At 39.3% G+C, this 60,948-nt stretch overlaps 1 protein-coding gene and 1 pseudogene across 1 annotated transcript; one reads left to right on the plus strand and one right to left on the minus strand.

Moving 5' to 3' along the window:
* Nucleotides 1-11,387: 11,387 nt before the first annotated feature.
* On the minus strand, nucleotides 11,388-23,333 carry LOC121395466 (annotated as a pseudogene).
* Nucleotides 23,334-25,276: 1,943 nt separating this feature from the next.
* LOC108703997 (placenta-specific protein 9) lies at nucleotides 25,277-47,634 on the plus strand. Its single transcript, XM_018240345.2, has 4 exons — nucleotides 25,277-25,564; nucleotides 36,702-36,799; nucleotides 44,049-44,172; nucleotides 47,472-47,634. The coding sequence occupies exons 1-4, from the start codon at nucleotides 25,504-25,506 to the stop codon at nucleotides 47,480-47,482; spliced, it is 294 nt and encodes a 97-aa protein (XP_018095834.1). The 5' UTR covers nucleotides 25,277-25,503; the 3' UTR covers nucleotides 47,483-47,634.
* Nucleotides 47,635-60,948: the final 13,314 nt, after the last annotated feature.

Genomic DNA, 60,948 nt, shown 5'->3' on the forward strand with positions numbered 1-60,948 from the left:
CAACCACGTCTTACATGGAGGCTCCTTCCCAGAGGAAATGCTAGCAGCCACAATAACCACAATCCCTAAACCAGGGAAAAACCCAACAGAATGTGGAAATTACAGACCTATCTCCTTATTTAACACATTCCTAAAATTATACGCTAAAGTAATAGGCAATAGACTAGTGACAATCCTGCCTTCTTTGCTACATCTAGACCAAACTGGATTCACAAAAGGCAGGTCCTGATAACACCAGAATGATGTTAGCACTCATAGAAGCCTCAGGAAGGAGGAAGGACGCAACAATACTAGACCAGGTCGGAGATTTGAAATATTTCCATTTATTGAAGATTATATGACATACATCAAAATCCACCAACAGTGCAACAACCACAGTCCATGCTTAACGCGTTTCGTGGCCTCAACGCCACTTCCTCAGAAGCATAGGAAAACAGTTTTCTCCCCACCCCTAAATAGTGCAAAAACCCATAGCTAATTAGAATAAATCACACTGATTAACCCTTCAGAAAAATCACACAGGTTAAAACCATTATAGAAAAAAATTTAAATGAAAATTTCAACATTCCATTAGGGTTAAGCATGACAGGTAATATTCAAACTATCAATACTTCCTAAGATTGAAAAGAGAGGGAAGTATAAGTATAAGTACTGTAATAATTCAACAAGGTAAATACAAAGATATATAAATATAATAAATAATAATCTATAAATAATCTCCATATCTCTTAAAAATATAAATATTTCATTAGTAATATCAAAACATATTGCTCATAATACTAATTACAGAAACACGAAAGCTCACACTCTCTATTTAGACCCCCGTAGTCCTCCGTAGTTTTCAATTGATATATCCAAAAAGTTTCTAACCTATTAGTTTAGTCTCAAAGTTCCCCCCTCTAATGTCTCGCAATGGCTTATCTATTATTTGGAAATTAACCCTAGCATATCCATCATGTTCCTCAACTATATGTTTGGCCACTGCAGATCTATAGTCTCTCCTGTCCACCGCCGACAGGTGTTCCAAAAACCAGGTACTTGCCATGCAGATAGTCTTGCCCACATATTGGGATTTACACTCGCATGTGATTAAGTATATGACCCCCTTAGACATGCAATTAAAATATCTATTTATCACATAAATAGCCCCCGTCACAGAGCTCAAGAATGTTTTTGATGGCGTCACACTTAAACAAGTTTTACACCTGGTTCTCCCACACTTATATACGCCTTTAAATTTAATCCAGGGATGTTCAGTTTCCTTGACTTTAGATGAGTATAAACTTTTAGATATATGGGTAGCTATACTTTTACCCAGTGATCCCCAACCAGTAGCTCCTGAGCAACATGTTGCTCTCCAACCTCTTGGATGTTGCTCCCAGTGGCCTAAAAGCAGGTGCTTATTTTTGAATTCCAGGCTTGGAGACAAGTTTTGGTTGCTTAAAAACCAGATGTACTGCCAAACAGAGTCTCCTGTAGGCTGCCAGTCCTCATAGGGGCTACCAATAGCCAATCACAGCCCTTATTTGGTACCACCCAGGAACATTTTCCATGCTTGTGTTACTCCCCAACTCTTTTTAAATCTGAATGTTGCTTATGGGTGAAAAAAAGTTGGGGACCCCTGCTTTTACCCCTTCTAAACACAAAACTTGGAGTTTTATCCAAAGTTCTTTTCAAAACTGGATCTTGCAAAAGAATCCCCCAATGTTTACGTACACTACTCTTAATTGAATTGGCATCCTTACTATAGGTAGTGCAAAACCGCACCTTTGTTTGAGAAATGTCACGTCCCATTTTAGATTTAATTCTGGGCTTATATTGTAGAAGGGCTGCCCTATCCAAACTCACTGCCCTTTCATAGGCATTCTTAATGTCCTTAGACGCATAGCCCCTCTCTAGGAATCTATCCCAAAGGATCATAGCCTGATCCTGAAATGTATCCCAAGAGGAGCAAATGCGTCGCAATCGCATAAATTGTCCTACTGGGATCCCTCTCAGGCAAGACACTGGATGCCCACTATCGGCATGTAGAAGAGTGTTACGTGTAATTGGTTTGCGATAAAGTTTGGTCTCTACTCTACCATCCTGGATATAGAACATAACATCAAGGAAGGGTAGTTCAACAGGATTGGTCTCATGGGTAAATTGAATACCCCTCAAAGTATGATTACAATAATCCACAAACAAAGCTAGGGAAGACTCATCCCCCTCCCATATCCCTATGCAATCATCGATATATCTATAGAATTGGATGATATTGTTTTTAAATGGGTTATGATCACCAAACACAAAAACCCGTTCCCACCAACCCATTACCAAATTGGCATAGGTGGGAGAGAAGGAAGCACCCATCGCCGCTCCCCTACGTTGAAGATAGAAGCGGCCATCAAACATAAAATAATTTGAATATAGTAAAAACTCGACTGCCTCTAGAATGAAATCTATTTGTCTCTGCGGGAACAAGTTTGTTGATCTCAGCCAAAATTGTATTGAGTGTATTCCCACGTCATGTTCTATTGACGAGTACAAGGATACTACAGCCATCGAAAACCATCTGTAACTTGAACCCCAAACCACATTCGACATTTTATTAAGGCACATCGTGGTATCTCTTAAATACGTGGTATCTCTTGGGATACATTCCAGGATCAGACTATGATCCTTTGGGATAGATTCCTAGAGAGGGGCTATGCGTCTAAGGACATTAAAAATGCCTATGAAAGGGCAGTGAGTTTGGATAGGGCAGCCCTTCTACAATATAAGCCCAGAATTAAATCTAAAATGGGACGTGACATTTCTCAAACAAAGGTGCGGTTTTGCACTACCTATAGTAAGGATGCCAATTCAATAAAGGGTAGTGTACGTAAACATTGGGGGATTCTTTTGCAAGATCCAGTTTTGAAAAGAACTTTGGACAAAACTCCAAGTTTTGTGTTTAGAAGGGGTAAAAGTATAGCTACCCATATATCTAAAAGTTTATACTCTTCTAAAGTCAAGGAAACTGAACATCCCTGGATTAAATTTAAAGGCGTATATAAGTGTGGGAGAACCAGGTGTATAACTTGTTTAAGTGTGACGCCATCAAAAACATTCTTGAGCTCTGTGACGGGGGCTATTTATGTGATAAATAGATATTTTAATTGCATGTCTAAGGGGGTCATATACTTAATCACATGCGAGTGTAAATCCCAATATGTGAGCAAGACTATCCGCATGGCAAGTACCGGGTTTTTGGAACACCTGTCGGCGATGGACAGGAGAGACTATAGATCTACAGTGGCCAAACATATACAGTAGTTGAGGAACATGATGGATATGCTAGGGTTAATTTCCAAATAATAGATAAGCCATTGCGAGACATTAGAGGGGGGAACTTTGAGACTAAACTAAGTAGGTTAGAAACTTTTTGGATATATCAATTGAAAACTACGGAGGACTACGGGGGTCTAAATAGAGAGTGTGAGCTCTCGTGTTTCTGTAATTAGTATTATGGGCAATATGTTTTGATATTACTAATGAAATATTTATATTTTTAAGAGATATGGAGATTATTTATAGATTATTATTTATTATATTTATATATCTTTGTATTTACCTTGTTGAATTATTACAGTACTTATACTTATACTTCCCTCTCTTTTCAATCTTAGGAGGTATTGATAGTTTGAATATTACCTGTCATGCTTAACCCTAATGGAATGTTGAAATTTTCATTTACATTTTTTTCTATAATGGTTTTAACCTGTGTGATTTTTCTGAAGGGTTAATCAGTGTGATTTATTCTAATTAGCTATGGGTTTTTGCACTATTTAGGGGTGGGGAGAAAACTGTTTTCCTATGCTTCTGAGGAAGTGGCGTTGAGGCCACGAAACGCGTTAAGCATGGACTGTGGTTGTTGCACTGTTGGTGGATTTTGATGTATGTCATATAATCTTCAATAAATGGAAATATTTCAAATCTCCGACCTGGTCTAGTGCTCCGCAGATCAAAGACGTTTTCTGATACATTTTGCTACGCTCTATCCGGAAGCGTGTTGGCGTTGTTAGCACAGCCTGTATTTTGGTCAGTGCCGGACCCTGGAGTTTTGGTTGAATGCTCTCCTATTGTGCTACTAGATGCAGAAAAGGCCTTCGACAGAGTAGAATGGGCTTATCTTGACTATGCAATACAATAGTATGGACTGCAAGGCCCAATCAGACATGCCATTCTATCCTTATACACCTCACCTTCGGCAAAAGTAAATAACATGGGATTTAGTTCTAAACCATTCTAGATAACCAATGGCACAAGACATGGCTGCCCACTCTCACCCCTCATCTTCAACCTCACATTGGAACCCTTAGCCAAGACAATAAGAGACTCAGCATCTGTTAAGGGGATACAAGTGGCAAATATGAAGCACAAACTAGCTATGTTTGCAGACAACATTATATTGACATTAACAAAACCAGAATCCTCACTAGAGGCAGAGACACAGATCCTCAAGACTTTTTGCAAAGTATCCTACTAAAAATTGAACGAATCACTGGGTGTGGCACAAGAAGCAATACTGAAACTTCAAGCAAAATATACATACAAATGGCAATCCCACTCCATAAATTACCTAGGGGTAGAATTAACCAATACCATCAGGAACACCTATGAGGCAAACTAACCCAAGCTACTAACGGAAGTACAGGAACTCTTGCAAAAATGGACTCCTCTCTACACATCCTAGTTGGGTAGAATTGCAACGCTCAAGATGATGATACTGCCCAAATTTCTCTATCTATACAGAACTCTGCCAATAGCCATACCACAATCCTATTTCTGCAAAGCCCAGAAGGTCATTCAAGACTTCGTCTGGGCTAAATGAAAACCTAGAATTAAGTAGAAATATATGCAGTGTGGTACACAGGAAGGGGTTTCGTAGTACCTTGCCTAGAAAAATACTATCAAGCTACAGTACTGGACCAAATGAGAGCATGGAATCTTGCAACCAACGAGCTACACTGGCTCCAACTAGAACAACACCTCTCAACTCCTCTCAAGCTCAAAGGCTTGATATTGGCTAACAGAATGGATACAGCTACGCATCACCACACAGTCAACCATACAAGTTGAGTAGCGGCTAATCTTTGGACAAAGATTAACAAAACGAAACCACTACTAAACTACCCAGCATACCAGGCTGGAGTAGATATGCTAGAAACATGCATTCCAAAACTCAACCTAAAAAACTGGAGAAATGCAAATCTAAAAACAGTAGGTCAGCTCTACGAAAGCAAAATCATGAAAACATATGAACAACTAACCAAGGAACATAAACTACCCACACAGGATTTTTACAAATACCTCCAGATAAAACACCCACTAGGCACCACCAGAATGGAAGGAAGCATGAAACCCACAGTATTCGAAAATTTACTGGCTCATAACCCGCGCAGTCCCAAAGGAATAGCCAAAATCTACAAGATGCTCACAGAGGAAGACACTGACACCAAACGAAAGCATTTCGAGAAATGGGAACAAGACTTCCACAACACAATACCCATGACACAGTGGCTAAAAATGGCAAATACGGTCTACAAACTTTCAAAATGCACCAACCATATTGAAAATGCCAGGAAACTGTTTTATAGATGGTATAAGACACCAATCACCCTAAACCAATATTATCCAAATGTCCCCAAAACATGCTGGAGAGATTGCAAGGGAGAAGGCAGCCTGCTACACATATGGTGGTATTGACCCAAAATCAGAGAACTATGGCTAGCCACAGAACACATTTGAGAACAAGCAACACATCTACAAATAAAGCTTACACCATTGCTTGCTTTGTTAAACAACAAACTCAACAACTACCCAAAACTAATAAAACATCTAATCTTCTACTCTGACCATAAGTTCAATGTCAATGCAACTGCTATAGCTAGGACTTCTCAAGGAGTCCGAACACTCCCACATTATCATGATCCCTCACAGTGTTACCTGATATTCTGATAAGGCCAGAATAATATGTGTTGGTCTTGGGGTGTTTGGTCTCTATGAAAAGAGAATTCAATTTCCTACCTGATATTCATAGTTTCGTAATTTTACTATGCAACTACAAATAGTTTATGCTGGTTGAAAGATCTATGTATCCATAATAGCCCATTGTAAATTGGTGACCCGCCCTCACCTTTCTCATTGGATGGGGGTGTGACCTCTCTCTTCCCAACCTGGTTATCAAGGGTCCAGACAACTGGGAAGATATATGCCTTGGGGACCAAGCTGCTTTGGGAGGTATATGTCGTTATTTCTTCCATTCCCCCGGAACAGGACTCATATAAGATCCTTCTATAGGTGATGTATGTAGGTTTCTGTATTTTTATCCCTTTTTATTTTATAACTGTTTGCTGCCTTGTATGTTATGTGTAATTGTATCTGATCTTTTTGTATTTTATGCACTGTCTACTTTGGACTATTAAATCTACAATTTAAAAGAGTTTGTCTTTGCTGCTCTAAACGCACCTTTTACCTGAAGAGACGTATGTATGTCAAATGTATGTTAACCCCTCTTGCTAGTTAGAAGGAAAGTTGTGCATGTTTGATCCTTTGTCTGCTGGTGTGGGAGTTTTGTGTTGTCTGTTGATTGCCTTAACCTGTCTGCTGGAGTGAATGTCATAGTACTTATCTAGATAGCATAGTGGGATAAGCCTCTAGTAAGCGTCAGTGTGGGTGCTTGCGGCCCTTAAGCGTGGTGGTGGCAGCGATTAAGTTTTGGCATGTTGGGGCTGTTTGGGTGTGACTACGTGTGAGTTCTTCTCAGGTTAGCAAGGAACTATGTAGGCATTTACAGTTGCATGCTGCGTCACATGAGTCTTATTATTTTTAGCGCAACAGTGCTTGGTTTATTTAATTAACCCTTACACTAAAGGACTGCATCCTTCAACAAAAGGAAGGATCCAGGGACAGATCCCTGGATCCTTCCTGGGTGAGGATACCCACAGCAAAGCAGTGCAGGAAGACAGGAATTATGCCCTGCAACAAGCTCTAGAATTATTGGGCTCAGACGACCCCAAGTGCGTCTCCAGCTGATCCTCCAATATCTGAAAATATTGAATTATTTAGCTTTTTATTTATCAGCTCTCCCATTTGCAGTTTCAGCCATCTGGTTACTAGGGTCCAAATTACCTTAGCAACCATGCATTGATTTGAACAAGAGTCTGGAATATGAATAGGAGACGACCCATTTGAAAGCTTGAAAGAGTGAGAAGAAAAAGGAAATAATTATAAAACAAGGAATCAATTTTCTCTTGTGATGAAACTTGCCATTTTTTGGCTTCACTTTTTGGTAGCTGATTGATCTCTTCCCAGGAGTGTGTAAGCTTTGTAAGAGTATATGGGAGCTGGTTTCCCTTTTGTGGTGTGGATTGACCTTCGCAGTTCAGTTAAAACAGGTTTACCTCTATACAATGGATGAGTTATGCAATCATATTCTGTTGAACAGTGTCCTGCTTTCAATGGTGTTGTGCAAGTGGTAATTTCTCACTCTCAACACCCTAAATGAAGCATCAGCATTGAATTACAATCAAAAACAATCACTGAAGCACTCTGTTTTAGAGTTTGTACCCACTATATGTGTGCACACACATTTAAAAGGGTTGTTCACCTGTGAGTTAATTGTTAGTATGATGTGGGGAGTGATATTCTGAGGCAATTTGCAATTGGTTTTCATTTTTTATTATTTGTGGTATTTGAGTTATTTAGCTTTTTATTTATCAGCTATCCCATTTGCAGTTTCAGCCATCTGGTTACTAGGGTCCAAATTACCTTAGCAACCATGCATTGATTTGAACAAGAGACTGGAATATGAATAGGAGACGACTTTACTAGGAAGATGAGAAATGAAAATCATCAATAACAATACTTTTGTAGCCTTACAGAGCATTGTTTTTTAAATGGGGTCAGCGACACCCATTGAAAGCTGGAAAGAGTGAGAAGAAAAAGGCAAATAATTATTAAACAAGGAATCAATTTCCTCTTGTGGTGAAATTTGCCGTTTTTTGGCTTCACTTTTTGGTAGCTGATTGATCTCTTCCCAGAAGTTTGGTTCAAATATTTCTTGTGTGTAAGCTTTGTAAGAGTATCTGGGAGCTGGTATCCCTTTTGTGGTGTGGGTTGACCTTCGCAGTTCAGTTTCCTGTGACATTTGGTTGTTGAGGTGTACTTTGTGAATTTTCCATCATGTGCTTCATAGAGTCACCTGTTTTGGCAAGTGGTTCTACCCCTCCTGTCACAGACACTGTAGTTGTCTCTTCAGAGGATTCAGTTATCATGGTTTTTGATAAGGAAGACTTGTCAAAATATACACTTTGCAGGTTTTAGGAATTAGAACTCTGTAAGCTTTACTTTGCTCACTGTATCCAACCAATACACCTTCTGTAGCTCTGTCTCCCAGTTTGTGGCATTTTTCAATTGGAATGTGCACCATTCCACAGCTGCTATAGATTTTGTTGGTAGATGGTTTTGTAGGTATGTTGCTGTGGTTATTGCTTCTCCCCAGAATTTGTTTGGGAGGTTGGCATCATTTAGCATACACTTTGTCATCTCTACAAGTGTGTGATTCTTTCTTTCTGCTACACCATTCTGTTCTGGAGTGTATGGAGCACTTGTTTGATGTTGAATGCCTTGATATGCTTTACCTTCAATGCTTGTGTACTCCCCTCCATTGTCAGATGTTAGTGTCACAGGATTGCACTGGAATTTGTTTGTGGATTCTGCTATATACTCCTTGAGTTTATCCAGTGTTTCACTTTTGCGCATGATTAGATATACTTTTGTGTATCTGGATTAATCATCTATGATAGTCACAAAATACTTGGTTCCAGCTGGGGTCTGTGTTCTCATTGGTCCACTCACATCACTGTGGATCAATTCTAAGGGTTGACTTGCCCTGCTCTGACTTTCTTTTGATAGTGGTAACTTTGTTGCCTTTGCTTTGATACAGCAGATGCATTTCATAATTGTATTTCATGGTGAGATATCCATATCAGAAGTCATATTTTTGTTTAACAGTTCATGTATTGCATCTGGATGTCTGTGTCCCAGACATCTGTGTCATGTATAAATGCATTTCTGATGAGGCGATTGAGTGGCAATTTTAGCCTTGTTTTCTCCACATTTGAGCTCATACAGGTGTCTGTCTGCTGTTCAATAAGCTATCATTTCTGAACCATTCTGAATTGTGTATACTTTGCCTTTAAAATGAACAGAGCACCCTGCATTTGTTAAACATTTCACTGATAGGAGGCTCCCCTCTAATTGTGGAACATACAGTACACCCTTCACAAGTACTGTATATTGTGTTTTTGTTCTGTGCTTGTGACACAGTTCACATAGCCTTGACCAATTCCTTTCACAGTGATGTTGCCCCCATTTGCAAGGAACACTTTCTCGTTTGTATCACAGTCTATTTGATCAAAGAAATGCTTATCACTTGTCATGTGACTTGTTGCTCCTGAGTAAATATACCAGTTTGATGAGCAGTTATCTTGAGTAAGCTTGAAACATCCACTCCACTGTGTATCTATACTATCTGGAGTTTTATGTGCAACACCATTTGCAATTTATTTTGCTTTTGTTCATTTTTACATAAAAAGCAGTCTTTCTTTAAATGGCCTGGCTTTTTACAGCGAAAACACACTCTGCTCTGTGCATCTCCTTTTGCAATTTTTCCAGCTTTAAGAGCTGTTTCTGGTGCTATAGTTTCTTTCACCACTCTGTTTTCCTTTCTGTGATTATATTCATCAATTAACTTGCCTTTGACATATCTAGAGTTATTTCTGACTCTGGTCTGACTTCAACGGCATTTATCAGAGGGCTATATAATGCAGGAAGGCTGCATAGAAGGAGAACTGCTAAATGGCTGTCTTTAATTTCCTCTCCAATTCCTCAGAGCTATTCTGCGATTTCTAAAATTGCATTTAAATGTTCCAGCATTTCCTGACTTTCTGCAATCTGGTGCTGTATAGCTTAAGCAGCAGGTACAGTTTACTGTTGATCTCTCATGGACTGCCTGCAGTGCATTCCACATAACTTTTGCTGTAGATTCTTTCCTGATGTGAATCAGTTGATCATCTTTCACCAGTAGGCTAATAACTGCTTTAGCCTGTCTGTTTCTTTTATCCCAATCCTCAGGATTGTTTTCTGGTTTCTCTGTGCTGAGTACCTCCCATAGGTCATCCTTACATAAAAGCATTTCCACCTTAAATTTCCATAGCTGATAATTGCTGTTATTCAGCTTTGCTATGCCTGATCTGAACTCCACTGACATTTTACCATGTGCTCAGCTTATGTCTGTTTCTCAGGATCAGATAACAATGGTGCTGTGATCTGGGCCCATAACCTGTAGAGCAGAGAGATGATCTGAACTGCATGTGCAGCTTCTCTGTAAGTGAGGACAGACACACCAACTTCTGTGTGAACAGTAACTTAGTTGCTTTATACAAACTATGCATAACATGTGTGCAACAGGAACTTTTCATAGAGAGTGACTTTTGAAGTTTTCTGCTTTTGAAAAATATTTTAAACAGTACAGATGTTTATGCCCCTTGAAGTTTGACAGGTGTTTTCCATTCGATAGGAATGTGAACGATGAAAGGCAATGTTACTGGTGAAGCAGGCAGACATTTAGGGGATTATTTACTAAACCTTGATTTTTTTTGGTCAAGGTATTTTGGGAAAATTTTTAGTGCAAAAAAACCTTGAATTTTTCAAGATTTATTATACCCCAAAGCTGCTAAAAGTTCAAACCTGCCAAGGCCATGTAGAAGATATCCTTTTTTACAATATGAAGTTTTCGTAATCTGCACTGGGTTTTGTCAAAAAAATTTTCTGATGCTATGCATGCAGTGTTTTTTTTTAGACATTTTAGCTTCAAGCACCACTTTGACCTCCAGCATTTTGCCAGGCCTCCTCTTAGCTCATGAAAAGGTTACATATCTGCAAACATTGCTGTATCAGCCATTCAAACAAAGATCAAAAAATATATGGGACAACAAGTATGTGGTCACCCCTCATTTCATATTAATTAACCCTCAAGATGGACTTCCAGGAAATTATTGAAGAATAAATGGTTCTGTTCATGTTGGGCCCAAATGGACGGCTTCATTTACTTCTTAAAGGGTCAAAAATGTAGTGTTGCCCAGGTTTTTTTCCTAATAGCTAATAAGGATGGGTGGCATGGTGATATTTCTGATGGTAAATTTGCTAGATTCTTTATGATATTATCACAGAGAATTTTATATGATGTGGATGCTTATTCTGAAAAGGCAAAATATACTGTGTGTGTTACATGATTTTTATTTTTATTTTCAAGCAGTTGGCCCAAATAATATAAACATGGCACCATAGTCACGGTACATTCATAGCTCTGAAGCTTGAGAAGCCACAGCCAAGGCAAAGTTATTGTCTGTAGCGACAATGACACTTTTTCTTTGCTGATCCTGTTTGCACAAGAGATTGGAATAAATCACTGGACAAGAGATTAGTATATAGAAGAGCAGTTTACCTTATACTATTATTAGTATACTATAATTGTGTATCAGAAATCTCCCGACCAATAAACGCTTAGTATGAGAGGGGAGGAAAAGGCAGGCAGGAACAGCAAGTTTGGGTATGAGGTCAGTAAGCGTAGCCGGCATCGTGCATTAAGCTAGACCATTCATAGGTATAAAGGGATTTAAAATCTCTAGGTCGCCGTATCAGAGAGGGCTGTGCATCTCACTGTGAGTTGTAGTGCTCTGCATTACCGCACATCTTTGCTGCAGCGTTCGCTTTGATCCTTTCACTGCTGGGCTCCCTTCACTGTTGCTCTGCATTCCTCAAGGCACAGATAGTTACAGATTAGTTTTGACTAGGCTAATCGATAGCAGAAGCACACCTTCCCCCCACCACTGCTTCCTACTCACACACACACACACACACACATAGACACACATAGAAACTATACAGCTCCTTTAAATAATATAAGCGAACATCTCTTTTAGGTTTAGAATAACCTTGTAGGGGATTCTTTATTATCCGGTGCTCCTCCACAGAAACTACTCTTACGTGCTGACACATGCACAAAAAGAAGGTAGGAAGTAGTTGGTGATGCACTCCAGTCCAAAATGGTGGACGTGATCATGAAAAGAAGAAATACCATGCATGCACGGAATATAAACTTCAGAAAAGTTATTTTGAAAAAAAAGTTAACGATCAAGGAGGGGGGAAAGTGTACTTTAAAATGAAGCTATAAGTAAAACCGGAGTTTCCTTGTCCTTTAATGGAACCTTCCCAGACTGCTGCTTCCTCTTCCTTGGAAGGCCTTGATAGTCAAGTGGCTCAGAAAGCTCAGGCCTTATATTACGGCTCGCCTAGAGGCTCTTCAAATTTCTGGGGCAACTGTTCATTATTCCGCTCCAAGTCAATCTTCCTCAGCATTGTCTACTGTTCCCAAGAAACCAGCCCCAGTTTTTTATGGTGGTGATCCAGATGCCTGTCGTGGGTTTTTGACGCACTGCAAGATTCAGTTTGAAGTGACTCCTGAGCAGTTTGCATCTGAAAGAGCTAAAGTTGCATATATTATTACCCTTCTTCAGCGGAAGGCCCTTGTCTGGGCTTCTCCTTTACTGGATAGAGATGACCCTTTGGTGCATGAGTCCACTGCCTTTCTTTCCACGTTTTACCAGGTCTTTGATGCTCACAGTTGCAAACTTAATGTCTCTGATAGACTCATGAGGATACGTCAAGGATCCAGTTCAGCCTCAGAATATGCTTTACATTAACTTTCAGACTCTGGCTGCTGAAGTATCCTGGAACTACGAGGCTCTTGTGGCAGCTTTCTGGAGGGGGCTAAAAGAGGATCTGAAAGATGAGCTGATAACAAGGGATCTCCCTACTGCATTTCCTTCATTATCAAGATTGATTCCAGTAGGAGGTAGAAATCATCCCTTAAGTTTCAAACCTGCAAACCTTCTTCCTCAACTCTCCTTGGGACAGAATTCCCTGCTTCTGTTACTCCTTCCTATGCAGATTGGAGTTACACGTTGAGGAAAGAATGAGTAGGAGAACTGCAGGACTTTGTATGTATTGTGGTCTCGCCCGGCACTTCATTAGATCCTGTCCAACCAGACCTCAGCATCAGGGAAACGTCCCAGCCTAGGTTTGAGGGGGAGAGTCTCCCCTAGGCAATTTGAATTGTTTCTGCACTCCCAATCACCTTTAGTCCTCGGATGTTTCTTCCTGCTTCCCTCTCTACCCTGTCTGGCACGTTTTCATGTCAAGCTTTTGTAGATTCCGAGCTGCAGGAAATTTTATTGACAAGTCTTTTGCCAAGTCTTGTGGCTTGAGTCCAGTGCCCCTCGAGGTTCCTCTTTCTACCCGTGCCGTGGATGGCAGACTGATCTCTCCAGGAGTCCTTACCTCTGCTACTTCGCCAGTTCTAACTCGTATTGGCAGTCTTTATAAAGAGGAGATCTCCTTACTGATTATTCAGTGTCCTGAAACCCCCATTATTAAACCCCCATTATTTTGGGCTTCCCCTAGCTCCGACTACACAATCCATCTATTGATTGGTGGACTGGGGAACTCACGGCTTGGAGCCCATTCTGCTGTTCAAACTGTATTTTTTCTTCTATTGTTACGGTGTCTGCTTCTTCATTGTTCCCAGTATACAATCCTCTCCTTCCTGATATTTACAAAGACTTCTCTGATGTATTTGAGAAAAGAAATTCTGAGATCCTACCTCCTCATCAACCCTACGACTGTCCCGTTGATTTAATACCCGGCTCTATTCCTCCTAGGGGAAGAACATACCCTTTATCTATGCCTGAGACGCAAGCCATGAAGGAATATATTCTGGAGAATCTGTCCAAAGGCTTCATAAGAAAATCTACTTCTCCAGCCAGAGCCGGTTTCTTTTTTGTTCAGAAAAAAGATGGCAGTCTTAGACCTTGCATTGACTATCAAGCTTTGAACAAGATAACGATAAAGAACTGTTATCCTCCTCCACTTATCCCAGAATTTTTCAATAGATTAAGGGGAACCAAAGTTTTTACCAAGCTAGACTTACAAGGTGCTTATAACCTTCTTCATATCCATCAGGGGGACGAATGGAAAACAGCCTTCAATACCCGGGATTGCCAATATGAATATTTAGTTATGTCTTTTTCCTTATGCAATGCGCCCACGTTTTTTTCAAGACTTCATCAATGATGTCCTTTGTGACTTTCTACAGACTTGTGTTATTGTATATTTGGATGACATCCTGGTCTACTTGTCCTCACTGCCTGATCATGTTTCCCAAGTAAAACAAGTTCTACTCAAGTTGAGAGAGAATTGTCTCTATGCCAAGCTTGAGAAATGTGAATTCCACAAGACCACAATTTTGTTTTTGGGGTATATTATTTTTCCTTCAGGTTTCGAGATGGATCATGCCAAAGACTCTACTGTATTAAACTTTCCAATTTCTACATGCTTGAAAGCTATACAACGATTCTTAGGATTTGCTATCGTTTTGTCTAAGTTCATAAAGAACTTCTCTCAGACTGTGGCTCCCATTACGGCTCTCACTAAGAAAGTCTTCTTGGACCCCTGAATCACAGGAGGCTTTCTCTACACTCAAACAGTTATTTAGTTCTGCTCCAATTCTTATTCATCCAGAATTCTCAGCCATTTATTCTGGAGGCCGATGCTTCCGAAGTGGGTGTAGGTGCCATTCTCTCCCAATGGATGGAATTCCAAGGGACCCTTCATTCTTGTGCTTATTTTTCTCACAGGCTTTCTCCAGCTGAAAGAAATTATGATGTGGGCAACCGCAAACTATTGGCTGTAAAACTCGCACTTGAGGGGTGGTGTCATTTGTTTGAAGGTGCTAATGAACCTATTACCATCCTAACAAATCACAAGAACCTTGAATACATTTCCTCTGCCAGAAGGCTCAATCCTTGTCAGTTCCACTGGGCTATTTTCCTTTCCAGATTTAATTTCTTTATTTCTTATCGCTCTGGTTCAAAAAATATGAAAGCAGATGCTTTATACAGATGTCTCGTGGAGAGAGAATGTAATCCCTCCCCGCCCTGCCCTATTATCTCCCCTGAGTTAGTAGCGGCTACTACTTCTCTCTCGTTGTCTGAATTTTCCTCCTTGGAACATTCTCCTGAATGTCCGTCTGGAAAGATTTTCGTACCTCAACATATGGTTTTGTCAAATTCTCAAGTGGGCTCATTCTTCTAAGATTTCTGGTCATTCCGGCTTCAAGAAGACTCATGAGGTTGTTTTGAGGTACTGTTGGTGGCCTTGACTTGCCAAAGATGTCAAGCTCTATATCTCTGCCTACACTGTCTGTGCACAACAGAGGAGTGCCCGTTCTTTACCGTGTGGTCTTCTCAAACCTTTACCCATACCTACTCAGCCCTGGCTACAAATTGCTACGGACTTCATCGTAGACTTGCATAAACCTTCGGATATGACTTCTATTCTAGTAGTCGTAGATAGATTCTCCAAGATGGCTCATTTTATTCCTTTAAAGAAACTTCTTTCCGTTGCTCGGTTAGCCCAAATTTTCAGCAAAGAGATTTTTCGCCTACATAGTGTTCAGTCTATTGTGTCAGACCGTGGGGTGCAGTTTAAATTAAACTAAACTTTTCTTCTGCTTATCATTCTCAAAGCAACGGTCAGACAGAAAGGACCAATCAGACCCTGGAACAGTTTCTACAATGTTTATTTCCCAAAATCAAGATAACTGAACTTCTCCCCTGGGCTGAGTTTGCTCATAATAATCTACAACATGATTCCCTGGGTTGTTCCCCGTTTTTTCCTCCGTCTTTGGTTATAACCCCTCTGCCCTTCTGTCTAAGTGGAGGTACCTGCAGCGGATGCATTAGTTCAGGTCCATCAATCTCTCCTCAAAGCCTCATCTCGCCAGAAAGTTGCTGTTGACAGACACCGTTATTCTAGCCCTCTCTATCAAGTAGTACTTGGTTCGCTGAAAAGGATTTGGGTGAAAGCTTCTAATACTCATGCTACTCAACTAATTAAGACCATTCACAGAAAATTCCCTGACAATTTTTGGAAGTCCCCCGAGGTTACTTCTGAATGGGGGGTACTGTAAGACGCACCAGAAGATTGGTCTATCCTCTTACCTCCCGGTGCATCTCTTCTAATCGAGTGGTGCGCATGCACGGTTGAAGCAGGCCCCCGGCGTCATCACGGGCATCTTACGCATTTTTTAGTGCGAGATTCAAGCCTTGGCGCCAATTCTCCTTTAAAAAGGCCCTTTTCCATTGGAACAATGCCCAAGATTCTGTTCACAGATCCTGCTACAGCGTTGTATTCTATTTTGACTTTCCTGGTTTTTGGCTTCAGCCTGTTTGACTTCTATTCCTGCCGCCTGCCTCAACCCATCTGCCTGTTTTATGACTACAGTTTGCCTGATCCTTGCCTCTTCACAAACTTTCATTCAACCAAACGCACAAATTCCTCGCAGGGGTCCTCTTGTGCAGAGTGCCAGCTGCCATTAAGAGTTCCAGATTGACATTACAAAGACACTTAGGGACAACTGTAGCCACCAAACTATTTTCATTATTATGTTGTGAAAATGTATTGTATTTAACTTAGATTTTTTTTGTTTTTAACTAGTAAATGCTTGAGACCTCCAGACCCTATACTGTAAACTGCAACTTGATTTTCCCTATCTAACACACTGCTTCAGTCTATAAAGTCTTGTGATTTCATATAAGCCAGCAAATTTAATGTGTAAGTATTTATATGCAGCCTTACTTGGGGCAGAGATATGAGCAGGTAGAGGACACTTCTCTCCTTTACAGACCCTTTTTCAGGTATATGTTGATACCGTACTGCTTTTAAAGCCTTGAAAACCTAAAATATGAAATATGTCGCAATTACAGAATACATGAGGCACACAAATGTTAAATGTTAAAAACAGTTTATATTCTATGTCTTCTTTTTTATCTGTGCACAATCACAAACATTTTGCAGTATCTATCATATCCTTTTCAATTGTACAAGGAGGCAAGCAGCCATAAATATCAGTACATCTGCTATGGGAGTGACAATGTTGGGACTGTAATTAAGAAAGGCGCCTTTTAGGCAGAGCTACTGGTTTATGGATTTTCACCTAGAAACCTGACAGACATATATAGTTGATGAAATAGTAATGAGATGATATCAGTATCCACAGTGCTAAATATTGAACACTAGGTACATATAATGTGGCTTTATTGGAACAATATTTCTGCCCCTTTGCAAACCATGCACAAATGTATATGTACTAATGAATGGGTATGAGAGGACAATGACTCCACTGTAATCCCAACTGCATATTGTACTATGCTGATACATGCTTTTCTCTACCCTGTTATAGGTAGATTAATAAAAGTTTACCTTTAGGAATATCTTTGGTGATCAAGTTATACAAAGCTCAGTGGGAGCAAATAATTCCCTCAGTTGGTCAATGCTATTACCAAACAGTTAGAATTTGGAGCATATATTGGTGAGAATCTATGTTCCAAAATACACTGTAAGTACACTGTAGAACACTTTAGTAAAGTTAGATACTTGTTTTATTGCTTTATTTACTAGGATGTTCTCTTTCTAAAAAAAAGGCTAGGAAATGTGACTCAATGGAAAATGTAAAAAAGGTTAGATTAGTTTCATTCATAGCATATATTTCTAAGGAAGATGAAAATTGTACACTATCTTCGATGGCAATGAAAAATACAAAGACCATTTGACTCCATACCATGCAAGGAGTTTTTTGAATTCCACTTTGGATTTTGAAGGCAGCTGCACTGATATCCTCAAATCGCAGCAACTTTGGTTTCACCCTGTTTTTTATACTCTTTGTGGTAACAATTTCAATGGCTTCTTTAAGCTGCTCCTCAGGGTTTCCCACTTTCATTTCCCATGTGGTTAAAGTGGACCTGTCACCCAGACACAAAAATCTGTATAATAAAAGTCCTGTTCAAATTAAACATGAAATCCAATTTCTATTTTTTAATAAAGCATTCATAGCTGTTGTAATTTCATTTAAAAATCTCAACTGTCAATCAAATATTGTCTGCCCCTCCTCTATGCCAGTGGCATAGAGGCAGGGCAGACAATTACTTTCACTTTCCATTCAGCACTTCCTAGATGTCACTGCTCTCCACACATTCCCCCGTTCTCTTTACCATTTAATTGTGTAGCCAGGGCATGGGGATGGACATCGGGTCCCCCATTCTGGTGCACAAACAAGATTCTGAGATGATACAAGGCTTGTCTTAATAACAGTGTCCACAAAATGGCTGCTGCCTGCTAGCTATAATTTTGAAATCCCAGACTGAAGGAAGCAAGATTCAAATAATTTATATAGTATAATTAAAGTTTATTTTGCTTGACTAATGTGATAAAATAGGATTTTGAATAATTTTTTTGGGTGACGGGTCCCCTTTAAGTCCCCATTCAGATATTCTTCTTCTACAAAGTCTTTCAGTCTCTCTGGGTTGATGGGTAATGGACGTATGGCATTGTGGTCATTTTGAACTGAATCACTCTTTTGGCCATGCTGTTGGTTTGAATCATGTTTTTTGATCGCATCTTCACCTCTGATAGAAGCAAGCACAGACAAAGCCTTATCTCCCTACAGAGATAGTATTTTGAGTTCAAAGGTTTTTTTTATTCTAGCTTTTTAAAAATGACACCAGTAAGGTTTAATTAACATAAGTCCCTTCAATACACAAAGCTTTGCAGCACAAATCCAGAAATGAAAGCAAAGTGCTTCATCAATACTGCTTAGAAAAATAGAGTAAAAGATGGGAAATTATATACAATAACCACATTCAAAACAATATATACAGCCCTTTTATAAGGATGGATCATCTTCCATTTTTCTTTACTCATAAGAAAACGCATTAGGCCATTTCATTTTGTGTACACAAAACCTTTTTTTATCTGCATATATATAGTATATATAAAGTACATGAGTGGGAACAACTATGGTTCTTGTGTCATTAGACACATACTGTTAATGCTGTTACTATATATGGAAAATGCAAGCAAATAATAGCAATTTGGCAGCTTTAACCGATATTTATTATATAAATATTTTGAAAAAGAATTTGAACATAAATCTTATACAGATGATATTCAGCAGGTTTGGGTTATCTTGGTGACTCAGAGTGAGTGGGAAGAAACATCACAAAAGTGTCATAGGGTCACATAGAAAGGAAATACAGCCCTGGAGAAAATCATACCAATACATACGATAATATGTGCTAAAAGGGAAAATACATGTAAAAATAAGTAGTAAAGTTTCAAAAATAAGTACATGTTTTGCCTTCTAAATAAACGGTTCTACTTCGTATTTAAACGTTCATTAAAACTCCTCTGTTTGTTTGACTTATTTAAAATGCAAAACTTAAGTAAATCTCAAGATTTAGGACTATGATACCTGCCTTTTTCTCACCATGGGAAATACCTTCCCCTTAGTGTGAATTCAAATGTGAAAAACGTAAGTTTTGCAAGATTATGGTGGGTTACTACATTTAAAGTGTTTTAATGCCTGGTAACCAAGTGGCAACCAAGAGAGCTGCAAAGCAGGAAGTCGTGTTCAAAGTCAAAGTAAACTTTATTGTCATCTCAGCAGTATACGAATACACAGTGAGACGAGACGACGTGGCTCAAGCTAGTACATATGACAAAAAGGCACTTAGAATACACAATAAATATGTAAACATTTGAAATTGAATATATACATGTGTAAACATTTAGAATCCTGTTATGTAAGACATCCAGTCACTCGAGACTTTATACATTACATTTTTGGCTTCCTAAATTTATTGGAAAAGTTTTTTTATTTTACTTAGCCTATCTATTAACCCAGTTTTTATTTATATACTGAACAATGCCTTTAACTCTGAAAAAGGTATATTTCAATTTAAATTGCAAGATTATATTATGGGGCAGATTTATCAAGGGTCAAACCTCTTATCAAATTTTAACTATTCCCTAGTCGAATTCCACAAAAAAAACTTGAAAATTCAAATTTCAAAATTCAAATTTTCACTTCAACCCTTGATAAATCTGGCCCACATATTCCCTTATTCTTGGATTTGTAATCATCTCAGTTTTCTGTACAGAGAAATTAGATCTTTTTTTTATTATTAATAGCATTTTATTATCATTGTGCTTGTGTAGTAGACTTCTGGAAACCGCTAGTTGTGTACATAACATTAAATTTAGTCAAATGCAAATAGCACTAACCATCTGTAGATGCATAAAATTGCATACAGGTGGAGAACACTTTTATGTTATCAGGCTCCTTTGGCACATTAATTATTTCAGCAGATAAAATGTGTGCCAAAATTAAAATGCAATATGCCATTCATTAGTCTCTCTCTCCACTCCTCTATAGAAAAACATTATACATTAATAATCCTCTGCACACAGCCTGCATTACACACATTATCATATTCAGTGGAACATAATCTATGATTTTTTTTTGTAGCAGTGAGAAAACATGGACAACCCCTTTAAAGTCTATTTGATTATTTTTCAGAGGATTGTGAAAGACCCATTGACCCCAGCACAAAGTCAGAAGGCAGTCTTACGAATATTTATACTTTTTTATTGGTAAAAACGTCTGAATATTTCCTAGCTGGTGCTGTAGGTATTATGAAACTAGAAGTATACTTCTTATGAGTAACCTCAATTGTAGGTGCTGCAAATTGCATGGCAAACTATGCTAGTTCATAAGTGTAAAGATAATATTAACTACAGTAAACTGTTAGATCATGCTGACAAAAAAATAGATACAAAAATAAAGGCAATAAGCCACTCTAAGGGAATTACCTATAAAGCACAGCTATGACAAACAAGGCGAAACAAGGCGAAAAAATTCGCCCATCCCTACTGAAGCCAACTCTGCTGGACAAAGGAAATGGATACAAAGATTTGAAAATTATCTGATTGCTATGGATGTCACTAATGCTGATAGAAAGAAAGCTTTACTACTGCATTTAGCTGGAGAAAAGGTGTATGATATCTATGACACACTAGCTGAACCCACTGACACATACACAGAAGTGAAAGTGAAACTAACTACATACTTTAACCCTAAGAGGAATACACAGTATGAAATCTACATATTTAGACAAGCAGCACAGCAGTAAGATGAAACTCTGGATTCGCATAAAGGCAAATTTGTTCGCACAGAGGCATAACTTTTCGCATTAAGAATATTTTTTCCATTACCGACTTTTAGTACATTCCCCCTTCAGTAACTTAGTCAGTCGCTCTCTCTACTTTTTGATAGACAGCACCCATATCCCAGGACCCAGCAGCAAGATTCTCTAACCAGAGAAAACTGCTCAGCAGTATCTTTCCTGGAGCTTATATCTCCCACAATGAAGAAAATAAAGACAAAACTCACCTTTTGGTCTTTTCACTTGGTCACTATTCCCTTGGTCACAGTATGTAATATTGGAATGCTACTGGCTACATAACGTATTTTATATGTATAATAATAAATACAAAAATGCTATAAGGAGGGTGGTGGTCAGGAACATACTGTAATTCATATGTTAGGATGTATGAATTATAATCTTGAATTGGATAGGAACAGAAATTTATTGTTTGCACATTATCATTTCATCTTGACTAGTACAGGGTCCTTCTGCTATTCACTAGCTACATTATTATTGGGGTTAAAAAGATCAGTAGACATTTTCCTGCTCTGTTGTGATGGGTGAGGATGTAATGCACAAGATAATAACTACTGATTTTCTTTATATTGGATGTTGGTTCTATTGTTGGGGAAATCATTTGTCTGCTTTATTATATTCTTTGTGAGTGCTAAAAGAGACCTGTTACACTTGGTGGCAAGTAATTATCATGCTTGTTCCTTATGTAACAAATGGCACAAACTATATATGTTTGCTCAGGTTTAATAACACATAGCAACCAATACAATATAGGTGAACAGCAAATGCTAGTAGTAGCAGGTGCTGAGTAGTTGCGATGGGTTACTGCACCTTGGCAAATGTATGGGTTAATGTAAAATAAAAGTCTAAAATATCCCCTCATTCAGTAACTCATAATAACCCATAACCAATCAAAAGCTTGTTTTCAAACTTTTTGACCAGTAAATGTTCCCTCCTGATTGGTACCTATAGGATACTGGACAAGGGGAATTGATTCATGTCAGGAGGGAGTTATTCTTCCACTGTATAGAGCACTGGTAAGGCCCCATCTAGAAAATGCCGTACAGTTTTGGTCACCGGCGATCAAACAGGACATTATTGAATTAGAGAGGGTACAGAGAAGGGTAACTAAGCTGCTAAAAGGTATGGAAATCTTAGCTATGAGGAAAGACTGGCCAAATCGGGTTGTTAACGCTGGAGAAGAGGAGCTCTAGGTGTGATATGATAACTATGTATAAATATATAAGGAGATCATATAATAATCTCTCTAATGCTTTATTTACAGTATGTCTTTCCAGCTGACACAAGGTCACCCATTCTGATTAGAAGAAAGGAGGTTCCACCTAAATATTCGGAAGGATTTTTTTTACAGTGAGAGCTGTGAGCTGTGAGTCGTACAGGCTGATACATTAGATAGCTTTAAAGGAGAACTAAAGCTTAAAGAAGTATCTAGAAATGTTGTACATTTTGTTTTTTGCAGAGAAAACAACCCCAACCTTGTCTACCATCCAGTGGCGTAACTAGATATTACTGGGCCCCACAGCAATTATTTTTCAGGCCCCCAAAATTTTTAGCAGTTGACTTGTTTTACCAAGATTTATTGAAACTGTATATGAATTAGGGCCTCGTGGGGCCCCTATACCTCCTGGGCCCCCCTGCAGGCGCAGGGTCTGCTTCCTCTATAGTTACGCCCCTGCTACCATCGTAATTTAAATCTTTCATCCTCCTAACCAGTTTAGTTGCACATCTCTGCACTCTCTCCAGCTCATTTCTATAATTGCAACTGCACTGCATACTCCAGGTGAGGCCTTACCAGGGACCTATAAAGAGGTATAATTATGTGTTCATCCCTTGAGTTAATGCCCTTTTTTTTGCAAGACAGAACTTTATTTGCTTTAGTAGCCACAGAATGACACTGCCCAGAATTAGACAACTTGTTATGTACAAAAACCCTAGATCCTCCTCATTAAGGGCAGGACTTGACAACGCAATTGGGGCCAACACGTCGCAATGCGACGCAGCTGCGTTTTCATCTGACAGTCGGATAAATGTAGTTGTTACCTGCGATTTCTCCTTAACTTCCGTTTTCTTTAAAACATTCGACACATCACATGCGTTTAGTTGCATTGCTACGTGTCGGTTCCAATCGAATCGTCAAGTCCTGCCCTTAAGGAAACTCCCAACACACTGGCATTTAGTGTACAACTTGCATTTATATTATTTTTGCCAAAGTACATAACCTTGCATTTATTAACACTGAACCTAATTTTCCAGTGTGCTGCCAAGTTTCCAAACTTAGATAAACCACTCTGCAAAGTGGCAGCATCCTGAATGGAACCTATAGTTCTGCTCAATTTGTATCATCTGCAAAAATAGAAACAGTACTTTCAATGCCCACCTCCAGGTCATTAATAATCAAGTTGAAAAGCAAGGGACCTAGTACAGAGCCCTGCGGTACTCCACTAACAACACTGGTCCAATTAGAAAATGTTCCATTTACCACACTCTTTGTAGTCTATCTTTTAGCCAGTTCTCTATCCAGGTACAAATGCTATGTTCCAGGCCAACATTCCTTAATTTAACCAGTAAACTTCTGTTACCTTCAAATGCTTTAGCAAAGTCTAAGTAAATCTCATCCACTGCCATCCCAGTAGCTCTCCATCTTCTTTTCTGCTGATTCACTGCACATGCTCTGTGCTGCTGTCGGATCTTAGGGATCCACTCACAATATACAGTACATATAGAATATAAATATAAGGCTGAATAGTAACTAATACATATAATTACTACATGGCAGCACAGAAACCAGAGCTACTAGCATTGGAATTTAGTAATGAGCCCTATAGCATCATCTTATACTGTATTACAGGCCAACTTCATTTTCTGCTTGATAATTTGCGAAGACGCCTAAGCTTAGCTTCTCAACAGCTGCTCAGAGCCCACTGAGCATGTGAGTGTCCAAGACAGTGACCCCCTGTGACAAGTTTGAAAAACTAGATCATTGCTGCTATTGAAATGCTGAAATTGTAAGCTGATGCAATAAAGTCATTATTTAAAATATGGCATTTTAAGCCATATTTATTTTTAAGGTTTAGTTCTCCTTTAAGGTGTTGGATGGCTTTTTAAAAAGGGGGGAATATAGGGTTATGAAAGATAGCTTATAGTACAAGTTGATCCAGGGACTAGTCTGATTTTTTGGAGTCAGGAAGGAATTCTTTCCCCCTCTGAGGCAAATTGGAGAGGCTTCAGATGGGCTTCAGGAACAGTAACACCAAAAAATGAAAATGTTTTAAAGTACATCCCCGGATTTTATGTTTTCCAAAAATGTACCTGTCTTGTTAAAGTCCCATTCAGGTGGGCTGTGTTTTTTCTTTCCCTGATTTAACAGTTTTTAACAGTTTTTTAACAGTTTAACAGTCTTTTTTTCAACCTAAGTTTCAGTGGTATAGTTTTGAGCCAAGGTTTGAGAGGTTCTGATGTGGGGTTTGTAAGTAACCCATATAGCATACAAACATGTGGGAGAATTTTTTTTGCCAATTAACAAAATTGAAAAATGCTGGCATTCATCCATTTAACAGAAAAAATAATGTCAGTTTAATCAACTTTTTTTAACTGTAAATATATTTGTAAACAGCAGTATTTTATCTATTTGTGTATAACTGGTTATGACTTTTGAAACAATGTAGCAAAAGTCAGTTAGTCCCCAGCCAAGACTCCATTGCCACATTTAATGCTTTTTCAGCTAGCTTCTGCTACATTGTTTAAATAGTCAGTACCAGCATGGAGAGAATAGCAATGGTTACAGATACACTGCTTCCAAAAGCAATTGTAGATAACTTGAAAACAATTAAAAAATTGTAATTAGGCAATATTTTATTTTGGGGTTTATAGCACTTTTAATTCTGTTTATTTATTTTGCTCTATTTTTATTTATTACAGGACCATGAGATACCAAAAGAGTGAAAGCATTTGATCATTTTTACCCACTTTTCCTGTACGGTTAAAGGCTGGTCTTTGAATTCCATGCACGCCCTGTGTGTATAAATACAGAGGGGAAGCTAGGAGTCACTCTGGATTCTTGCCAGCTTGCTCTGCTGTTCTGAGAACTTTTAAAAACAATCCAGCCTGTTATGTGATTATTTCCTCTTCTTCCAGTTACAGGCAGGCAGTCCCCTCTCCTCTCTCACTTTTCTGTAGCAGAGTACTACAATTCGTTCATGCCCAGAATTCTTCTTATCGGAGAGCCAGAATCAGCTTGATTTTATCACTGGGAGTGGATTTTGTACCTAACATCAACATGCGTATCCTCCTTACTGCTGCTTTCTTATTACTGGGATTAATGGCTGGCAGTTTTACAGGTTAGTACAGCTTTAAAAAAACTGTTACAGTCAATATGTGTTTCGATTTCAAAACATGTTACTTTCAGACAGAGAAATAAAGCAACTCAATGGGATTTTCAAATATAAAGCGTAATATTTCAGAAAAGTGTAAATAATTTTTTCTGTTGATTGTGTGAAAACTATCCTATGGTATTTTTTTGGATTTTCAGTGACTTACAAAGTAATAACTAGATAATTAACAAGCATTGTTACATCAGTCTAGGATACATTTACACATCTGAAACATAAAGTAATAAGACAAGGATGGATATGCTGTTCAAATCTGTCACATCATACTGAATTCATGAGCAAGCTATTGGCACAGTTATTTTCAAGAATTGGTACTTAATCAAACATAGCCTACTTTTTCCACTTCTCATTTCCATTTAGTTAACCAAATGATGCAGCACCACTTCTGTATGTAGAATGATTGTGGTAATAAATCTGTATAAATGCAAGTTTTTGTAAATCCTAAACCCATAGCCATAATCTCTGCTCAGGTTAACACTATATGGCTCAAAGTATCCAAGTATTTTATATACCCAAAAGTATCTGGACACTCCTAAAAAACATGTATCACTTCATCAGTTAAAACACTCAAATCCAGTCTCTGGAAGCAATGTCAGCATAAGAACTATTTGTTGGAACAGCTGCTCACATGCCTCATATAACCATGAACAATGTAAACCTTTGGCTTGAGTAGAGTAAATATTGCCATCACTGGACTGAAATATTGTCTAGGTTTTGGGGATTCCACAAAAATGCTGCCTACAATTTGACAATTTCTAACTTAAGGCAATAGTTTGTGGATAGCCCGTTGCTGTTTTAGCACAAACATGCCCCTATGCACTTTGTAAGGTCCATGAAGAAGTGAAAATTGACTGTCCCGCACTGAGCCTGTACCTCAATCCAAATGAACACCTTTGGGATGGGATATATTATTAAGATATGATTTCTTTTAGGCTCCATATGTAAAAAAGTCACTTTCAAAGAGAGGGTATATCAGATAGTATAAGATAAAGGACTCGTGTATGCAAGGATAAATAACATGTAAATATAAAGATAGCTTTTAACCTGCAAAAAGAAAAAAAAGTCTTCAAGTTAAATATCAATCTGCAAAACATCTGGTTATGTTATGTGGGTTTGGCTGGTGTTAAATCATGAACCCATCCCATAAGTTAGCTCTTTTTATAACTTTAGATTTTGTGTGGGCTTACTCAGGGCCGGGCACCCTAGGCAACCCGGCCAGGCAGTCCGCTACTCCCTGCATATGCACGCCTAACCATAACTGCGCGCAAGTGCTATATCAGATGGAATGCTGAAGGAGGGGTGAAGGGGAGGGCAGGGAACATGGACTAGGGGTAGGCAGAAGATGCTTAATGCTTAAGCTCCCTCCTTATGGTTGCGCAGGTGCCTCTTTTGCCTACCCCTAGTTCCGGCCTGGGCGTAGTAGATATAGGAGACAACCAACCACAGTAAATGGTGCTAGTATCTAGAAATGTTTTATATCTGTGCCTTAATCACCAATATACAATAGGTCCCCTTATCTTCAATTTACTATTTTCCTCTTTCATCTGACAGACCAGGCAAATTTTTCTCATTCTAGTTGAAAATATCTTGGTGCAGCATAGATGACAGCAACAAAGTGGAACAAAGGTAGGCTCCTTAACCTGTCATCTCCATAAGAGACAATACATCCCATACCCCCACACCACCTATAGGGCCTATTCGATCAAGCTGTAGATCAATTTGGCATCTTTCAACAAGGCCCACTCTAGAAAGGCTTAATTATTGAAATTTTTGGGCACCAGGATCAGAAGTAATATGCATAGATCTTCTAGAGGGTGATCTTCAAATGGCCCTGTCATCATGCCACTCCAGATTTTACCAGCACTACCTCTACAGCAGTTTGGCCTGTTTGGTCTACTCAGTACCCAATCCAGCCAATGTTCAGTGGGGTCCACACTCAGAAAGGAGAGCAACAGGTCTGTGTCTTTCCACCCCCCAAGTCATGTATTTGCAAATGGCCTTCCGTAGACAGAATGCATCTAATGTCTGAGTTTTTGAATTGAGTCAAACACTCGTTGGATGTCCCCTGATGTCACCCCTGTTATGCTCACCACAATGATAAATCATTATAAACAGTTGCTAAGCTTTTTCAGAATCTGGCCCATCTCAACTCCTGTTGGCACTTTCTCGGCCTATGGAGCTACTAACTCTTTCCCTTGAGTTAGTGGTGCAAGTAAGTACTACTTCAGCCCCCTGGGGCTGTGGCTCAGCAGACTGGGATTTAGCTATGAATAGACTTCTGTATTTTTATTTTCAACTGGAATGTATTGTACCAAGGTTACAAGAGCTCCATCCCCTTCGCCAACCCCATAATTACAAAAACAGCTGCTGTACACTGAAACATAATGGTAAATAAGGGCCAGTAGGGACAAGCAATCTGCTGCTTCTCTGTATTAAGAATACAATTATTGCTTGCTATAATCGGCTTTTAAAAAGACATCATTAATTGCGCGTTGAAGTTGTTGCTGAATAATTAAAGGAAAGATGCAAAGAGATGATACGTTCAAATGTTATTGCTTGATGAATCCATGGTACCATTTTTTTTTTAAAAAAAAAAATCTAACTACAAGTATCTGCATTATATTTATTTTTACCTAGTGTGGGAATTCACTCAAATGGTAGTCTCAACAATAACTTGACAACGTAGAAAGGCAAGGACTTCCAGGCAACTTTAACAGAAATCCGTATGTTTTAAGTGTTCCAACAAGTAATAGTTTGGAACAGAATTAACAGAATTTACAAGTTGTGCTTATGAATCAGAACAGCCTTGTTAACTGGCCAACTAGCCGCAGAGGTCTTGCTCTTTTCAGTATAGCTTTAGTCCCATTTAAGCTTAAGCAGTTAGTCCATGCCACAGTCTCCCAGAAACTTGTCTCAGGAGTGTATCCCTTTGTTACCTCTCACACACACTCTTCACTTCCTGCCTTTTTCAGAGAGCTTCCCTCCTCCCAGGTGGTGACATCAATCAAACATACCTGCAGTGCTAATTAAATGCAGATTGTTCACAACATCTGTAATTCTCTTTACATTCTGTGTCTCATAGAGCATTCTGGGAGATATGTACCTTCCCTCTAGCGTTCTCACACATCGTATTACAATAGGCAAAAATTAAACAGTATGCCACCTCGCTATTTCCTCCACTGCCTATTCTGACTACATATACCGTTTAAACAGAGCATCAATATTCAGCTTTCCTCCAGACAAGAGTCAAACAATGGCAATGCGTTAAAGGAACAGCAACACCAAAAAATTTAAATCATATACTGTTGAACTGCACTGGTAAAACAAATAAGCTGCTGTGTAGCAATGGCGGAAATTGAAAAAAGGTTATATGGCACAGGTTCAATAGTGGATAACAGATAACACCATTATGTTCTACAGAGCTTATCTGCTATCTACTGTGTAACCTTTTTTCTCCTTTGAATGGCTGCCACAATTCTACACAGCAGCTTATTCATATAAACAATGGTATTGTTTCTAAAGCAAATGCAGCAGTTTTACCAGTGCAGGACAAGACTGCATTATATATGTATTACTTTAAAACAAATACAAAAAAAGGGGGGTTGTGGGTACACACCTAAGGCTAAATTTTAATAAATTAAGGTACAATGGAAGTGCTACTGATCCAGCCAATCAATCAATGCACATTCCCTGATGCCCTGTCTAAGTAATTCAATAAATATGCAAGTGCATGTATTTTAAAAACAGGGTTTTTTGTTACAAAGTTATGATCATAAAATTGATAAGCCACCATGCCATGTCAAGGTAAACCCCAGTGGCAGATTTGATGTATATAGCCAGCACAATCATCCAGGGACAACTTTAAATAATCCACCACTGACCGTGTGGGTGGGAGGGTGGTGAGCAGGCTGCAGACTGCAGTGCTTTAGGGTCTGGCCACACGGGCAGATTCGGGGGGAGATTAGTCGCCAGGACTGAGACAGACAGTTAGGCAGGATCGAAGGACAAGGTGCAGGGCTGCAGGCAACTGCCTGCCTGGGCAAGATTAGTTGCTAAACATCTTAAGATAATAGGCAAATTACATCGGCTTCTCTCACTAAGCCGGGCTGATTATTGGGATTGTCAGCACACACCAGGTGACGGGTCAGTGATGTCACTGGTGTGCGCTGACAATCCCAATAATCAGCCCGGCTTAGTGAGAGACGCCGGTGCATGTGCACTGTGATGCATTCACCTGCCTGCCTTCAGTCCCTTGCAAGCGGAGACGGGGGGGACGCCCAGCGCCGTTTCTGGGGAAGGAGCCGCCTGAGGCGGCTCCTGCATTGCCGCCCCCGCAACGACTTACCTGTCGGCGAGGGGAGGCAGGAACACGATTGCGGAGAGCGCAATTGCGCTCTCTCGCAATAGCGCAGCACGGTTTAAAAAACGGAAATTCAGCTCGTAAAGGTGCAGGAGCGGCTTTTTGCCGCCCCTGGAATCCTGTCTGGCGAGCGGCTCAGCTCGCCTCATTGGCGGAGCGCCCCTGGGGACGCCGACCACGGATGGTGAATTTTTATTTTAAAATAAAAAAAATTGCAGTAAAAAATCAATGGGCCCCTACAACTAATGGGCCCCTAGGCTATAACCTAGGCTAGCCTAGGAGTTAATCCGCCCCTGGTAAACCCCACACACAGTGGTCCCTAACTTGTTTACCTCTGGTCATAATATAAAAGGTCTTTTACCACTCTGCTTAAAAGCATTACTTGGAATAAATATCTCCTGTGCCTTGGTTTCAACATGTGGGCTAAATCCTCCCAGCCAAATGCTTATGCAGCTTTTAAGAGGGAGAGACTGCCCAAACCAACTCCCATTTTTGAAAAAAATGTGATAGTGGAAAGAAAATAAAGGCAAAGTGAAATGATATGTATAGTTACACACTTGTGTATGTATGTGTGTGTGTTTGTAGATATGAGTATAGGTGTGTGTATAGATGTGAACAAGAAATGAAACGGAAAGCTAAATGAAGCGTGTGATAGGTGTAATATGTGTAAGTTTGTGCAAAAGTGTTCTGCCTCTCTATATTCACTCATATAGGATTTATAAGTCATTTTTATAAATGGGTGAAAGTGAGAGTTCATCTTTTGATAAATATGCTATTAACTCCATATAATTAAATAGAGAGCAGTGGAATTTCACTCTCTGGGACTGGTCAGGGTCAGCACCACATAAAACAGGAAGATACAGACAGATCATCATCTATAAACGTGTTTAATATATGTCTGAGTATATAGGAAAGTCACGTATAACTTATTTTTTGTAAGGCAATTTATTATTATTTGTATGGAGATAATTTACTTACACTGAACGCATACAAAAAATTCTAAGACAATACTGATGCATATGGTTTATTTTTTTGTGTTTTTTGTAACTCTTCACATTTAGGTGCAGCTTTCAGGCTTTTCAGGAATTGTAGCAGCTATCTGGTTGCTAGGGCTTAATTGGTCTAAAATGGATTTAACAGATGCTTCAGGGAAAGAAAGACCATGGCCTTTTAGTTTGCTTTGGCGCAGAACATTGCTGCATTACTCCAAATATACAGCAGTACAATGCAACATAATCTGTACATGGACCAGCATCAAGGAGGGACAAGAAAGAATCTTAAGGGGTCTGTTGCAGTAGGGAATCTCTGATACACATAACAGAAAGCAAAAGGAATGGATCTGCTACACAATGGGGGCAATGTGTGGTGGTTGGCGGATGTGTTCACGTGAATTGGGGTCATGGTCAAGTATGTGTTCTTGGTGAGCTTTTTTTTGCACTTGGGGCCTCATTCTATTTATTTGGCAGGGATAACAGTCTGGGCCCTCCTTTATGTATTATTATTATTATTATTTCTAAAGGCAGTCAACAGCCCAATCCTACGTACGAATCAAAATTCAAAATCAGTATTTCAATAGTTAAAGCGATACTGTCATGGGAAAACATGTTTTTTTCAAATCTCTCTGTTTATTCAGAGAACCTCCTTGTTTTATTTAAAAAAAACAAAACGTATTTCTATCAGTGTTATAGTCAGTTTGACTTTGTATGACCTGTAGTTTCCCAGGTAGTGTTGCCCTCCAGATGTCTGAGGTCACATTCTCAATAGGAGTGATGTAATTGTATTCAACTTTAGCATTTATTGCATGAAATGTTTGTGCAGAAGTGTGCATAGGAAATTTAGAACTCTGACGATTTCAGATATTTAATTTTACTGAAATGAAACACAAAATCATTTTTTTAATGTGACTTTTAAGGGCTTGTTCACCGTAGGGTTAAATTTTAGTATGATGTAGAGAGTGATATTCTGTGACAATTTGCAATTGGTTGGCATTTTTTATTATTTGTGGTTTTTGAGTTAGTTAGCTTTTTATTTAGCAGCTCCCTGCAACTCCCAGTAGTACATGCATTATATGGGACTCTCTCAGGTTGGTCCTCACTTTTGAACAAAGCCATGTGAATAAATGAGCTAACTACACACACACATAACAAATCTCTCAATAACATGGGCACCAGGGGTTCATGAAAAACTATTAAACACTTTATTTGCTGGATCTTAAACAAACTCTTTCATGTCACTTTAGAATGATACAGAACGCTTTTGATCACTCCACAGTATTTCAATAGTTAAAGGGATACTGTCATGGGAAAACATGTTTTTTTCAAAACGCATCAGTTAATAGTGCTACTCCAGCAGAATTCTGCACTGAAATCCATTTCTCAAAAGAGCAAACAGATTTTTTTATATTCAATTTTGAAATCTGACATGGGGCTAGACATTTTGTCAATTTCCCAGCTGCCCCAGGTCATGTGACTTGTGCCTGCACTTTAGGAGAGAAATGCTTTCTGGCAGGTTGCTGTTTTTCCTTCTCAATGTAACTGAATGTGTCTCAGTGGGACATGGGTTTTTACTATTGAGTGTTGTTCTTAGATCTACCAGGCAGCTGTTATCTTGTGTTAGGGAGCTGCTATCTGGTTACCTTCCCATTGTTCTTTTGTTTGGCTGCTCGTGGGGAAAAGGGAGGGGGTGATATCACTCCAACTTGCAGTACAGCAGTAAAGAGTGATTGAAGTTTATCAGAGCACAAGTCACATGACTTGGGGCAGCTGGGAAATTGACAAAATGTCTAGCCCCATGTCAGATTTTAAAATTGAATATAAAAAAATCTGTTTGCTCTTATGAGAAATGGATTTTAGCGCAAAATTCTGCTGGAGCAGCCCTATTAACTGATTCATTTTGAAAAAAAATGTTTTTTCCCATGACAGTATCCCTTTAAGTTTTTTGTGTACTCCTACTCAGGTCTGCACTGGGATTCGAAAAAGGCCCTGGCATTTCAAGTACACAGATGCCCAAACAGCCCCCAGCAGCCCAATACTTAGTGACTGCCTATGGGGTCTTACAGCAGCCCCTCTGGCATTTGCCACAAACCACAGATTGCCAATTCAGGCCTGACACACTAAAATTGATAAACTATATTAGAAGTTGTATTGGAGCAAAAACCAGTATAAATCTTATATAAGCATAGTAACATAGAGACAAGCTAATTTAAGTTGAAATAAGACATCAAGTTCAACCTTTTAAGTCTGTATATAACCTGCCTAACTGCTAGTTAATCTAGAGGAAGGCAAAAAAAACACCATTTGAAGCCTCTCTAATTTGCCTCGGAGGGGAAAAAACCTTCCTGACTCCAAGATGGCAATTGGACTAGTCCCTGATCAACTTGTAACTTCCATAACCCTGTATTTTCTCACTTGCTAAAAAGCCACCCAACCCCTTCTTAAAGATATCTAATCTATCAGCCAGTACGATTGATTCAGGGAGAGAATTCCATATCTTCACAGCTCTCACTATAAAAAAAACGCTTCAGTTTATTAAGACGGAACCTCCTTTCTTCTAATCGAAAAGGGTGCCCTCTTGTGAGTTGGAAGGACCTAATGGTAAACAAAGCATTAGAGAAGCTATTGTACGATCCCCTTAAATATATTGCGAGACCAAAACTGCATGGCATATTCCAGATGGGGCCGTACCAGCTCTCTGTATAGTGGAAGAATAACCCCCTCCTCCCTCTAATCTATGCCCCTTTTAGTACAGCTCAAGACCGTGTTTGCCCTTGAAGATGCTGACTGGTGTTGCTTGCTACAGGCAAGTTTATCTACAAGGACTCCAAGGTCCTTTTCCATTATAGATTTGCCTAGTGCAGTCCCATTAAGGGTATATGCAGCTTGCATATGTTTACATCCCAGGTGCACGATTCTACATTTATCAAATTGAATCTCATTTGCCACCTAGCTGCCCAGATTGCCAGTTTGTCAAGATCCTGCTGCAAGGATGCCACGGATGGAATTAATTGGGCTGCATAGTTTTGTGTCATCTGCAAATACTGATACATTACTTACAATGCCTTCACCTAAGTCATTAATGACCAAGTTACATTTTATATATTTCTAATATTTTTATAAATTAACGTAGGGGCTATATATTTGTTTTGGCATTTTCCTTTAAGGCTGTTGCATTTTACACCATTAGACATATAAATAAAGAATATATATTACCATACACTTAATGATGTATGTGTAAAGCAAACATAAAATATATAACATGTACATAGGTCTATGGTACATGTGTTTCTAGTTAAGGATCTCTCTGTTTATTCAGAGAACCTCCTTGTTTTATTTAAAAAAAACAAAACGTATTTCTATCAGTGTTATAGTCAGTTTGACTTTGTATGACCTGTAGTTTCCCAGGTAGTGTTGCCCTCCAGATGTCTGAGGTCACATTCTCAATAGGAGTGATGTAATTGTATTCAACTTTAGCATTTATTGCATGAAATGTTTGTGCAGAAGTGTGCATAGGAAATTTAGAACTCTGACGATTTCAGATATTTAATTTTACTGAAATGAATGGGGCCAGTAACTCCATTTGAAAGCTGGAAAGAGTCAGAAGAAAAAGCCAAATAATTAAAATACTATAAAAAAAAAAATAATGAAGACCAGTTAAAAAGTTACATATAACATATTAAAATCTAATTTAAAGGTGAACCACCCCTTTAAAAAAGTAGAACTTCTTATGAATTGAACCATTAATCTTTATTTTTAAATGAATTGATTTGTTAAAAATGTTGCCATCTAAAGAAATTGTCGAAAGAGTATAGAGAAGTGACAAGCTGTAGAAAAGGCCTGTGAATAGCTTTAAAAATAGCACATTAAGACTGGCTGAGAGATTCTCTACCCCAGCACAGTCTTGGGACTAGCAAGAGATCATACCTCCATAAGTAATAAAAGGCACAAAGTTTGCCCAATCAATAATATATTTGTTTTTAAACGAGCTGACCAGTGAATAATACCTGTTGGTTGGTATAAGTGAACTTGCTCCTTTATTCCATAACCCCCATACAGTCCGATAGTTACGGTAAATAAAGTCTTGAAAGAAAGCAAGAGCTAGGGGTTTGATGAATGTTGATTTTGTTTAAGGTATTAAGAGTGGTGCTAAAAAAAGCTTTAAAAGAGTATATGAACAGTCTTAAAACAACTGAACTGAAAAAAAAGTGTTTGGGATGTGAACAGTCCCTTTAAAGGAGAACTAAACCCTAATAATGAATATGACTAAAAATGCCATATTTTATATAAATATGGTTGTCATTTAAAATGATAATAAATCATTACTTAATTTATTCCCTTAAGGAGTAAATGTAGAAGCACCTAGAAACACCCTATGTGGCTTAATATAAAAGTAAAGACGTTAATAGGGAAGAAGAGAAAGGCATGTATAAACTATCTGTTGGGACAGAAGCTGCTTTTAATGAATATAAACTCTATAATAAATATTGCAAAACAGCAACATCTGGAAAGCAAAGAAAGGAAATGAAGAGTGCATTGCGGCTGAGGCTAAGACTAACCTCAAAAGGTTTTTAAAGTATCTTAATAGTAAAAAGATACTGGTTGAGAGTGTTGCTCCTTTAAATAATGGTACCAGTATGGTTGTAACAAATACAACAAAAGCAAATGTGCTAAATCATTTTTTAGTGTATACAATAAGGAGTTCCCAGGCTCACTTCATAGCTGCACTGATGGCTCAGCTCAGTCTAGTCAGTGGCTGACTCAGGATAAGATTCATAAAGCTTTAATAAAAATTTATGTAAACAAGGCACCAGGGTCAGATGGTATACAAGTGAGGGAATACACGGTTATGGAAGATAGCTCATAGTACAAGTTTATCCAGGGACTAGTCCGATTGCCATTTTGGAGTCAGGAAGGAATTTTGTCCGTGTCTGAGACAAATTGGAGAGTATTCAAATGGGGGGTTTTGCCTTCCTCTGGATGAACTAGCAGTTAGGCAAGTTAAAATAAGTTTACCATTTGAACTTGATGAAAGTGTGTCTTTTCTCAACCTAACTTACTATGGGAACTTATTGCACAAGCCTAAAGTTTCAGTTTATCAATAGCAGCAATAATCCAGGACTTCAAACTTGTCACAGGGGTCACCATCTTGGAAAGTGTCTGTGACACTCACATGCTCAGAGGGCTCTGAGCAGCTGTTGAGAAGCTAAGCTTAGGGGTCATCATTATTATCAAGCAGAAAATGAGGTTGGCCTTTAATATAAACCGATGCCACAAGGTTGAGTATTATATTTTGATGCTCGTTGCACTGGTTTCTGTACCAAGAAGTAATTATCTATATTAATTACAAATCAGCCTTGTTTCGTGACATTTATATTATATATATAGCATATTTTGCCGTTTGGTCCCTAAGCTCAGTAAGTGACAGCGGCATGGAACATGTGCAGTGAATCAGCAGAAAAGAAGATGGAGAGATACTTGGGACATCTTCAGAGGCATAGATCTTCCCTGCTAAAGGGCTGTGGTTGCCTTGGGCTGGTATAGAAGCCCAAAACATAATGTACAGCAACATTTCTAGCCTACTTGCTTAGTTAATCTTTAGTTCTCCTTTAACAGCTTTAAGTTCTCCTTTAACAGCTTTAAGTGATTTCACAATTTGGTTTGGCACCTTAATGATTGGCACTTTATGACAGTATAAAATTTGGTTCAGCACTGGTTTTATTGGATTTTACAGTTGCAGATCCTGCCAGCATCCTCCATGGACCCACAGAAAGGGGAGACTTGTGTAGTGAGCACAGACTGCTTTACAGACGTATTGATATAATAGAAGAGGTAAGAAATCATATATTATTATAAAAATATGAAATCAAAATATATGCAAGAATTACTTAGAAAGATGTTGCCTGCATAAAATACAAATAATTACAGGAGTAAACGGAATCTGGAGTAAGAAAGGTTATTGGAGTATAAGTGGAGTTCATATAAACAAAATCCTTACTCCATTTTACAAACACTGCAAATTTAGTACAAAAAATTTATCAGACAAATCTGGAGTAACATATATAGCACACCAAAACAGGCCTCCTATAGGATGACAGTTCACATAGGGATTACCAAATTGCAGCCCAATTGCAGCCCATATTTGGTACCCCCAGGAACATTTTTCATGCTTGTTTTGCTCCCCAACTCTGTTTGTATTTGTGGCTCACGGTTAAAAAAAGTTTATGGGCCCCTGATGTAGGGTGTATTCTATGGAGCCTTCATTTTTCACATTGCTGCAAAAATAAATAAGTAACCCACATAGTAGCATAAGTCAGGTTAAAACAAGGCATATAAAGATAAGTAATACAAAGTAGCAATAACAAAACATTTGTAGCCTTACAGAGCATTTGTTTTTTAGATGGGGTCAGTGACCCCCATTTGAAAGCTGGAGTCATAAGAAAAAGGCAAATCTTTCAAAAGCTACAAACAAAAAAAATTAAGACTAATTGAAATGTTGCTTACAATTAGTCATTCTATAACATACTAAAAGTCAACTTAAAGGTTAACTCACTTGCAACTCCATTTTATCCTCAGTAAAAGAGACAACACTTTTCCAGTATTCAGTTATTTTCGGATCTCTGACCTGCGTGTCTAAATGACCCACATATTAAGGTACCAGTAGGGGGTGGAAAGGGAATCACCTACATGCCTCCCTCGTATGCAGAGACATGCATACATTTTTAAAAGCAGGAAGGCAGTGTACAAAGTGCAAAATACACACTGCCTTAAGGTGGCCATACACGGGCCGATAAAAGCTGCCGACAGACCGAGTCGGCAGCTTATTGGCCCGTGTATGGGGGCCCCCGACGGGCTTCCCCGATCGAGATCTGGCCGAAAGTCGGCCAGATCTCGATCGGATGGGATTAAAAATCCCGTCGGATCGCGGCCGCATCTGTTCGTTGATGCGGTCCCGCGATCCGACCGCCCGTTTGGCGAACGCTAGGATCCGATCGTTGGGCCCTAGGGCCCACGATCGGATCAGCCCGATATTGCCCACCTCAAGGTGGGCATATCGGAGGGAGATCCGCTCGTTTGGCGACATCGCCAAACGAGCGGATCTATCCGTGTATGGCCACCTTTACTGCTCGTACAGTATCAAAAGCCTGAAAAAAAACACTGTCAGAAAATTAAAGATAAATCAGAGATTAGTAAGAAAACTGACAAAGGATTTGTTAAGTCTTTGGCACTTAGGGCCAGATTTACTAAGGGTCGAAGTGAATTCGAGGAAATTTTCGAAGTAAAAAAATTTGAAATTCTAAATCATTTTTTGGATACTTCAAACCATCGAATAGGATACTACGACTTCGAATTTACTTTGACTTCGATTTGAAGTAAAAAACTTTCGAATATTCGACTATTCGATAATCGAAGTACTGTCTCTTTAAAAAAAACTTTGACTTCAATACTTCACCAAATTAAACCTTCCGAAGTGCTATGTTAGCCTATGAGGACCGTGTACAACATTTTTCTAAGTCTTTACACATCAAATAAAAATTGCTCGATCGTATGCTTAAATCGTTCGAAACCTTCAATCGAACGATTTGTATTTGATCGCAGGATTGCCAAATTTGCTGAAAAAACTTCGAATTCGATATTTGAATTCAAAGTTTTTTATTTCGATGGTTGAATTTCGAAGTTTTTTGTACTTCGAAATTCGACCCTTGATAAATCTGCCTCCTTAAATTGTTATTATTTTCTCTGTTGGACATTTTTTTCTCTGTTGACGGCTGTCCTCTTCTGGATGATATTTCCCCTGTCTGGCCAGTAAAAATGATGCTCAATGCCAATGTCATTAAATCACATAGTCACATAGTAAGTTAGGTTGAAAACAGTTCAACCTTTTAACTATTTTGTAACCTGCCTAACTGCTAGTTGATCCAGAGGAAGGTAAAAAAAAAACCCATCTGAAGCCTCTCTAATTTCCCTCAGAGGGGGAAAAATTGCTTCCTAACTCCAAAATGGCAATCAGACTAGTTCCTGGATCAACTTGTACTATGAGCTATCTTCCATAACCCTGTAATCCCTCACTTGCTCAAAAGCACCCAACCCCTTTTCAAAGCTATCTAATGTATCAGCTTGTACAACTGATTCAGGGAAAGAATTCCACATCTTCACAGCTCTCGCTGTAAAAAACCCCTTCCAAATATTTAGGCGGAACCTCTTTTCTTCTAATCGAAATGTATGACCTTGCGTCAGCTGGAAAGACTGGTAAATAAAGCATTAGAGAGATTATTATATGATCCCCTTATATACATAGTTATCATATCACCCCCTAAGCACCTCTTCTCCAGAGTGAACAACCTCAACTTGGCCAGTCTTTCCTCATAGCTAAGATTTTCCATACCTTTTACCAGTTTCTCTGTACCCTTTCTGATACAATAATGTCCTGTTTGAGCACTGGAGATGGCATATTCTAGATGGGGCCTTACCAGAGCTTTATACAATGACCCCTTCCTGCGTGAATCAATGCCCCTTTTAATACAGCTCAAGACCTTGTTTGCCCCTTTTTTTAACTTCTTTTTTATTGATGAATAGACATTCAATACATATCAGAGGCGTTTCTGTTTCATACAAGTACCATTACATCCCATATTATATCACCTTGTTTAAACATTTTTCTTATTACAAGAATACATATATATATATATATATATATCCCCCACCTTCTTACATAATACCTGAAATGGCCTATTGTGTTTAAATTGGTGGGTCCTGGAGGAGGATTCTCTTTGTGTACCAAGAGGTCCCTTGGAAGTATTGCATCAATGCATGTTGTTTTTCATTAGGTAACTTTGTGATGTAGCTCTGCCATGTTTCAAAGAATTTTTAACACGCACTTCTTTCTGCATAGATACTTCTATCCAGGCCATATCAAACAAGTGGGGTAATTTTGGCTTAAACAGGGTAATGGATGGAGGCTGTGGTTTAATCCAGCCCTGGAGGATTGTTTTCTTCGCCACTGCTGAGATGATGATCAAAAGATGCCCTTGGTTAATTTGAGATGGTAGGTGTGGTGTGAGGCCTACTATAGCCCACTCTGGGGACATTGGGGTATAATTTAGAAGGTTTGCGTTGGAGAAATCTCTTACCTCCCTCCAAAATTTTTGAATAAATGGGCAGCTCCAGAGGGCATTGAATGTCGGCCTATTCTTGGTTACATTTCGGGCATCTACTATGTTGCCACATTTTTAGTTGGTATAATTTTTGAGGAGAATAATATGAGCAGTGAAAAATCTTTAAGAACATTTCTCTATAGGAGGGCATGGGAAGTGCCTTTATACAATTATTCAGTGCCTTCAGAATATCTGCCATGTCCACGTCAGGTAACCATTGTGTTCATTTTCCTGCAACTTCCTTTCCTTTGGTATAGTCATATAACTCTGTGTTCCTCCTATAGTAGTGTGAGATAGCTCCCTTACTTGTCCACTCCTCTCCAAGAATCTGTCCCAGTCTAAATCTGATAAACAATTGCAAACCCTTTTTGTGTAGCTTTGTAGTTGCATGAATGCCATGTTGTGTGCATGTACTGCGGGAACTTTTTCTTGGAAAGTCAGTGGTCTTTTGAGGTTTTTGTTCACTACATGTTTTATGGCTGTGAGACCATCTTCCTTCCATCTTGTGAATGGGTAAGAAGCTTGACCGTGTTGAATTTCTTCATTGCTTAAGAAGGTGCAGTGTATTGAGTGGTGGGAGTTTAAATTATGTTTGCATCTCAATAACCTTGTTTGCTCTTGATGTTGCTGACTGGCATTGCTTGCTACAACCAAGTTTATCATCTACAAGGACTCCAGGGTCCTTTTCCATAACAGATTTGCCTATTGCAGTCCCATTAAGAGTATAAGTGGCTTGGATATTTTTACATCCCAAGTGACTTTAGATTTATCAACATTGAATCTCATTTGCCACTTAGCTGCCCAGTTTGTCAAGATTCTGTTGCAAGGATGCCACATCCTGGAATTAATTGGGCTTGATAGTTTTGTGTCATCTGCAAACACTAATACATTACTTACAATACCCTCCCCTAAGCCATTAATGAACAAGTTAAATAAAAGTGGACCCAATACCGAGCCCTGAGGGCAGTGGCGTAACTACTACAGAGTGGGGCGGGTGCAGGATGTGCATGCACATTATACGTTATAAGTGTATATAGAGCTATTAAATGTGTAAAAGCAACATACCACTAACCTTGTATTTTTGTTACCTGCTTTGATTTGCTTTCCAATTTATTTTCTAATATATCTCTGCCTTTCTCTACTATTTCTTTGTCTTTTTTTCTTTCTTCCAGCATTTCTTTAAAGTTTTACATATTATTCTAACTCTTCAATACCAATTTTATCTTTGTACCTCTCATTATACCTTTTCTTCAGAATTCAATTCCACCTTTCTGAATCTTTTGACAAAGTTTAAAATTTTCCTCTTCACATATGTATGTTCTTAAGTGGAATGTGAATAAATTACTGCAATAGCAAGTCCTAACCTTGCCTCTGGTAATTATTAACATGTATTTATATAGCGCCAACATATTGTGTAGCACTAATGTAAATCCATAGCCAGCAACCATACAATCTTCTGGCTCAGCTCCAAACAGACAGCACGATATACACATGCGAGATAAGAACTACAGACGCTCATTCTGTCCAATCCTCCCGTGTTGCGCATGCTACCTGCTACTGTTTAAAGAAGTTAACTGTTAAGAGAACTGAGACAAGAGATCATATGGCAAGGGATTTACAGGCAAGTTTAGGCTTGCTTTATTTAGCACTCATTCTCTCTCCGCTCTGCCACTCTGCTGTTCCACGTTTTACAAAAATAGCTCCAGTATTTTGAAAATTTGCAATCAGCATCTCCTGCGGGCCCTAATCGGTGCTGGCCTGGGGGCAGTCGCACCCCCTGCATCCCTGGTAGTTACACCACTGCCAGAGGGACCCCATTAATAACCTTAATCCAAGTAGAGAATGTACCATTAACAACCACCCTCTGTACCCGATCCTGTAGCCAAAGTTTACCTATCCATGTGCAAACGACTTTAATAAGCCCAACAGACCTTAATTTAGAAACAGTCATTTGTGGGGCAAGGTATCAAATACTTTGGCAAAATTCAAATAGATCACATCTACTGCCCCCCACAGTCTAGCATCTTACTTACCTCATCATAAAAAGCAATCAAATTTGTCTGACATGACCTATCCTTGATAAAGCCATGCTGATCATAATGCCATTCACTAGGACAAGCCTTCAAATAATTTGCCCACCACAGATGTCAAACTGATTTAGCACATTTGCTTTTTCTGTATTTGTTACAGCCATACTGGTACCATTATTTAAAGATGCAACACTCTCAACCAGTAGTATCTTTTTACTATTAATATACTGTACTTTTTGGGGTTAGTCTTAGTCTCAGCCGCAATGCACTCTTCGTTTCCTTTTTTTGCCTTCCGGATTGCTGTTTACAACATTTATTATAATGTCTATGTTCATTAAATGCTTCTGTCCCAACAGACTTGTAGTTTTTAAATGCCTTTCTATTCTTTCCTATTAACTTCTTTACTTCTATATTACAAATTACACATAGGGTGATTCTTAGGGCTTCTACATTTACTCCTTAAGGGAATAAATTGAGAACAGTAATGATTTAATATCATTTTAAATGACAACAATTTCTGTTCTGTGTATTTAGCTGAAAACATAATGCCCCAATCAATGCCCTGAAGGGCAGCCCTCAAGGCAGTAAAATTAGCTTTTCTGAAATTCATGGCTTTTGTTGCCCAGTGTATATTTGTTTTTTGCACCAGACATTAAATGATATAACATTATGGACACTATTACTCAGGGGTTCAATGACTCTGTCACATTTGCTATAATAGATAAATAGTGAAGATAGACACAAATAAAGAAGGCTGGAAAAGTTGGCAATCATATATCATTCTCCAAGCACTCACAAGGAGTGTGGAAGCGACTCCAACATTTTTTCGGTATGACATGCAGTGTATAATTGCCTCCTGCACACTAGCAGTGTATAACTGCCTCCAAAATTGTCTTTGTCTCACATGAGGTTCGTAATTGCATCCAGCATTGTTGTCAAACAAGCAATGTTGCCGGTAAATGTGAGCCATAACCTAGGTCAAACCTGGTAATGTAGAACTGGTGAAGACAGCATGATGGTACATTTATGCCTGCTATGGTAGGTGATCTGCGCTACTGCATGCATTACAAAAAGTTTGTTCCTTTGAAAACTAAGGATATTTTGATTTAGTCACTCACTGACCAGTAAATCTAATCTGTTTACTTTTTACCTTTTCTTTGTAAGGATACAAAAAAATAAATAGCTTTCATAACATGCCTATGCTACAAAGGCTTATTGTGTAGTTAAAATGTAAACTGAGCTCCAGATGTAAAAAATAAAAACGCATTGCCACCCAGTGGCTAAACATATCGTAACACACAAGGCATAGCGTTGGTGCTAAAATGTATCATTAATAACACTACTCAATTAGAATTAAATTTTTTGCATTACATTTTTTTTAACTGTTTTTGGTTGGACATCTCCTTTAAGACTCTGAATATAAGCAGAAAAAAGGTTAGAAAAGAAGGAAACACATAAGGGGTCATTTCTGTCACCTATCACTGTGTAAGAGCACTACAGAGCACAAAAGTGTGCCCTTCGTGATCATTTAAAATGCACTTCTGGGGTGTGGCTGAGTTGTGAACCTAAAACAAGGTAAGGGACAGTTAGGGGCGTCTGTATACATGGTGGGGGAATCAGGTGTCTGTGCTCTGTTTTTGGAAAACAGAGCCCTGCAGCAATTTCAATGGGCAGGGTAGGGTGCAAAGTGCAGAATACATTGTGGATTGCCCCCATGTTTTTGCACTTTGCACTCTGTCCTTCATAAATGAATCCTATATTTTTATATTACAAAACGATATCCCTTTCCTTAATATTACATACAATTTTACAGTAAATATAAAAACATTATTTGGAAGAGTATACTTGCACTTCTCACAGTACCAAATCTGTCTCTCACTCTCTCTTTTTCTGCAGCAAGTAGAGAAAACTGTGGAGTATCTTTATTCAGAGATTGATTCACTGCTGGACTCCATATCAGGGGCATCATGGGCACTTCCCTCTGCTCCTGGGGCTCCTCTCTTGGATATATTTGATGATGGTAAGTGGGATTAGAGGCCTCTGGCAAAATGTAAAAATTACCATATAGATGTGATTTTTATGTACACAGAGTGCTAAGTAAAATAACGTATGTTATTCATGTTTGATCACTAAAGGCAATAATGATATAGGCCTATCTGCATCCAGGGCCGCTCCTGCCATGAGGCAAGGTGAGAACCAGTTACAAGGGGCGGCAAAAAGCCACCTCCTGTAACTTTAAGAGCCGAATTTCCATTTTTAAACCGGAAATTCGTCTCTGCTGGTCCAGAAAGCGATGTAGCACTCATTGTGCTATCGATGCAGTCCCTTTTGACACACTCCAACACTAAACTTTTAAGCGCAGAGCGGGACAAGGGAGCGGCATCAAGGTTGCAGCCTTAGGCGCAGGAGCCCGTGCAGTGTCGGACTGGGACACCAGAGGCCCACCAAAAAGCCTAAGACCAGGGGCTCACCAATTAATCTTAGACCAGGGGCCCACTCTCAGTACTATTATTCTTCCTCTCCTCACTTAACCTCTATTCTCTTAGTCTCTTTTCTTTACATACTATAATCTATTATTCCATCTATTTAGCCTCTTTGTTCTATTAAAAATAGGGAATGGCCATGAAATAGCCCAAATGCTTAGCATCATGAGGGCCCACTGACACCTGGGCCCACCGGGAGTTTTCCTGGTATCCCGATGGGCCAGTCCAACACAGAGCCCGCGGTTCGCCCCTGTCTGCATTTGGCTAATTACTGGCTTAATTTTACTTGAAATTGCATGAGTTCTGATGTGTCACTACATATGATACACAGTATATCAACTGGATCTAATTTTTATAGAAAAACTCCCTTTTAATATAAAATTGTATTTTATTGGATGCACTGAACTCAGTTATCCTCTTCACCTGGCAAATAAAAATTATACTCAAGGCCAATGATCTTAAAGGGGTGGTTCACCTTTATGTTAACTTTATTATGTTATAAAATATCCAATTCTAAGCAACTTTTCAATTTGTCTTCATTATTTATTATTTATAGTTTTTTTTAATTACATGCCACCTTCTTATAACTCTTTCCAGCTTTCAAATGGGGGTCATTGGCCCCATCTAAAAACAAATGCTCAAATGCTCTGTAAGGCTACAAATAGTTACATAGTTAAATCGGGTTGAAAAAAGACAAAGTCCATCAAGTTCAACCCCTCCACATGAAACCCAGCATCCATACACACACCACTCCATACCATTACATAAATTTCCCATATATACCCATAACTATAGAGTTTAGTATCACAATAGCCTTTGATATTATGTATGTCCAAGAAATCATCCAAGCCACTCTTAATAAGCATTAACAGAATCAGCCATCACAGCCTCACTGTCCTCACTGTGAATAACCACCTATGCTGCTTCAGATGAAAGTTCTTTTCTTCTAGTCTTCTTGTCTATAATGTCCTCTAATGTACTTGTAAAGTGTAATCATGTCTCAGCGCAAGCGTGTATTTTGCAGAGAAAACAACCCCAACCTTGTCTACCATTGTAATTTAAATATTCCATCCCTCTAACCAGTTTAGTTGCACGTCCCTGCACCCTCTGCAACTGCATACTTCAGGCGTGGCCTTACCAGAGACCTATAAAGAGGCATAATTATGTTTTCATCCCTTTAGTTAATGCCCTTTTTTATGCAAGACAGAAATTTATTTGCTTTAGTAGCCACAGAATGACACTGCCCAGAATTAGATAACTTGTTATCTACAAAAACCCCTAGATCCTTCTCAGTTAAGGAAACTCCAACACACTGCCATTTATTTGCATATATATATATATAATTTGCATTTATATTATTTTTGCCAAATTGCATATGCTTGCATTTATCAACATTGAACCTCATTTTCCAGTTTTCTGCCCAGTTTTCCAACTTAGTCAAATCAGTCTGCAAAGTGGCAACATCCTGCATGGAACCTATAGTTCTGCACAATTTTGTATCATCAGCAAAAATAGAAACAGTACTTTCAATGCCCACCTCCAGGTCATTAATAAACAAGTTGAAAAGCAAAGGACCAAGTACTGAACACTGCGGTACTCCACTAACAACACAAGGTCCAATAAGAAAATATTCCATTTACCACCACTCTTTGTAATCTATCTTTTAGCCAGTTCGCTGTGATGTACAAATACTATGTTCCAGGCCAGTATTCCTTAATTTAATCAGTAACCTTCTGTGTGTCACTGTATTGAAAGCTTTAGCAAAATCTAAAGTAAATCACCCACTGCCATCCCAGAATCAAGGTCCCTGCAACAAATGTATTGTTATTGATAATTTTTATTACTCATCGTTCTATTAAGGCCCTCTCCTATACATATTCCAGCCTCTTATTCAAATCAATACATGGTTGCTAGGGTAATTTGAAATCAAACAATCAGAACTGCAAACTGGAGAGCTTCTGAATAAAAAGCATTATAGAAAAGTGATACCAGTCATTAGACAGACTAATTGCAGTCAAGTAGCAGCATCTAATAAATGCACTTGCTCATCTCTATAGTAGAGATGTACCAAATCCAGGATTCGTTTCCGGCCAAGATTCAGCTTTTTTCAGTGCCTGGCCAACCAAATCCAAACAATCACTTTTCATCACACAAACAAAAAAGCCAAAAATTTTCAACTGTGCACTGCACACAACATTCTCTTTCCCCCTTGTTTCTCTAATACACACGTGAAAATTAGGGTTCCGATTCAGATTCTTTCACAAAGGATTCTGATTCAGCCTAACTCTGAAATAGTGGATTCGGTGCATCCCTAAGCTTTGCATTCATTACTATGTGCCATGTATGTGCTAACATTCCAGGCAAGGAGGAGTTGTATGTTTCTTGGGGATGAATATAGTTTATCAACTGATACTGAAAAACCACCACCCACTATATAGACTGTGGGGCTCATTTATAAACACTGGGCAAATTTGCACCTGGGCAGTAACACATAGCAACCAATCAGTGATTAGCTTTTTTCAGTTAGCTGTAGATTGAACACTGAAAGCAATCATCTGATTGGTTGTCATGGGTTACTGCCCAGGAGCAAATTTTCCCAGTGTTTATAAATGAGCCCCCACATGTCTACAGGTATGTGGACATCCTTTCTATTTATTGGACCTGGCTGTTTAAAAGAACAGTAACAAAAAATGAAAGTGTTTTAAAGTAATACAAATATAATGCAGTGCTGCCCTGCACTTGTAAAACTGCTGTGTTTGCTTCAGAAACACTACTATTTGTAAAATTATTCCAAATCATTTTAATAATGTAACAGAAGATTTTCTTTGTTTTGCAGATTCCAGATGAAGACTTTTCTTTTTTCTTCTCCCCTGTATTTCTCTTTGTTCACACATTTAATTGACTTTGTCACTGAGCACTTTTGGAGAACAGATATATTTTAATAAAAAGTCTGGTTTCTGGTACTCTGTGGCACAAAGCACAGATGCATTTATAACATACATTTGGGAGATGTATATTCAAAAGTAATCTTACTTTTAACTTAACTTTTCAGCGGCAAGGCTGTGATGTGGCAAATCACCGCCAATGGGAGTCCAGTCTGGATTTCCTTCTTTGGAAAACTGGGCAGGCAATTTTGACCCAAACAACCCCTCCAAAACCCAGGCTGTCTGGGTCAAAACAGGACAGGTGGCAACCCTACACTGTCTAGCGATGTCATCACCCCCCACCAACCAACATCATCAGCCCATTTATCAATGTCATTGATCCTCCCACCAACATCACACACTTCCCCTTAACATCTGAAGCTCCCTCCCTGCTGGTAAATTAAATTTTCAAAGGTGGCAATCCTAGTTGTCAGGACGAGGCAGCATTAGTGTGCAGATGCGGTCCTTGACCCCAATGTGATAATCAAACTTGCCTTATAACATAAGCCCCCATTCACTGCCTTTCAATGACCACCTGCAGAGTCTATTACAATGAAAAATGTCCCTATTTGTGAAGCTGACCTATAGATGTAGGGTAACGCAGCAGAGTTTACAGGCATCATCTTCTGTATCTTCAGTGACACGAAGCTTGCTGGCGCATGTGTAATTGAAGATACTTTGGATTAGATACTTTTCCTTGTAACATACTCTGCACAGAGAGAGCAGGCATGGGGGCCAGTGGAGGGCAACCAATGGGGCTTTTGTCTGTGGAGGGGTTTAATTTTACTTTAAAGGAAGCAAGAAAAGGGAAGCATTGCTTTGTATACAGAGAGAGTAAAAGAAGCAGACAATGTTTTTACTTGGGAAGGTGTAGTGCAAAAGAAGCAAAAATGAAGGAAATAAAACACTATGGGGCAAATTTACTTACCTCCGTAGATCCGCCAGCGTTGTCTTCAGCACACTTCGCCAGGCATAGATTCGTCAGGACATCGCAAATTCATGAAGATCCGAAGTTCCGCACAAGTTACCGATCGTTTCCGAAGTTGCGCTAGCGAAGTTACGATGAGCGGTCCGAAGTTGCGCTAGCGAAGGCTAATTTACATACGGCGCCAAATTTGAATTTCAATGGATGTGTATGCAGCAGCGCATACAGAACACTACACAAGCCCAGGGAAACTTAATAAAAGTTTATTTAGGTGTTCTAATGCCCTACACATGTGCCCACAGTATAGTTAAGGTGCCACAAATGTAGGGGGGAAGGTGGGCACCCTAAAAAAAAAATTCGATCTTTTTCAGCCTATCACCCAAAAAACGCCAATTTCAACTATTTTGGGACTTTTTTTTTAAATCTACTCTATTGCCCTTCGCCTACTCTAACCTGGCAAAGTAAACTCTGGCGAAGGAGGTCACGTTCAGAAAAAGATCAATGTTAGTAAATTTGCATATTTTTCACCCGGTTCGCCAGAGTGCAACTTCGCCAGCATTAGGGTGCGAAGTTGCGCTAGGCTATCAGCATCGCTGGCGAATTTTCGCCAGGGTGACTGATAGAAAATTTTCGAAGTTGCGAAATGACTTCACGCTGGCGAATTTTCGCCAGCGTTAGTAACTTCGCCCTTTAGTAAATTTGCCCCTATGGCGTACAAATAAAAGTACTACATTACTAAATTAAATGGAACCAACAAAAACTAAATGCATTGCAGTCTGCAATTGTTAGAAGACTTAAAAGTATACTGTCATGGAAAAAAAATTTTTTCAAATAGAATCAGTTAATAGTGCTGCTCCAGCAGAATTCTGCACTGAAATCCATTTCTCAAAAGAGCAAACAGATTTTTTTATATTCAATTTTGAAATCTGACATGGGGCTAGAAATATTGTCAATTTCCCAGCTGCCCCAAGTCATGTGACTTGTGCTCTGATAAACCTCCTCAATCACTCTTTACTGCTGTACTGCAAGTTGGAGTGATATCACCCCCTCCCTTCCCAGCAGCCAAACAAAAGAACAATGGGAAGGTAACCAGATAACAGCTCTCTAACACAAGATAACAGCTCCCTGGTAGATCTAAGAACAACACTGAATAGTAAAAACGAAGGATTCGGGGGTTTCGGCCGAATCCAAAATAGTACACATTCTAACAAATCCAAAATGAGTAAACATGTCTTTCTACTGCAAACTACCAAACTGCAAAGCCATGCTGAACGTAGAGGTTTTATGAAATTTCTGAAAATCATCACAAAGCTTGCATTTTGCCCCATTATATGCCCCACATTTCATAAGGTATCAGCATAAAACATAATAAACATCTAGGGAATAGTTTGATGCCCAATATGCATAGATATACCAAACTATGTAGCGCTCAGAACCCCCAAATGGATATACTGTATAGCAGACAAAATTTCCATGGGTGAAACAAAAAACAGTGTGAAATGCAATAAATTTACTATAATCCAATAAAACCACAAAAATCGATGTTTTTTTCTGCCTAGTTTAATCAACAGTCAGAAACATAGTTTGAATATTTTAGCTTGACCAAAAAGGTTTTACGGACAGAAACAAGCAGATAACATCTACACAGAGCTGAAATTAAACAACAAAATAACATACAAAAGGTATTGCGCAATACGGTTAGCGAATATGCTATTTGCTATTTGCAAGGAAACAAAATTTTAAGGCAAGAAAATAGACACGACAGATGTGATAAGAAAAAAACCCCACAAAACAGTGTAAGTGTGTATGCATGTTTACACTTTGCAAATTGCATTTTATGTGCATGTGTGTGCTTTGAATGTATGTGACCCCCTGATCCACAAAAATGTATGTGTGTGTGTGTGAATGTAAGTGTGTATAAGTGCAATAAGTGTATGTGGATAGAGGCTGAAAATCTAGCTGGGAGAGCTGGAGGGGGTCCCACGAAGAGCAGGAAAAAGCCTTCTCCCAAGTTCCGGTGGGGGTCCAGGAAGCATTTGCAGCAGAAGGAATATAATTCACGTGCCTGCTGCTGCACTGGGGCCCCTGCTCAATCGTGCTGCAGGGGCCACTCGATCCCCTGCTCTGCTCATTGCCTAGGGGCAGGGAAAAGAGCAGGGAAGGAGCGAGTGACCTAAAAAGCCACTCCCCAACCTGGAAGTGCTGCAGATCGTAGACTCTATAATCTGTGGCACTTGAATTATTTTATCCACAGATCATAGATTCTACAATATGTGGCACTTAAAGGGTTAAAGGGCAAGTGAGACATTGATCATCTTATGTAAATAAAAACATTAGTGCCACTAGATTTATCAGAGTAAGCTTTTTTTAATTTGCTTTATAGCAAGGATATACAAGTCAGCACACACTCCTCCACTCCTGTAGGTGTACGTTCCGATAGTGGCCACAATCCACTCAGTACAGCAAAAATCTCGATAATGGACAGCACCTTTTTATGTAAATAAAAAGCCTTTATTGTTACATGGCTACGACCAACGATACAGTAACGTTTCGAGCCACGTCCTGGCTCTTTGTCAAACTAACTGGTACATTTATCAGACTTCTTTTTAAAGCACTCCAGATAGCGCCCTCTGGTGTGTTAAGTTACATACAAAACATGGTCAATTTAAAACAGTACACACAAAGTTTCCAATATTATACAATGTAACGGTACAGATGTAAACAATATATCCTGTTGCCACTGGCACTTATCTGTCCATGTAATCCAAATTGTTCACGTTATTGTGTGTAAATAAATCTGTAAAATATAAATATTAAAATCGAAGTTAAAAACTAAACTTTAATATATTGTATGCAAATCGTATTCTTTATTTAGGCCATTGGGGGTTAAGGTTTCTAGGCGGCAGATCCAGTATGCTTCCCTTTTTAAGAGTTTCTTTACTCTATCCCCACCTCGTCTAGGGCGGGTATGGATTCCACTACCTGAAACCGCAGCTGTTGTACCACATGGCCCATCTCCACGAAGTGCCCCGCTACAGCTTGCTCAATCTTTTTGGTTTTAATGGCCGATTTATGTTCCCTTATCCTCTCCCTCACTTGGCGAGTAGTTTGTTCTACATACATAAAGGCCAAGTTGTTAACAGATACAACGCCATTTGATGATCTATGTCTAGCTAAGGACTCACCATAACATACCATTTCGCAGATTTACAATATCATTCGCAATCTTAAACAGTTACAGTTACCTGGTTACACCACAAAATGGGCAGATGATATCGAACGCATAATAACCGAGAAAGAGTGGGATATTAGCTTTAAGCTAACACATACAATGGCAACAGCCTGTAAAGCTCAGGAGACGAATTATAAAATACTGTCCCGATGGTATCGCTGCCCGGTGGTCCTGCATAAGATGTTCCCAAACTCCTCTAACAAATGCTGGAGGTGTAATTTGCACAAGGGTGATATGCTGCATATGTGGTGGGATTGTCCTATGATTCGAACCTACTGGGTCACTATAATAAAATGTATATCTAGAGTGACGGCTATAGACCTCCCCATTGACCCTGGGATGGCACTCTTGTCAATACCTCCTCCACAAACCATTATTGTGCGGAAGGCATTGGTTGCTTTCGCCCTAACGGCGGCCAGATCAATTATTCCCAGATATTGGAAACAGAGTATTACTCCGCCTGTAGGGGACTGGACAAAGGAACTTAACTCTATCATGCGCAATGAAGAATTGCTCTCTTATTCAAACAAAACACAGGACAACTTTGTCCGCACATGGTCGACATGGATCGTATTTAGAGAATCCCCTGAATATACTGCTATGCTTGTCAGTTAAATGTGTAATCTGTTTCTCTGTCCCTCTCTCTGTATGCCCAGGACAGCACAGGGTGACCTTGAGATAATTCATAGGATGTTACATGCTCTGGTTTAGCATACCCCCTCGTTTGCTGAGAGGGAAACCAATGGTATTGTATTGGAACTGTGTCCCCCCCTCCCCTTGTTATTGATGCATAGCGTGCATACATGACTCTACTTAAAGGAATATAGTTAAAACTTTCTGTACTCATTACTCTGGAAATTGTATAAGTGATTTTGGCTACACTTAGATTTTTACCTTGCAAAATGTGATAATGCATGATTGATACACTCTAGTTATGTATGCGTGTAACTCTTACATACCAATCTTGATGTTCTTTGTGTGTACTTTGTATTTCAACGGAAAATAAAGAATATATAAAAAAAAAAAAGGTGCTGTCCATTATCGAGATTTTTGATGTGCTTTATAGCAAACCATTTCCTACACCCCTTGTGTATCTACAGTGAAACCACAATTTTACATCCCCTGATTTTAAGTTTTCCCTCATTTTACACTTTTTTTTCTGACAAACTTTTTCCCATGACAATCTTAAAATGGGGGTTCTAATGTACTTCAATTCACTTTCCAGTAGGAGTCTAGTCACAGTGTTCTGTTCAGCATCTCTTGTAGTGGCAATGAAAATGAATCACTGGGAACTGCTTCAATGTTTTAACCCTTTAAGTGCCAGCAGAATTTCACATTTCTCGTACGCGAAATGCCAGACGTTTTTTAAGCATTTGGTACTTGTTCAGTTTAACAAGGTTTTTCTGTAGGAAAACCTCCATGAAACTAGGAAAATTATATATTGTTTCTTTTGTTATAAATTGGACTTTGACATGCAAGTGTAATTTTGCAACTTTTCTGGAGATTTAGTGTGTATTTTGGGTGAAATATGTAAAAAAAAAAAAAATTATTAAAAAATGGAGTATATCTTGAGTTTTTTTTCCACAGAAAAGTTGATTTTACGAGCATTTTTTTTGTGTTTGTAAAAGCCGTGAACCTGCCAAGTCCAACGATACCAAATATGTATCAGTAACCCACTTTTTTTGTCCAGGAGTAACCCCCAAACTAAATCAGCATTTTCTAGAATTTTACACCAGAACAAAGTAGATAAGCACATGTAACAGTTGATGCAGCATAACTTATATGTAAATTTAAATTATCCCTTCAAGTTTGGTATTTTTAGAAACAACAGACCTTCAGGTTTGTAGGGGTGCTGTATTTTTTACTCAAAATTGAAATACATTTTACCAGCGCATCATGAAATTTAGAGCTTTTTTGTTGCATTTTTAGTTTTTTTCTAAAATGTAAACTTAGACGCAGGATCAAATGTAAATCTGACAAAACAACACGGTTATAAATGTTGAAACCACAGACAATTTGAAAGACAAACTTCTCATGAATAAAACAATACCCCATATGTATGGATACACATAGAGACGCAGCCACCAAACACCCCAAAACAGGAGCAATGCATAAGGGCAATTGCAGTTGAAAATCTGGGGACTGCGCTCTATGTGTACTACTTGCAGTTTTTCCATCTAAACACCCCCAAAATGTGAAATAACCCCCACAAACCATACATTACCGAAAAGTACACTTCTTCAGCTATTCAAAGATGCCATTCTCGCTTTTCTACACGGAGAATTGTGGCCGCAGTCCTTCGTAGAAGTCCGAGACTTGGCCTGAAATAAAGGAAAAAAGATATACAAAGCTAGATTTCTCCCTAACTATCCATGGTAACTACCAAAAACCTGCTCAATAACAATCTGCAAGTCCCCCTGAATGAAATGATACCCCCTATGTATGGATACACATAGAGACGCAGCCACCAAACACCCCAAAACAGGAGCAATGCAGAAGGGCAATTGCAGTTGAAAATCTGGGGGCTGCGCTCTATGTGTACTACTTGTGGTTTTTCAGTCTAAACACCCCCAAACTCTGAAATAACCCCCACAAACCATATATTACCGTAAAGTGCACTTCTTCAGCTATTCAAAGACGCCATTCTTGCTTTTCTACACGGAGAATTGTGGCCGCAGTCCTTCGTAGAAATCCGAGACTTGGTCTGAAATAAAGGAAAAAAGATATACAAAGCTAGATTTCTCCCTAACTATCCATGGTAACTACCAAAAACCTGCTCAATAACAATCTGCAAGTCCCCCTGAATGAAATGATACCCCCTATGTATGGATACACATAGAGACGCAGCCACCAAACACCCCAAAACAGGAGCAATGCAGAAGGGCAATTGCAGTTGAAAATCTGGGGGCTGCGCTCTATGTGTACTACTTGCGGTTTTTCAGTCTAAACACCCCCAAACTCTGAAATAACCCCCACAAACCATATATTACCGTAAAGTACACTTCTTCAGCTATTCAAAGACGCCATTCTTGCTTTTCTACACGGAGAATTGTGGCCGCAGTCCTTCGTAGAAATCCGAGACTTGGTCTGAAATAAAGGAAAAAAGATATACAAAGCTAGATTTCTCCCTAACTATCCATGGTAACTACCAAAAACCTGCTCAATAACAATCTGCAAGTCCCCCTGAATGAAATGATACCCCCTATGTATGGATACACATAGAGACGCAGCCACCAAACACCCCAAAACAGGAGCAATGCAGAAGGGCAATTGCAGTTGAAAATCTGGGGGCTGCGCTCTATGTGTACTACTTGCGGTTTTTTCAGTCTAAACACCCCCAAACTCTGAAATAACCCCCACAAACCATATATTACCGTAAAGTACACTTCTTCAGCTATTCAAAGACGCCATTCTTGCTTTTCTACACGGAGAATTGTGGCCGCAGTCCTTCGTAGAAGTCCAAGACTTGGTCTGAAATAAAGGAAAAAAGATATACAAAGCTAGATTTCTCCCTAACTATCCATGGTAACTACCAAAAACCTGCTCAATAACAATCTGCAAGTCCCCCTGAATGAAATGATACCCCCTATGTATGGATACACATAGAGACGCAGCCACCAAACACCCCAAAACAGGAGCAATGCAGAAGGGCAATTGCAGTTGAAAATCTGGGGGCTGCGCTCTATGTGTACTACTTGCGGTTTTTCAGTCTAAACACCCCCAAACTCTGAAATAACCCCCACAAACCATATATTACCGTAAAGTACACTTCTTCAGCTATTCAAAGACGCCATTCTTGCTTTTCTACACGGAGAATTGTGGCCGCAGTCCTTCGTAGAAGTCCAAGACTTGGTCTGAAATAAAGGAAAAAAGATATACAAAGCTAGATTTCTCCCTAACTATCCATGGTAACTACCAAAAACCTGCTCAATAACAATCTGCAAGTCCCCCTGAATGAAATGATACCCCCTATGTATGGATACACATAGAGACGCAGCCACCAAACACCCCAAAACAGGAGCAATGCAGAAGGGCAATTGCAGTTGAAAATCTGGGGGCTGCGCTCTATGTGTACTACTTGAGGTTTTTCAGTCTAAACACCCCCAAACTCTGAAATAACCCCCACAAACCATATATTACCGTAAAGTACACTTCTTCAGCTATTCAAAGACGCCATTCTTGCTTTTCTACACGGAGAATTGTGGCCGCAGTCCTTCGTAGAAGTCCAAGACTTGGTCTGAAATAAAGGAAAAAAGATATACAAAGCTAGATTTCTCCCTAACTATCCATGGTAACTACCAAAAACCTGCTCAATAACAATCTGCAAGTCCCCCTGAATGAAATGATACCCCCTATGTATGGATACACATAGAGACGCAGCCACCAAACACCCCAAAACAGGAGCAATGCAGAAGGGCAATTGCAGTTGAAAATCTGGGGGCTGCGCTCTATGTGTACTACTTGAGGTTTTTCAGTCTAAACACCCCCAAACTCTGAAATAACCCCACAAACCATATATTACCGTAAAGTACACTTCTTCAGCTATTCAAAGACGCCATTCTTGCTTTTCTACACGGAGAATTGTGGCCGCAGTCCTTCGTAGAAGTCCAAGACTTGGTCTGAAATAAAGGAAAAAAGATATACAAAGCTAGATTTCTCCCTAACTATCCATGGTAACTACCAAAAACCTGCTCAATAACAATCTGCAAGTCCCCCTGAATGAAATGATACCCCCTATGTATGGATACACATAGAGACGCAGCCACCAAACACCCCAAAACAGGAGCAATGCAGAAGGGCAATTGCAGTTGAAAATCTGGGGGCTGCGCTCTATGTGTACTACTTGTGGTTTTTCAGTCTAAACACCCCCAAACTCTGAAATAACCCCCACAAACCATATATTACCGTAAAGTGCACTTCTTCAGCTATTCAAAGACGCCATTCTTGCTTTTCTACACGGAGAATTGTGGCCGCAGTCCTTCGTAGAAATCCGAGACTTGGTCTGAAATAAAGGAAAAAAGATATACAAAGCTAGATTTCTCCCTAACTATCCATGGTAACTACCAAAAACCTGCTCAATAACAATCTGCAAGTCCCCCTGAATGAAATGATACCCCCTATGTATGGATACACATAGAGACGCAGCCACCAAACACCCCAAAACAGGAGCAATGCAGAAGGGCAATTGCAGTTGAAAATCTGGGGGCTGCGCTCTATGTGTACTACTTGCGGTTTTTCAGTCTAAACACCCCCAAACTCTGAAATAACCCCCACAAACCATATATTACCGTAAAGTACACTTCTTCAGCTATTCAAAGACGCCATTCTTGCTTTTCTACACGGAGAATTGTGGCCGCAGTCCTTCGTAGAAGTCCAAGACTTGGTCTGAAATAAAGGAAAAAAGATATACAAAGCTAGATTTCTCCCTAACTATCCATGGTAACTACCAAAAACCTGCTCAATAACAATCTGCAAGTCCCCCTGAATGAAATGATACCCCCTATGTATGGATACACATAGAGACGCAGCCACCAACACCCCAAAACAGGAGCAATGCAGAAGGGCAATTGCAGTTGAAAATCTGGGGGCTGCGCTCTATGTGTACTACTTGAGGTTTTTCAGTCTAAACACCCCCAAACTCTGAAATAACCCCCACAAACCATATATTACCGTAAAGTACACTTCTTCAGCTATTCAAAGACGCCATTATGCTTTTCTACACGGAGAATTGTGGCCGCAGTCCTTCGTAGAAGTCCAAGACTTGGTCTGAAATAAAGGAAAAAAGATATACAAAGCTAGATTTCTCCCTAACTATCCATGGTAACTACCAAAAACCTGCTCAATAACAATCTGCAAGTCCCCCTGAATGAAATGATACCCCCTATGTATGGATACACATAGAGACGCAGCCACCAAACACCCCAAAACAGGAGCAATGCAGAAGGGCAATTGCAGTTGAAAATCTGGGGGCTGCGCTCTATGTGTACTACTTGAGGTTTTTCAGTCTAAACACCCCCAAACTCTGAAATAACCCCCACAAACCATATATTACCGTAAAGTACACTTCTTCAGCTATTCAAAGACGCCATTCTTGCTTTTCTACACGGAGAATTGTGGCCGCAGTCCTTCGTAGAAGTCCAAGACTTGGTCTGAAATAAAGGAAAAAAGATATACAAAGCTAGATTTCTCCCTAACTATCCATGGTAACTACCAAAAACCTGCTCAATAACAATCTGCAAGTCCCCCTGAATGAAATGATACCCCCTATGTATGGATACACATAGAGACGCAGCCACCAAACACCCCAAAACAGGAGCAATGCAGAAGGGCAATTGCAGTTGAAAATCTGGGGGCTGCGCTCTATGTGTACTACTTGAGGTTTTTCAGTCTAAACACCCCCAAACTCTGAAATAACCCCCACAAACCATATATTACCGTAAAGTACACTTCTTCAGCTATTCAAAGACGCCATTCTTGCTTTTCTACACGGAGAATTGTGGCCGCAGTCCTTCGTAGAAGTCCAAGACTTGGTCTGAAATAAAGGAAAAAAGATATACAAAGCTAGATTTCTCCCTAACTATCCATGGTAACTACCAAAAACCTGCTCAATAACAATCTGCAAGTCCCCCTGAATGAAATGATACCCCCTATGTATGGATACACATAGAGACACAGCCACCAAACACCCCAAAACAGGGACAATGCATAATATTGGGGCTGCGAATTTATATGAGGTTCTCAACTTTTCTCATCCTAAACTGCACCTTTTCTGTTAAACCCCCACAAACCATATATTTTTGAAAAGTACACTTCATTAGATATTCAAAGGTGCCATTCTTACTTTTCTACACGGAGAATTGTGGCCGCAGTCCTTCGTAGAAGTCCAAGACTTGGTCTGAAATAAAGGAAAAAGATATACAAAGCTAGATTTCTCCCTAACTATCCATGGTAACTACCAAAAACCTGCTCAATAACAATCTGCAAGTCCCCCTGAATGAAATGATACCCCCTATGTATGGATACACATAGAGACGCAGCCACCAAACACCCCAAAACAGGAGCAATGCAGAAGGGCAATTGCAGTTGAAAATCTGGGGGCTGCGCTCTATGTGTACTACTTGAGGTTTTTCAGTCTAAACACCCCCAAACTCTGAAATAACCCCCACAAACCATATATTACCGTAAAGTACACTTCTTCAGCTATTCAAAGACGCCATTATGCTTTTCTACACGGAGAATTGTGGCCGCAGTCCTTCGTAGAAGTCCAAGACTTGGTCTGAAATAAAGGAAAAAAGATATACAAAGCTAGATTTCTCCCTAACTATCCATGGTAACTACCAAAAACCTGCTCAATAACAATCTGCAAGTCCCCCTGAATGAAATGATACCCCCTATGTATGGATACACATAGAGACGCAGCCACCAAACACCCCAAAACAGGAAGCAATGCAGAAGGGCAATTGCAGTTGAAAATCTGGGGGCTGCGCTCTATGTGTACTACTTGAGGTTTTTCAGTCTAAACACCCCCAAACTCTGAAATAACCCCCACAAACCATATATTACCGTAAAGTACACTTCTTCAGCTATTCAAAGACGCCATTCTTGCTTTTCTACACGGAGAATTGTGGCCGCAGTCCTTCGTAGAAGTCCAAGACTTGGTCTGAAATAAAGGAAAAAGATATACAAAGCTAGATTTCTCCCTAACTATCCATGGTAACTACCAAAAACCTGCTCAATAACAATCTGCAAGTCCCCCTGAATGAAATGATACCCCCTATGTATGGATACACATAGAGACACAGCCACCAAACACCCCAAAACAGGGACAATGCATAATATTGGGGCTGCGAATTTATATGAGGTTCTCAACTTTTCTCATCCTAAACTGCACCTTTTCTGTTAAACCCCCACAAACCATATATTTTTGAAAAGTACACTTCATTAGATATTCAAAGGTGCCATTCTTACTTTTCTACACGGAGAATTGTGGCCGCAGTCCTTCGTAGAAGTCCAAGACTTGGTCTGAAATAAAGGAAAAAAGATATACAAAGCTAGATTTCTCCCTAACTATCCATGGTAACTACCAAAAACCTGCTCAATAACAATCTGCAAGTCCCCCTGAATGAAATGATACCCCCTATGTATGGATACACATAGAGACGCAGCCACCAAACACCCCAAAACAGGAGCAATGCAGAAGGGCAATTGCAGTTGAAAATCTGGGGGCTGCGCTCTATGTGTACTACTTGAGGTTTTTCAGTCTAAACACCCCCCAAACTCTGAAATAACCCCCACAAACCATATATTACCGTAAAGTACACTTCTTCAGCTATTCAAAGACGCCATTATGCTTTTCTACACGGAGAATTGTGGCCGCAGTCCTTCGTAGAAGTCCAAGACTTGGTCTGAAATAAAGGAAAAAAGATATACAAAGCTAGATTTCTCCCTAACTATCCATGGTAACTACCAAAACCTGCTCAATAACAATCTGCAAGTCCCCCTGAATGAAATGATACCCCCTATGTATGGATACACATAGAGACGCAGCCACCAAACACCCCAAAACAGGAGCAATGCAGAAGGGCAATTGCAGTTGAAAATCTGGGGGCTGCGCTCTATGTGTACTACTTGAGGTTTTTCAGTCTAAACACCCCCAAACTCTGAAATAACCCCCACAAACCATATATTACCGTAAAGTACACTTCTTCAGCTATTCAAAGACGCCATTCTTGCTTTTCTACACGGAGAATTGTGGCCGCAGTCCTTCGTAGAAGTCCAAGACTTGGTCTGAAATAAAGGAAAAAAGATATACAAAGCTAGATTTCTCCCTAACTATCCATGGTAACTACCAAAAACCTGCTCAATAACAATCTGCAAGTCCCCCTGAATGAAATGATACCCCCTATGTATGGATACACATAGAGACGCAGCCACCAAACACCCCAAAACAGGAGCAATGCAGAAGGGCAATTGCAGTTGAAAATCTGGGGGCTGCGCTCTATGTGTACTACTTGAGGTTTTTCAGTCTAAACACCCCCAAACTCTGAAATAACCCCCACAAACCATATATTACCGTAAAGTACACTTCTTCAGCTATTCAAAGACGCCATTCTTGCTTTTCTACACGGAGAATTGTGGCCGCAGTCCTTCGTAGAAGTCCAAGACTTGGTCTGAAATAAAGGAAAAAAGATATACAAAGCTAGATTTCTCCCTAACTATCCATGGTAACTAC

Source organism: Xenopus laevis, chromosome 7L (assembly GCF_017654675.1).
Source record: "Xenopus laevis strain J_2021 chromosome 7L, Xenopus_laevis_v10.1, whole genome shotgun sequence".
Classification (NCBI taxonomy): Eukaryota; Metazoa; Chordata; class Amphibia; order Anura; family Pipidae; genus Xenopus; species Xenopus laevis.

Excerpts from the sequence above, each read along its gene's own strand:
- LOC108703997 (XM_018240345.2), top strand. The coding sequence starts at position 25,504 with ATGCGTATCCTCCTTACTGCTGCTTTCTTATTACTGGGATTAATGGCT. Across the intron at positions 25,565-36,701 it reads AATGGCTGGCAGTTTTACAG|TTGCAGATCCTGCCAGCATC; the intron begins GTTAGTACAGCT and ends TGGATTTTACAG. Across the intron at positions 36,800-44,048 it reads GTATTGATATAATAGAAGAG|CAAGTAGAGAAAACTGTGGA; the intron begins GTAAGAAATCAT and ends CTTTTTCTGCAG.